Source organism: Pezoporus wallicus, unplaced genomic scaffold (assembly GCF_028554395.1).
Source record: "Pezoporus wallicus isolate ANWC-B61680 ecotype Strahan unplaced genomic scaffold, APGP_CSIRO_Pwel_v1 contig_3181, whole genome shotgun sequence".
In the NCBI taxonomy this organism is placed as follows: Eukaryota; Metazoa; Chordata; class Aves; order Psittaciformes; family Psittacidae; genus Pezoporus; species Pezoporus wallicus.
Window position 1 is genome coordinate 2335264 of NW_026641700.1, and position 72089 is coordinate 2407352.

Below are 72089 nucleotides of genomic sequence, written 5' to 3' on the forward strand. Positions count from 1 at the left end.
TGCTGAGAGTGGATGTTAACTGGTTTAGGTACAGAAATAAAAAACTAGCAAACCATGAAATGCAGCATGAGCACAAAGCTAATCCTCAAAGGAAGAAACAAGAATAAGTTGTGCTAGAGCTTATTTTTCGTCTTTTTTGTCCAGCTTCAATTTATGAAGAGAACATGAAAGCTCTGGAGCCTGTTTTTCCTTTCCAGATCTTTCCTTGTTTTTTCGCATTAAAAACTCTCAGAGAATATCTGAAAGAGCATGGTCTCACAATCACACCTATGTAAGGGGAATGTATGATTTTTAATATATACCTGAATATTTTTTGCAGATATGCAGACAGGCACACAAACAGACCTCAGTGGAGACAAGGTCTAGATAATGTTAAGCTTCAGTTGCCTTTTAAATACTAGTACTGTCAAGTTAGATAATACCAGTATTAAGGCAGATGTGTTTAAAAAGACCTATTTTTCCAAATTACGATGCAGCTATGAAAAGCTTTAGTGATCACAAAATCTTTGCTTATGAGACAGAGAGTAGTAATTGTGAAGCATAGAAATACCTAACCAGACTGTTCAACATATGGAATTTTTCGTTGCTTGTTTGGGGGTTTTTTCTCCCCTCAATGCCCAGTATAATCTGCCCCTAGTGGGCTTTGCAGATTGTTGTGTCTTTATGAAATCTGCATGCAGAATGCCTACCAACCCAGCAGGATGCTCACAATGTGTGTTTGAAACTTCACAGGAGCATAAAGAATACTACAGATGTTTGTTTCATTTCTCAAATATTTAACTGCTTCTCAAGTTTTCTGCAATAGGGAATTCCCATTTTTCATTCTGGAGCTTTTGTTAGATTTAGCAGCTGTATTCAGATTCACAACCGTCTCAAGAAAACTCCTCCAAAGGGCATAAGTATCACCTAGGAGAAAAACATAGCCATATATGCTGTAATGCCAAGAACCTGCTCATTAACAAGTGCAGAAGAGGAGAACAGATCCGGGATACTAGCCACTGGGATACTTGCCACATATGCACTCCATTTTTTACAAACAGGAGTGTTCCTTATGAGCATTACATCATCCACCTAAACTTTTTTCTTCCTAGAAAATCGTATTGTTTTCAGTGAGCCAGAAGGAACACAAAAGGTTGTTCACAAAGGTGAATAAGCTGTAGCAGTTTTATATGGTAACCAATGGATTTGAATCTCAGAAAGCGGATGAGCCATGCCAGCATCACCCCATTTTCTTCCACGTCATGTGCAGCTGGTGTTGGGACCAGGGGGCATTGTGAAAGGCTGAGGATGGAGGTGTACTTGGCTCAGAAGCAGCATGAATCATGGCTTCAAAGCAACAAAGCAACCTGTTTCATGATTAAATAGGAGAAAATGAAAGCTTCCAAAGTTGCTTCTATTCCTGTTCTGCTTGCATATATGTGTATGCATATCTGACACTAATGCACACAACTAACCACAGGGAAATGCAAATGAATTTGAGTAATGTATGGATGACCTGCACGCATACATACTCATGTATGCATTGGCATGCAAAAAGCACCTACTTCACATATTACCATGGTACTGCATGTGCACTCTGTGTTTAATGCTTGTAGGCTGGTTTCACTCCTCAGATCAACTGACTCAGACAAACCAGAACTAAATATGCCAGTTATTTCTCTGCCCTAAGTGGCACTGTGAAGTACTCATACTTCCATTAAGTCATCACACCAGTTTCCACCTCAAGAAACAGACAATGTTGAAGGAATTTCTTTATGAAAAACAATCTTGAAGTCTTGTTTTAATCAAGAACCTATTGGGAAATCACCATCCTTTTAAGATGGATCACCAAGTGAGCTGTAACAGTAGTATCAAAGCACCACGATATATCAGGGAAGATCTCTGAATAACTTTCCCACATGTCCCCAGTGAAAAGCTGTCACTCTTTTAGGTAACAGAGTCATGGTACAACTCAGCACAGAGCACCCAAACCCTGCCTGGCAGTTAGCACTGCAATTCACAGCAAGGAGACACCAGTGGTTAAATGTGATTTTGATTCCCCTGGGCTTTATTCTCACACTATGCATGTGAAGTCTCCTTATCTACACAATAAATGTCCCCTCCTGCCTCACAGGGAGGGTAAGGCAGAACAGTTTGCATCACGAGGGATGCATGAGAGAGAGCATCAGTACCATAAAATCAAGCTCCTTGTTGAACAAGGTGTTCAACAAACACCCACAGCAGCACCTCAGAGAGACAAGAGAGGCACAAACTTTTGAGCCTCTCCTAGGGAAACCATCCCTGTTTCTTTGGATGAGGGAACTTTCCTTCTTGAGAATTGTATCTACATCAGTGGTAGTGTTAAACAACTTCTGACATTTCTAGCGTTCTACATTTGGATATGCATTTTATTCTCTACAGTATCCCGTATTTTATCATTTAAATGAACACTAACAACAAATATTAAGAAACCCTGAACAACACCTGCTGCCTGCTGTCAGAACTGCTCTGTTTTCTGCTGTGAGAAACAGAGATCAGTCCTTCACAAGTTATCTTTTGTACATTACTCCAGTTGTTACCATGTCTTCTGCCATCTCATCCACATTCTTGGAGATGTTCAACGTTTTTTCTTATGGAAACAGCTTCACATCTTTGATTATTTTATTGCCTTTATCTACATGATCTTCAGTCTCTGAACTACTGAAAATCTGTTTTCAAGCCAAGGAATACCTGAATTTAATGCAATGTTAGAGACTGGTGCTTGCCATCAAGGAGCTTCCCACTGTGCCTCCAAGATGTTTTTTTTAACATTTGATTATAGCCAGTTTAGAGAATATCCTTGTGTTCATAGCTAAGGGTGTGCCATCTGCAGTACTTTGCAATTATCACACCAAATTCAACCTTCATTTTACCATCATCTGCTAACTTAGAAATGTGAGAACCTTCTGTATGACTTCACATTCATCTATAGGTTGGGCTGCCCTGGATAAGTGTTTATCATCTACAAATGTTATCAGCTTATTATTAACTCCCTTTCCACATCACCCAGGAATATACTGCGCAGCATTTGCCCCATTCTGAGATCTTTGGGACATCTTATCTGAAATTTCAGTAACCATCCTCCTTCAAGAAAAGACAATTTTTTCTTACTTTTGTTACTTATCTTGAAAGCAGGAGCTAATTTGTAGGATGATTTATCCTCTTCTCAGAATCTAGCCTGGATTCTTTCAGAACATTTGCCAAATCTATCCATTACTCCAGGTGGATTCTCACGAGATCAGAGTAGAGGGGCAGGATCACCTCCTTTGACCTCCTGGTCACACTTCTTTTGGCACATGCCAGCACACAGTTGGCTTTCTGGGCTGCAAGTGCACACTGCTGGGTGGTGTTGAGCTTCTCACCAAATCAACACCCCCAAGTCCTTTCTCCTCAGGGCTGTTCTCAATCCATTCTTTGCCCAGCCTGTATTTGTGCTTGGGATTTTCCTGACCCAGCTGCACGACCTTGCAGTTGGACTTTATGAGGATAGCATTGGCCAGTTGGACTTTATGAGGATAGCATTGGCCAGCTCTCCAGCACGGCTGGGTCCCTCTGGATGGCATTCCTTCCCTCCGGCATGTTGACTGCACACCACACAGCTTGGTATCATTGGCCAGCTTGCTGAGGGAGCATCAATCCCACTGTCTCTGTCACCAACAAAGATGTTGTTCATATTAGCATATTAACACTGGTCCTAATACCAACCATGAGGAATGCCACTCATCACTAGTCTCCACTTGGACATAGAGCCATTGACCACAACTCATTATCATCAAGCCTGCTCTTAGAATCACAGATTCATAGAATGGTTTGGGTTGGAAGGTACCTTAAAGACTGCAACCATCCAGCCAATTCCTTATCCACTGAGGTGTCCATCTGTGAAATCCCCATCTCCCCAGTTCAGAGACAAGGATGCAGAACAGTGTTAAATGCCTTGCATAAGTCCAGATACGTGCCATCAGTCATTCCAACCTTATCCACCAGTGCCATGGGCCCATCATAGGAGTCCACAAAATTTGTCAGGCACGATATGCCCTTAGTGAAGCCATGTTGGCTGTCACCAGTCACCCCCTTATTGCTCATGTGCCTTAGCATATAATCCAGAAGAATCTGCTCCATGATCCTGCCAGGCACCAAAGTGAGACTGACTGCCCTGTAGTTCCCCGGGTTTTACTTTTTCCCCTTAACAGATATAATGGGAGATTGAAGTTCCCCCCTGAGGACCAAGGCTTGTGAATAGGCTGCACCTATCTGTCTGTAGAGAGCCTCATCTACTCAATCCTCCTGGTCAGATGGCCTGTTGCAGACCCCCATTGTAATGTCCCCCACCCCTGCCCTCCCTTTAACCTTGACCCATAAGCTCTCAGTTGGCTCCTCATCCATCCCCAGGTGGAGCTCTTCACACTCCAGCTGGTCACTGATGCGGCGGGTTACACCCTTATACCTTCATCACCTTACCTTTTTACAATACCCTTTACAATACACCCTCTATGATACCTTCACGCATTTGGGTACAAACTGGAACACAAGAGGTTCCACTTAAACTTGAGAAGAAACTTCTTCTCAGTGAGGGTGACGGAACACTGGAACAGGCTGCCCAGGGAGGTTGTGGAGTCTCCTTCCCTGGAGACATTCAAAACCCGCCTGGACACATTCCTGGGTAACATTATCTAGGTGTTCCTGCTCTGGCAGGGGGATTGGACTAGATGATCTTTCGAGGTCCCTTCCAATCTCTAGCATACTGTGATACTGTGATACTGTGATTTCAGCCTCCAGCTGCTCCTTCCACTTCCCTTTTTCTGCTTGCTCATCCTAATGCTTACAGTTCTCTCCTTTGCTCCTCGAAAGCACTGAAGTGGATTTTCTGTATCGTATCTCTTTGGTAAACCAGCATTCGCTTTCCTCCCTGGGAAGACCAGAACTGGCAACATCACACTTTCTGTTCGTACTCAGCCCCTGAAAGGTATGGCAAATGCAGTGCAAAATCTTGCTACTGAAGACTTAAAAACATAATGTATATTAATGGTGAAGATACCTGTATCTAATTCTATACAAACCTGGAAACAGAATAAAAGTATAAAGAACGAGCCTAAATACACACAGTCCAAATGCACCATCAGAGATCTCACCCACAGGGCACAGTAACACCAGAAAATCAGCAGAGAAAAAAAATCTACATTAGTTTTAAGAAAATATTAATATTGAGAGTTAACCTTTAGAAACAAAAACTAGAAAAGCTTTCTTTTAAAAAGGGTAGAGAAATGAATCACATTTAAGTTATTGAGCCCCAGCTCTACTTTTCCTGAAGCATCTTAATAAAAAAAAATAATCAATCTGTTATGCATTTCCCTCCTCATTTTCTCTTATATGCTATCTCCTGTGACTGTGGAAACATTCATTTCCTCTCAACTGTATTTATATGCTATGGTATCACAGCTAAAAATATACAGATTTACTAATTTTTGAGCAAAACTGGGTTTGTAAATAAGATAACTCCTTGAAGAGTTATGTAATGAAAGTTTAAAGTTTGTGCCATTTACTTCAAAGGGCAGCACAGAGAATTCTCTGCAGACAGTAGTTTTGCACAGAAAAGTCTGCAATAAATACAAAAACAAGTATCTTCTTATGCTACAGGTTTCTATCTTTCTTTTCTGTTTCTTTTCAATGAAATAAAGAGACATGGCTCAAATATATGAGTTGACAGGAGTACTAGCACTGTCAAGTCCACATAGCTGAGGAACAGTGATTTAATTAATTCTCCTCATCAGCTGAATTGAGCTTGACAACTTTGTATCTATTGGTTGTCAGAGAAGTGCCTTGATTCCCAGATTTTAAGCAGAGATTTCAGTATTGGCTTTGGAAGAGGAAAGGCAAAGTTTTGTGAGGAGGGGTGCTTGATATGTAATCAATTGAAGAAAATCAGGAATGATATGAAACCATCCTTCCAGAGCCTTTCTACAGAATATTGCTTGGTTTAAATTGGTTTTGGTCAGGATTTAAACACGTAGGATCAGAAGCGCAGCTGGTACAAAACTGTACCAGCTCCAGAAGCAGTCTTACAGATCAAGAAATAAAGTAGAAAAATGGAAAACCTAAAGACAAATTATTTATAGTTTTGTCAGTCTTGTGGAGAAGTTTTTGTTTGTCTTGGGTTGTTTGTGGGTTTGTTTGTTTGTTTTTTAAACACTGCTTGAAACAAATACTGAAATCCTGCAAGTGTTTTTAAGTTTTTTAAGACTGACCAGCTTTTTGTAAATGTTGCTGTTTGAATAATTTCGTCCAATTTTTGTGGAGGAATTCCTGCATTTATTTGTGAATAAGCAGCACCGAATTCTTTATTAAGTTAGTACCTCCCGCTCAGTCCATTCTTTTAGGTAGTCCCCCCTGCTTTTTCCAAAAGTAGCATACTAGTTGGGATTCAAAATGTCACTTGGGGAACACACCAATAGAAACAAGACAAATTTTACCCTTACGGAGATTTTGGAGTAATGAGGAAAATTGTGTCAGGAATGAACTTGGCTCAGCCTACACAGAGGCACTACATATCCTGTTCAGTAGGATTTGTTGGATTGTCAGTACAATATAACATTTTATCTGCTCTCTTCAGATTCAGATGTGTATTTAACCCTACTGCTTCTGGTTCCTGCTGGAGGCCACACAGAGCCCAGGGGCCTGGGGATGGCACTTTGGTGATGATGGAAAGATCAGCAAGATAGAACTTGAAAAAGGGAAAGTATAAAATGCAAACTCAGCAGGATGTGTAACCAACAGCCTCCTCACCTCAGAAAATAAAATCTCGACTTAATGGGGGGGAAAGGGAGGCAGGAGAAATATCAGCCAGCAGGTATTCTTTGGGCAGACTGTGCCCTTTACAAATATTAACATGCTCCTAATACATCAAAAGTGTTCATCGAGATAAAACAAACAGCTGAGTCAGTCACAAGAACTGTTACTCAGGCCAGACAGCCTACAAAGATGACATAAAAAGTTGAGTCTGTGCATATTAAAAAAAAAATAAATCTTTTATTTTGCTGTTTGCTTACCTGCCTTGAAACAAATTTTGGGTATTCTTTCAACAATGGTCTGAAAGAAGGTGAACAAACTTGTGGCCTCTAAAGAGCACAATTGTAACAGAAATAATGGATAATCTAATGGGAGCTATGACCGAAGTTCCCTGATTTTTTTGAGACTGCCCTTTAACAGTTGTTTTTGCAAAGCAGCATTTTGCAGATATTTTAATCAACCCTTCTGCAATCCGTATTCCAATGTCAATTACACTAGATCTGTGTGGACGGACCCAGAGACAAGTATCATTTTATTATGGTAATGAAGGATGAAAATAATACATTGTTGCAAATTAGTTCCCTTTGAAACTTTCACCTATGAAAGGAGAAAACCATCATGGTTTTGAAGACAGCAGAGCTTTAAAAATATCAATTTCATAACCAAGGCTGAGTTTAACTACATGGGCTTTACATTTTCCTAAGCATTTATCTGTAAAAACATACAAAAATATTTCCTAACACACAATAGGATATGCCCAGTCTGTGTGTTCACTTATTTCATTCAGCTTTTTACAAAAGGCAGCATATAAATATATATAATATAAAGCTACTTTTAGTTACAAACCAATATATACATTAAAAAGACTAATTTAATTAACCCTTTGTTTTTAAGCACCACTGGTCACACTCTAGTTTGAACAGTACACTAAGTTTGCTCTTGCCTTCTTGTTGTCCTCCCCATGCTGGGAACACCTGCCTGAAGCTCATGAGAGGCAGCAAGTGGGTGTAAGATGAAAACTCACTGTATTTCCCCACTTACCTCTTTTCTAAGTCTGTAATGCAGCTCCTTCATGTTGGCTCCTCCACCGTGCTGTTGAAATGCCCTCCGGGGGCTTACTCAAACATCAGTCCCATAACACCTGGAGTCAGGACACTTTCCTCTCCCCACATGTCTTTTTCCTGTCATGGCAAGCAACCCCCAAAATGGGCTACTATTCACCTGGCACCCTCCTTGCACCTTCAAGACCTTCTGATCCTGGACTTCTCACAATCCACTTTGTCATCCCCTCTCTCTTCTACCTTACAAACACTGATCAAACCAAGTGTGCTTGGGCACAGGACAAGCTTCTAATCAATAAATTACTCTGTTTTACATGGTTCAAATTTGAGCTTTTATTTGTTTTTTAAATTAAAAAAATAAATTTCATTATTAAATAGTGGAATGGGTCTAAACTAATGTTTACACATTAATTCACTTGCTTTAGGGTACCACCAGAGAAATAATTAAAGCATACCACCCAGACAAAACTTTCTGTTAGAAAGCTCAACAGTGGCATAATTCAGTTAAACAGGAAAAAAAAACCCCGAAAGTCTTAATGTTTACAATGAACATTAGAAGTAAACCTCTGGTTTGAGTGACATCCAAATCTAGTTTCCATCACAAAGGTAATCATTGTATTCAGAATACTATACCACAGTGCTAATGTCATCAGCTTCATCTGGTTTCTTTTGCCTGCTTGGCAGGGATTTCAAGTACTCAAGGTGCCTCCTTGCATCCTCCTGGTTTTGCCGGACGTAATAAACCACATATGAGATCACCATGGTGAACCAGCCAAACATGGTGACCAGCATGGCATAATCAGTAGTCTTTTTAGGAAGGTTGCAGAGGTCAGCATCATTGGCAGCATTGAGGAACGGTCTCCCCGCGTGTTCATCCAGCACAGAAGTCTTGCAGATGACGTTGTTGGCCGTCTCGTGGTTGGAGGCCATGCTTCTCAACACCTGCTGCAGCGTGCAGTCACAATGCCAGGGGTTGTTTGCAATTCTGGCTCTGGCCTTTAAGTTGTTGAAAGCGTTTTTGTGCACGCTCTGAATCCGGTTGTCGGACAAATCCAGAGTCTGCAAGGTTTCTGCCACCCCTTTAAAGGCGTGCTCATCTATAAACTCAATCCCATTTTTCGATAAATTAAGGACTCTCAGTTGGTGCAAGTCCTTAAAAATTTCATTGGGGATAGATGTTATCTGATTAGAGTCCAAATAAAGTAAGACTGTTTCTGGAGGAAGATCTCTGGGTATTTCCTTGAGATTTGCATTGCTACAGCTGACGTTCAGACCTCCAGAGTGAGAACAGAGGCAGCCTTTCGGGCACATACTGGCAGAATGAAAGCACAGTATCATGAGGACAAAACTTTGTAAGAGCAGACACATGGAGAGGGAACGAGTTAACCACAGGTCTACCAAATGCATGCTGGGCTGTCAGCATAATCACACGACCATTTTTCATTCAGCCGACAGTGGTGGGAAAAGGATCGGCAAAGCTGAAACGTGACTTCATTTTCTTCAGTGTAATTAGTGGACCATCACATGGGCTTCCTCATGGTCAATACTCTTTTTAGAAGCACACCTACAGAAAGGAAGGAAAAAAAATTCCTTATACCATAAACTCCAATCTTAATTTTGTATTCATTAAAAAAAATAGAAATAAAATGAAGGTGAAGTGAAATGCAACACTGAATAAATGATCTATTGTCCTATCAGTGTACCACAGGATTTATGTAGGTAACTCCGATTAGCATTAATCTGAGTTTAGTGCACAAATCCCAAGGACATTTTTAAGAGAATAGACTACATTTATTACAAATTTCATAGGTTTGGGCTTAAATACTTATTAAAGGAGGCACTGGCTTGCTTTTGTTACAGATGTTTCTAAAACAGCTATAAATCTAAATTACATTTTCCCTTGCTAAAATAGAAGATGTATTAACAGGAGCTTAGAGATGGATCTCCAGCAACAGTGACAAGTAAGCAAGGAATTTGTGGTGGCTAATGTGAACTTATCTCAAAATAATTTACACTATTTTAAGTCCAAATCAAAGTACTTCAGCAAGGAAACATTTTTACTATACCAAGAAACAAAAAAAAAAAGTAAATCAAATGCTGCTGAAAGACACCACAAACATCCATCATTGTCTTGTTTGTCTCCCCATCCTGCCCTTCTGCTTTTGAACCCCAGATTTCCTGTAACTCCAGCATTTTGTGAGACCCATAGAAATAATGTTTTCTTGAAAAATTTCGTTTATCACAGAGAAAAAGAAAGAAATGTAACAATTGCTAAAACCTCACACACTCACCTCCAAACCAAATAGAACTCACACAAACCTATGTACAAGCCAAACAAAAACCATCTTATTCATGGCATGCAATTTGCTAAAAGAACACATGAAAAATAGGTTCTGCTTCAGCTTCTCAAGTTGGCTTAAAAATAGCAAATATCCAGAAGCTTTTCCATTTTCTCCTTTAATTGAAGTACAAATACAGAAGTCTGAAATGCTGACCTATAAGGTTTCAAAGACAACCTCATTTAGTTTTTCCCCTCTTACAGTACAATGTGAATTTTTAACCACAACAGGTCCATTTGCTTTCATGTACATGCCCTCTGTCTTTGTAGCAGCTTGGATATCTGCAGCCTTATTTGCATTCTCTTACTGCAGCTACTGCAAGTAGTAGTGTATCACCACTGCTCTTCAACTTATTTATTGATCGAGAGAGAGATTGCCCAAGAACCTAAACAGAAAGTTTACACTTGGAGTCCATAAAACTTCTACTCTTCAATTAAAAAGAAAGGAAATTCTCAGCAATGAGAAATTGTGAAGTTAAGCCTGCAAATGTGAAACCATTAAGAAGGGCTGTAAGCAGAGCACGAAAAGCTCCCATTGAGGATAGAGAGGGGCGGTAGTATCTCCACAATCAATGGAGTTCTGCAGGACCTCTGTTTACATGAAAGCCTGCTGCACTGGGTACATCCTCGCCATTTCTCTCTTTGGCTCTTTGGTCACTGCAGTGCCTGGTCTTTAGATCAGATAGAAATCTGCTACAGGAGACAAGCTCCAGAAGCTGCTTTTTTCCCAGCCTGCCCCATGAAGAATGCTTGTCCCATGGAAAAACACTTGTTTTCCTTTCCCTTCATGTTTATGTGTCTCACTGTGCTACACCAAAAGTATATGAGCAGTCAGCTCATCACCACAGAATGAGCATCATCTCATCACCTAATACTTGTACACAGTGCCTTCCTGCCAGTGATACTGCAGTCCTGCTGCAGGAATGGACCGAGGTGAAAGAGCAAAGACCTGAAGTAGTCTCAGATGCTTAATTTTGTAGAAGCATGTGACCATTAAATATCATACTTCCTTCAGTACAGGCAGAAAAACCCCTGACAACCTGGAATTACACCATGTATCCTGCCAAGTCCTCCATAATGCTGCTACGCCACCAAAGATCATATGTCAAGCACCAAAGATAATATGGATAGGACAAGGGGTAATGGGTACAAACTGGAACACAAGAGGTTCCACTTAAACTTGAGAAGAAACTTCTTCTCAGTGAGGGTGACGGAACACTGGAACAGGCTGCCCAGGGAGGTTGTGGAGTCTCCTTCCCTGGAGACATTCAAAACCCGCCTGGACACATTCCTGGGTAACATTATCTAGGTGTTCCTGCTCCGGCAGGGGGATTGGACTAGATGATCTTTTGAGGTCCCTTCCAATCTCTAGCATACTGTGATACTGTGAACATCCCACTGAAGACAAATGAAGCTTTTTTCTTTAACGTATTAATGTGCTTAGAGTAGAAGAATTAGGGTCATTACAGACTAAGCAGGAAAGTGTTTAATGAAGCAATGCCTCTTCAAAAGAGATAGCTAAGTAAATAGATAAAAGGAGAAAAACTCCCACTGTTTTGCTAGAGCAAATACAAGTTAAAACCTATAATTAAAAACCCAGTCAACAAAACTTAGCTGAGCAAGAACAAAGCTCAGCGAATTCTCAGTAATTTAACTGTAAGCAACCCAAAGGGACTGAGCATCAGTCAGGGGAAACAGAACTTTGTTTACTTCCATGATCAGAATATCTTATCCAAGGGATAGCTGAGATTCAGGTTTCACCAACAAACTTACAGCAAGGACTTTCTTGACTCACAGGTATCCCAGTGACTGCAACAAGAGAAAAGAGAACTAGGATCCTCAGATTTGCAATGCTAAAAGGAAGATTTTTGGCTTCTTGAGCAGCTAATTTTTGCTTGTAACAAAAATAAAGGTAACAAAGTTAGACTAAAGACAAGAGATATATACCAGACAGAAACATTAAGACTACAGAGAAAGGCATGGAAGATGCTTTCATATAAATATATGCCTTCATATAAATATATGAATTAGAAATCTGCAAATCAAGAAAAAAGAAGAAAAATAAGTAGTAAATAAAAGCACACAGAAACTACAGCAATATTTCAAGCACAGGTAACAGCACAGGATAAAAAGGCTTTTTGTGTACATTTCTAAAACACATATATAAACATAGAAAACCTAACATAGGATTCAAATATTGCAGGGCAATAAAACTATAGAGGGAAGGTCACACAAAAGAATTCTTCATAGTTTTGCAATTTAAACTGGTTTTCAAGCTTTCCTAGACCATTCATATACAACAGCATAGGAAAACGTACAAATCCTGAAATTATCAAGGAAAGCACATTTGCTTTTAATGCACAGTGAGATTTCTACTGAGCTTCAGGTGCCAGGTACTTGTAGATGACTGCCTTTCAAGCAAGGTGCAGAGACTGCATCTTAGCATCTGGATGCAATACCACTAAATTGTGTATTTGACTAGTAACCCCTCCTCACAAGAAATGAGTGATGTAAAGAAGCATTAGTCCTTCCCACTTCCCACCTGGAAAAAAAGGCCTCACAAATTTTCAAATGAAGTCCCAAACACTTCTGTTGAGGGGAGATCAATAATATCACCCTTTTCCTGAGGCACATTCATGGCATTTGAGCAACCACATCATGCTTCTGTTGCGTGCAAAGACTGCCTGTCACACACATCACGCTGTGAAGGATATTCAGTGATAGCAACTCCATTTCTGTATTAATAACGTACTAGAATGTCTGTTCTTGTCTTCAAAGCTGGATCCCCTGAGGAAAAAGACTGCACTCATTACCCCAGCAATGTCAAAGGGGTGACAGCTGACTAGAGATGCTCAGCACCTGTACACACAGCTTGTATTTGGCATTACATGATTAGAGAGGAATTTCTTGTTCCTGTAGTTTATGTGCTCAAACGAGCAAGCAGGAATGGAAAGAGGCAAAAGGAAGAAGCCAACAGATAACCACAGGGGGTGGCCTGTTGGTTGCATCATGATTGCGCTCAATCTGTCTGGTCTGTCACTTTTCAACCACCAGAAAAACTAATTTTAGGCACAGTACCTGGAGAAACCCTCATTGGAAAACAGATCCTAAATGACACTGCAGAGCTCCACACACCTTGGGATCACATAGTCCTCCACAAATGACACTGTTTTTTCATGAAATACCAAAGGCATCCTATGAGTAACTGCTGGCCCTCCATATTGGAGATGAACTGCACATGTCAAGGTGCCTCCTGTCCTCACATACAGCCCACAGACTCACGTATAAATCTACCAACTGCTCATATTTATATGTGCAGCTCTGTACCTTCAAACGAAACTCTCAGCTCCCCAAAAACCTTCAAGAGATCCCTAGAAAACCAGCTTGACTTTTCAAGCCAAGTTTAAGTAAGCTCCTATCCTTCAGAGTAACAACTCTGCATGCCAGCATTGGAAGTTTGATATAGCATTAGAAAAGTCCAGGAAATAAAGACTCTGCAGGGCTCTTTTTTCAGACATCCTTTAGAGCAAACTTGCACTTTGAATAAATATTAAAATTTTATAACTAAAAATGCATTAAAAGAGTACATTGTAAAAAGTTCATTATTTTGTCTGACTTCCAGAAAATTACTGAGATATTTTATAGTTTTGGAAGACCTGACATTATTACAATTTTTTTTTTTTCTCCTCTTTAAAACATTGACTATGGTGGTATGTAGCAAAGATGCTCATTGATAAATCTAGTCTCCTATTCTCTATTAAAATAGATCTTTACCATATTGACTAATTTTGTTTTGAATGAGGTTTAGCAAATTACCCACTGAAATAGAAACCACTTGTCTTTTTAATAGATTGTTTTCCTTGAACTCTTCTTCCTGTAATGCTGATCTGTTTGTTGCAGCACACATAGATCTGCCTTGCTCTCCACACTCAGAGAGACCTATATTAGAAACTTATGTATTTTCTCTTTGTACTCTTTTCCCCCTGCCCTGTTGTCATAAAATGCCATATACTAGTTTATCTCTAAAAATATTACCTTTTATGTAGTACTGACAAGACAGCCATGAGCTGGAGACTAAAGGCTTAAATACTCAGATGATTAGCCCAGCTGGAAAAAACAGTTTGCTAGAAGACTGAGGACAGGACAATTTTACCTGAACCAAAGAAAGAGATTTGCCACTACTACTTCCAAATAACTGCAGATAGCATACTTATGAAGAACCAAAACAGAGAAGATATCCATGGGAAGAACTACTTCTATACATCCTATCCTTAATCAATCTTATACTACCTTCCACTAAACTACACATTGGATTGCCCTGTGCATCTGTATGCTGTGTTTGAAAGCAGCTGAGCTTCTGGAGGCCAACAGACTGTACACACTGGGGGAAAAACCTCCATGAAATCCTGCCTGCCTCTTCCAACACCTGTGGGCTGAATCTGATCATAACTGTTTAAAAACACAAGAAGATAGATGTAAAAATGTGGAGCCTCCTTCTTCTACATGTTACTCTAAATCTGTTCAAGGATTTAGATGATGGCTCAAAAGCAACAGAGTCAAAATAACAGTAATTATAAAAAAAAAAAAAAAAAAGGTATTTTTGTTCACTGTGGATGTGTGATAAAGCTACACCATGGCAACGTTACCAAGTAAGTACTGAGCCTAAAAGTGAGGATACCTGCAAGCTGGCGATGAGTGGGAGCTGTGGGACCCAAAGGAGAACACAGCAGCTGCATCTCATCTCTGTGCTGCTTGTGTGCTACGGTACAACAAATTTCATGGGTACCAAGTGAATTCCTGCAGACAAACAACCCAGTCCTTTAAAACAACATTGCCTGTTTACTGTCAGTGGGGAATGCACTGTGGCAATCTCACTAGCTGCACAGGCAGACTCTGAGTTGGGAAATTTGATGGTGGCTCCAGGACACCGACAGGAGATGCAGTTTAGAAGATGAAACAAGAATCTGGTCTTGAGTCTTGGGACAACCTCTGTCCTTCACTCATCTCCCCCTGGCACTCCTCAAACACAGTGCTGCTGCCTGGCTGCTTCACAGCACAGTTATGTTGAAGGCAGGTAGGCAGTCAAACCAGGAAGAGCCAAGAATTGCTTGCAAGGTGCCAGGTGATGTAAATTCACAGATGAAAGTCTCTGGCAGTGGAAAATTTTCAGGATTTCAGAGCACAGCAAGATGAAATCCTACAGCAGTAAGAACAGAAATTAATAGAAGCCAACAGCAAATGAGGTGGGGAAAAGGGGTGCAAACAATCACTGATTCAATGAATAATTGAAATGTCATGATTAATCAGTGTGAGCCTGAACTCCAAGTACATAATGGATTCATTATGTGATGAAACACCAAATGTACTCAAGCTAGAATATTCTCCTCTAAGCCAGGACTCAGAATGTCAACATTTTGTTCCCCAAAATCTCCCAGTATAGACATCTTTCCACCAGCTGCTCATAGCAAACCAGTCCCAGTTGCAGAAGCAGACTGTGTAGGTAAAAGTTACAGATCCCAAGCTACGAATACCCTCTCTTAACAGTCGCGGAGTAATAAATGATAGAGAAGAGCCAAATGAACATTTTAGGCAGGCTATAATCACTTTATGATTGTGAGATCATTGAATGTATAACTCCTTATTACAGATTAACAGCTTAATTATACTGTGTGGGCAAATGAATCAGCACTTTAAGACTGATGAGTTGGGTCCACGTTAAAAAACGTATTTGACTTTTCTCCCTTTTAATGTCAAGTCAGGAATTATTTTATAACTCTCAGCTGATAAATAATTGTGTGAAGCTTAGCAGATATAATAACAGATCAAAGGCAGAAAAATATTACCAACTATCTCCTATCTTTCCTATGATGCTTTGCTCTAGGAAGTCTCCTGTGGAAGCATATTTCCTGGAATGAAATTTGATATACTTGAATGAAATTAAAGACACAGTGTCAGGGATGCTACTAGACCTCCTTCTTTCAAGCCCTAACACAGACTGGATCACTTGCTTTTTAGAAGACACTCAGTGCTGCCTTCTTTTCCCTGTTATCTCTTGCATCCTCTTCATAGGACTACAAAAGGCTCCTGTCCCTTCCCTGAGCAATATACCCTTCTGGGAAATACAAACCACATTTTATATGCATATCTATGCCATTTGAAAAAGGAAAGAAAGCATTATATATGCTCACAGTGCATATATAATGGCAACATGAAGTAAATTAAGAATTAAAGTCATAAGATAGAAATAAAATCAATATAATCTCTAGAACATCATTTATCACTATATAGGCAAGAAATTGGCTTGATAATCTATACAAGCATGAAGAAATGCTCAAGGTATGCCAATTACTGCTCAGCAAACATATCTGCAAAATGGATTTTTTTTTTACCCCTATATAAGAACATAAAAAACCGCATTACAGATGCTAAGTGGAAATGCTCCAACACAGACAAATGACTGTAAAGAGTTCTAAAAAGCCATGTAATTTGTCTCTGGATTAATTATTCGTGTGCATTACAGTCAAAAACATTTTTAGAGTTTGGAATTATAGCTACTGAGTCTCAGTGACATTTTCTGAGAAAACATCAACAACCATTCTGTTTGGCAAGAAAACCCTTTCCAGCAGCAGCTGAGTCAATCCTCCATATGATCTGTACTAGAAAATAATATACTCTGAAGGCTTAAAATAATCTGAAGTGGAAATACTTTGTATTCCTTGGGTAAGGAGACCCTGACTCAAGTCTGTTCTAAAGTCTGGTTTTCAATAAATCTGACAGAATCCAGTGGAAAGTGTTTTCAAAATAAAAGGTCAATTTCACAATATTTGCTCATCTATTTTTCTCGCATATAATAAAATAACGTGATCAAAGTGAAAAACATGTGCTTAGTTGGAGCCATATGCAGTAGCTAATGATGAGTGCTTCTTCAACATAATTCTGCTGCAGTACCCTATCAGGGAAAACACCTTCTCAATCTCAAGATAATTACATTGACCACCTCAATGATTACCAGCATAATCAGTGACAAGTCTTTCAATTTAATCTTGATAACTGCATCTGGTGAGTGCAGATGGTGTCCAACCGAAAATCCTGTTTTTATTTTGCAAACTGTAAATCTAACCCCTCCACTGGTAACAAAACCAGTGCTATCAGAAACTAACAGGCCTTTCAAGTACCACCTTGCAAAGATAAGCAAGATTCAGACCATCTATATACCTTTCTTCCACTTTTAAGAGTGCTTATTTGGTTCTGCATACTGCTGTCTTCAGGCTCATTTGAGGGTCACCCAAATGTTCCTGTAACTTAGTAGGCAGTAGGAAGAGGTAAGTTGTAATTAGGCTGGGGAAGCTGAAGCTGTGTTGATAATAAAATCAGCAAGGCAGAAATAAATGTGCAAACCTGAAGGGACCATTCAGCAAGGAACATGCTAGCAGCTCGGTAAAGTTGACAACAGTTGCACAAAGAAGACAGCAAGACATCTGCTGGCAGCAGATACCTCAGCATCCTAGGAAATGTGTTACAGACTCCAAAGAAAGACAGGGAAGGGAGGAGGAGAATGAAGCAGAGCATGACTGAAAGTTGCTCCTTCCAGCTGTTCCTCTGCCATAGTGCAGGTTCCCAGGAACTATAGTGTGCTACCGCAGATGAGACCATCCTTTGGGTTACATGACTCAAAAAGGAAACACAGATGTGAGAAGAGGCAGTGCCACAGTGGCAGCTTAGCATCCAGTTTGGGATCTAGATTACCCTGTTATCTTAAACCACAGGAAATCAGGGATGTTTCTCTCCATGCACAACTGCCCAGTGACATAAACACAGAGCAATAATGTATGATACAAGGAATCTGCAAGGAAAGAAACCAGGGCAGTAGAAGGTACTACTGGAATAAAACAATCTGATTAACACCCACAAGATGAGACCACAAAGAAAAAGAACATACTCCCAGACCAATTACTGTGTATGAAAAAATCTGAAAAGGAGAAGTGGGGGGAACCACAAGCTAAATTAGCAATAGGGGACGGCACTTCAGAATAGAGTACCTCAGCAGTTATTAGTTCAGCTCCTTGTGCTTTCAAATATCCTACCTGTACAATAATATTGTATTTTTGAGAGGTATGCAGGAATATCTGATTTAGAAAAATGCAAGAAAAATGAAATGTGTAACATTTGTATATAAAGGAAGCCAACAGAGTTTGAAATTCCCAATTAAAAGTTCTAAACTTAAAAATGAATGCTCGACATCACCAACACACAATCTTCTATTGAAGAAATTAAAATTGTGACCTACCAACACATTTCAGAAAATGGTAAAAGAGACAGCAAGTATGGAATAATTATGAGATCAATAAGCAATTAAACAACTTTAAGATGACATTCAAGTAACCTTCTGGATTGAAGTGACACACTGAGTTAATTACAAGCCATTTGGGCTTGCCAAAGAAAGTGGCTGATCAGTGATGCTGGTTTTGCTATGTCCGTGGTTATTAAACCTGCACACTGCCACTTGCATAGCTGAGCAAGCAAAGCGCACATCTACAACAACACACACATATGTACTTCCCATTTCTGCACCAAGGCTGTTAAGCAAAAGTATCATGAACCTCTACCACATCAAACCACCCACAAGTAAAACCACATCCCCACTTTAAATATTTAATCCATGAGCAACTTCAAATAACTGTAATTTCTTTCTCATCAGCTTGCCAGAGAAAGTTATCTTTTTCTGTCAATGAATGCCATAGTACTGAGCTAATAATAGAATTTATTTCTGTATTTAGATATCATTACAGCTCTAAAAGCTGAGACAGTCTGAAATAGTTAGACACAGGGCTTTTGTACTTTCATGAAACCAAGATTAGCAGGTTCCCATCAGGACTAGCGCTTAGCTCTGCTGGCTGCTACTGGCATTATAGGGCGAGGAAAACAGTAGCCCAAGTACAGCCTCTGCAGCTCTGCTTCAGCTGAGGATCTCCCAGGCAAGCAAAATCTAACAATGGAAACCTTCAGTGCCATCTTGTGCTGGTAGCACTTCCCTAATTAAGAGTTTGAGGCCAGATGGAGTCATTAGATCATCTAATCTGACCCTCTGCCTATCACATGACATGTCATTTTACCAGCAAACATCATATTGAGCCCAGTAATTTAGATCAGACTAAACCATGTCAGAACTGAGGAGACTGGGTACCCAAGGCAGTACCTTTTGTACCCACCATTCTCCCACCATCCTGTACCAGAAGGTAACAGGAGACTTCACCTGAGTCTGAATGCTCCAAGAAAGATCAATTCTGTCAACATCCACCATAATAGTTAAACTACTCTAGCAGATGTGTCTGATCCATCAGGATCTAAACACCAAGCAAGGGTGTCTGCTTTCAAAAGAAAGGGTATGGTGAAAGAAAACATTTGACTGCTCATCAGAAGCAGTTGTGTGTTAGCACTTATCTCCAAACAAGAGTTAGAAAAACCGGCTATTGTTTTAATGTGCTGGTGAGTCAGGCCCTCAGCTGCCACTAAAGGACTTTGCAAATTACATGTGTTCCACCTAGGCAACAATCAGCATGTTTTCATTTTGAAATGACTGCTCTGGAGCATGACAGGAAGATACCGAAACTCAGTTCAATAAAATCTTTATTTTTAAAGACAAGAATGCATTTGCTCTTTGTGTGTCCCCACGGAGGTTATACAGCCAAGTTGACTTTGGCAGAGATAGCTGATACAAAATGCAGGAGTTCTGAAGGGAAAAAAAAAAAAAAAGTATCTTGATTAGCTGGGCAACAATCCAATGAGCAAGACACTCAAGGCTGAAAATTCACAGCCGAAGAAGCTCAGGTAGAAATAATTTATAGCAAATTAAGTTAGGTCATGATAATGAAATTTAAAGACAAGTGGGACATGATTTATTTTACTAAGGCTTGTTCAAAACTGAAAACTAAGCAGAGCTAACAGAAGGGCTAATTTAGCTCTAGTTACAGGTGGTACTGGCACCGAGATAAACTTAACTTGACATATTTGGAATGAGGAAGAGAAGAACAGGATTTAAAAAAAATAAAAAATTAAACCATTTTTCCAAATTGCAGGAGGGAGCAGGGCAAATTCAGTCCTGCAAATCATTACTACTTATTTGCCAATTTTAAAACATCCTGGCACACGGCCCTCAGTGGACACATGGTGGAAATACCTGATTGCAAGTGTCTGGAAGGGATGGAGACCAACACCTGCACTGCAAAACCCCTGCCATCAAGAAGCAGGAGAGAGGATGGAAAACCCTAATGGGAGTAGCTCTTGGAACAAGAGTCACTAGAAAGCGGCAGCCATGGCAGGAGGGATGTTGTTATCATTGAGGGCTTTGCAAGTTACCTCAACAGGTTATCTAGTGGCAGCCCAGGGTCTGGCTTTGTTTGACAACAGATGCAGTGCTATTATGTCCTCAACTGTCCCTCCTGCCACCCACCTGCTTCTCCCTCCTCATGCTGTGAAAAAATGGCATATAATGAGAAAAAGAAAGAGCCACTTTATAATGGATAAATGCAGCACTTTGCGGGGGAAGGGAGCGGAGGGAGAGTAATGAAAAAGCATTAATATTAAAGTAATAAAGCTTGTGGCCATTTTTCAGTCTGAAACGCATGGCACCATAAAACAATACTTAAAGGCACCCACTTCTGTTCCAAACCACCTGCATGCTAAAGGACCCTGCTATTACAGCACAGAAGTTTTCTGTGCTATTATAGCACAGAAGTTGTTTACTACCAGTCTCATTTCAGTCTGATTCCAAGAGAGACATAAAGGTGAATTTTTTCACTTGGTGTGAGAGCCCAAGTAGCCTCAGGTTTTCTTTGGTATGGCAAGCCCTGCCCAGTCACCTGCAATCCCTGTCTGGTCACTAACCACTCATTTCTAACAAAATTTATGAAAGTCACATCGGAGCAAAGGGAATCTGTCCCCAGTGAGTGGCACACATACACCCTCCTAAATCAAGATAGTCTGACTTCCACAGCCACCACAGAGGATGCAAAGAGCATGTGCTGTTCTATGGCAAGCAAAGAGACTGCAAGCTGGCAAGCAGCTGGTTACCCAGGGCATGAGCCTCAACAAAGCCCTAAAAAGCTGTTATGATGAGTCACTTCACCTGCTTTCCTCTTCATTAGGAAGACACTCTTCTTCCTCAAACTTCTCCTTTCTCTTTCCACCAAAAAAAACTGTTATCTTGCAAATAATAACTCTAAAATTCTTCAGAGTTGCAACACTGAAATGTACTTTGGCACCTGTAAACACCTCTGCAGACAGGGAGAAGTAGCCAAATCAACCATCAGCCCTGGACCTGTCTTACAACTTCAACTACAATATTAACCCACAAACCTATCATTTCCTATTACGAAGTTACTTTCATGGTTGCATAAACAACTTTATTAAGAATGAGTGATCTCATTTAATCATTGATTAAAATAATTGATTAAAATAACTGATTTTAACAGCTGCCTTAATATGGCAATCATTTATTTATAACAAAAGAAATACTACCTTCTCTTAGAATCAATGTTAGTAGTCAGATGAGAGAAAATATCTTCTATTTATAACCGGCTAATAATTATTTTAAAATTATTAAAGTATTCCCCAGGTAAAATTGTACAGCTTACCTTTACTCATCAAAGTAAGATATGGCTGAAATCTTGATGGCAGATGAAGAGAAATAAATAAAGGAAATTATTTTACGTCCTTCTCTTTACAGTGCCATTCTTTCAGTTAAGTCATTTCTTATTTCTGCTGTGGTTTTCATAGCATTTGCATCAAAGGTGTTATTGACACTTGAATGGATTTTTTAATATTATTGGAACATGTTTTCTTCCTGCATTTTATGAAAATTTTATAAATAATTATATAAAATGTGACTTTTAAAAAATTAAAAACTTTCAAACCCCAAGACAAAAAAACATTATACAATGTATAAAACTATAATATGAACATTTTTAGTTGAAATACAAAATTTATATAGCACTAGCATTTTTCAGTCTTACTGAAAAGATGGTATTTTTTCTTCAATCAGTTCAGCTTTCAGTGGAGCTTTCAGTCAGCTCTCCTCAAAATGAAGAGAAGGTTCTTCAGTGTACTAATGGATACAGCCTCTTACAGACTGGTGAACAGGATGCTGCTTGTCTGGGCTTGCACTAAAGATCTTAGTAATGATGTGGAGCAGAAGCTCAGATGGTTGGACAGAACCTTGGGTGACATGGTTTAGTGGGAGGTGTCCCTGCCCGTGGCAGGGGGGCTGGAACTCTTAAGGTCCTTTCCAACCCTAACTATTCTATGATTCTATGGATTCAATAAGATCATACAAAGAGTCTGTAAGACTAGACACCTAATATGAGGTAAGTTATGATATGTTATTATAACATACCTATGGACAAGACACACACTTTGCAACCCTGACTTAACAAGAAGCATTAACAACAAGATCATAGAATCATAGAATGTTTAGGGTTGGAAAGGACCTTAAGATTATCCAGTTCCAAGATCCAACAGTTCCATGTCCTTTTTATGTTGAGGACACCAGAACTGCACACAATACTCCAAGTGAGGTCTCACGAGAGCAGAGTAGAGGGGCAGGATCACCTCCTTCAACCTGCTGGTCATGCTCCTTTTGATGCAGCCCAGGATACGGTTGGCTTTCTGGGCTGCAAGCGCACACTGAAGCCGGCTCATGTACATTTTCTCATCCACCAACACCCCCAAGTCCTTCTCCGCAGGGCTGCTCTGAATCTTCTCTGCCCAACCTGTAGCTGTGCCTGGGATTGCTCCGACCCAGGTGTAGGACCTTGCACTTGGCATGCTTAAACTTCATCAGGTTGGCATCAGCCCACCTCACAAGCGTGTCAAGGTCCCTCTGGATGGCATTCCTTCCCTCCAGGGTATCAACCGAACCACACAGCTTGGTGTCATCGGCAAAGTTGCTGAGGGCGCACTCAATCCCACTGTCCATGTCAGCGACAAAGATGTTGAACAAGACCGGTCCCAACACCGATGCCTGAGGGTCACCACTCATTACTGGTCTCCATGTGGACATTGAGCCATTGACCACAACTCTCTGCATGTGGAACAGAAGATACGCTGAGGAAAAAAACAACCTTTTTTGTGCAACAGTGCCAGTAGAAGGCAGCCCAAAAGACGGCACAGCTACCCTGGGAATAATTACTGCAATGTCTGCAGTCTCCCTGTAGTTTTGAGACAGTGCCACAGTTCCCACCTGGCGCCTTTCTTGCTTGCATGCAGGAAGAGGAGTGACCCTGGCAGATCCCCATGTGATGCTAAGCTGTGTCCTTGCTGCTGAGCAATCCCAAGAGCTGGTGGCTGTTTAAGGAACCCTAAGAAACTGAAAGGCTTTTTAAAAGTTATTATTAACATAAAGCATGCAGAGCCATGCTGGAAGAGTAGATGATTGCTGCCAAAGATGGGGGGCTCCTCAGCTTGGACATCACTCAGTGGGGATGCCCAATTTCTCTTTGGAGGGCAGGACTGACTAACTGGTGGCACATGCTCAGCAGGAAAGGAATAATCTGTGCTTTGCAGCCCTCTGAGCATTGGGATTCCCAAGCTGCTGCTGGGCTTGGAGCTTTGAAGAAGCCAGGAGCCAGGGCTGTACCCTGAAAAGCAGCAACTTCCAGTATCTTTTCAGCTCAGGAGCTGTCAGGTTCCTGCTGAGCTGGAAACAGCATCTTCATCTTTTTTTCTTACCTCCTTTTCTCCATTTGACAGCTGCATAGAAACGTTTGTAGATTTGGACTGTTACATCTACACAAGCTGAAAACAACCTTGCTCAGGTACAGACAACAGCTCTCGGTGGCAGTGTGAATGCGACTGCAGACTAATACACCTTGTTGTTCTGACACACGAAAAACATCTCAGAAATCCCTGTGCCGCCTGTACTCACTCCTGTTACACATCTTTGCACATCCAGAGCTCAGCCAGGCCAACACAACAGAGAAGCACAGAGAAAAAACTCTCACTTTTGGTAGATTCATACTCTGCTATGCACTAGAATTTTTCTTCAATGTAATCATGGAAAGACATTAATAGTTTATCTTTAAATACAGGTCAATCAACAGACTTTAAATGTAGTTCATGTATTTAACACACACATTCTGCAAAGAAATGGTTTGCATTTAAAGCACACTCAGTCTGTCTCTGAGGGGATAGAGGGACAGACTACTACCAGAAAAAAGGCAGTCAGTTTAGGTGTTTCTTCCTTCAATATTCTATTCTCAGAAATCCCAGGCCCCTGCAACCAGTGAGAAGTTCTGGAGAAATGGAAACTTGTCATCAGCAGAGGAGGGTACAGTTAAGGGACATTCAAACAAACTGGACATACACAAACCCATAGGTCTTGAGGGGGATGCATCCACAGGTGCTGAGGGAACTGGCTGATGGAACAGGAGGCTACTCTTAACTGTCTTGGAAAGGTCATGGGAATCAGAGATTGTTCTTGAGGACTTCAAGAAAGCAAAAGTCCTATTTTCAAGAAGGAGGAACCAGTAAACTACAGACAGGTCAGCCTCACCTCCAACCCTGGGGAGGGGATAAGCAAATAAATCTAGGAACAATTTCCCTAACATATGGAGTAAAATAAGGTGATTGGAAGTAGTCAGCATGGATTTATGAAGGCAGAAATCACATCTGACCAACCTGACAGCTTTCTGCAATGAGATGCCTGGCTCATGTCATTTAGATGAAAGTGCATGTTATTTATCTTGACTTCAGCAAAGCTTTTGATGCTGTCTCCTATAACACCCTCACTGACAGACCAAAGAAGTACAGACTAAATAAATGGTGAGGTGGACAGAGAATTGGCTGAACTGCTCAGCTCAAAAGGCTGTGGACAGTAGCATGAAGGCCAGCCGGAGGCCAGTCACTAGTAGAATACCCCCAGGGGTCTATACTGGGGCCAATTTAACATTTTCATGAATGACCTGCACAATGGTACAGAGAATTCAGCAAGCTGGCTGATGATATGAAACTGGGAGGTGCAGCTGCTACACCAGATAGGTATGCTGCCATCCAGAGGAACCTGCACAGGCTGGAGAAATGGGCTGACAGGAACCTCATGGAGTTCAACAGAGGGGAATTCCAAGTCCTGCACCGGGGGATGAATAACTCTATGTACCAGTACATGTGTGAACCAATTTGAAAGGAGCCTTGTAGAGAAGGACTGAAGGGTCCTGGCAGCCACCAAGATGAACATAAGCCATAAACATTCCCTTGCAGCAAGGGCAGATACAGCATCACATCCCGCATTAGGAACAGCATCAGACAGCTGGACAGAGCCCTGAGAAACCTGTTCCATGTGACTCTGCTTTAAGCAAGGGATTGGACTAAGTAATCTCCTAAGAGACTTGACTGGAGTAAGAGCTGCCTTCCAGCCTCACATTCTGCAATTACTTCCAAATAGATTAAAGAAAACATCTGAAAGAACTACAATTCAAGGAAAAAAAAATACTTGAAAGCAGTATAAATGAAGACAGAGATAATGCCAGACCTTGCATCACAGCATTTAAGTCCTACTGAAGCACATTTTAATTTCCTGTTTATATTACACATGGTTGTACAATCTTGTTGTCTGTAAAGAAGAGATGCATTTCATGGGGTGCTTACTTGCAACAGGGAGTTATAAACACATACCCCCAAACCCAAAATTTGGCTGCAGATGTTTTCTATCACTTAGAATAAGGTTTATGGAACATCTTACCACTGAGTACAGTTTCCTTTACGACTAGGTGGGTAAAAAGTGCAATTACAGATGTTATATTTTTAAAATGTTAATTGTAAGGCACATAGCGTAAAACTTTAATTAAAATTATGCTGGTTTCCACAACAACAGCGCTTCCTGAGAAATGGCTATATTAGCAAACAAACATTGAAGACACCCAATTATTGCATTGCTCTGTGCATTACACTCTAACTCATCATAGTGCTGCTCTTTTTTAAATCATACCATCATCTAAAAGCAATGGACCAAAACTGCAAATATTTTTTCATTTATGTAACTGTACTGAAGTAAAAAAATTGAATTACTGAATTGACAGCATGGTAATATCTCCAATAAATACACATAAATTTATTTGGAAACTCTTGAAATTAGAATATTTTTAAATTACAGCAAGCCACACATGGCCAAACTTCTGGTAAATAAATTCTACATCCCTAATGAACCAATTCGGTGATTGACTGATTTCAATACATTAGACACTGACTTGGGTGCCTACTTTCACACAAGTTGTTTTAAGAACACATTGCCCTTAAAGAAAAAAAAAAAAAGACAAGGAAGAAGAAGTTTAAGGGTTTTTTTTTTTTAATGCTTTTGGGCACTAAAATGCCACACAAGCTGCCCAGAAAACAAGGGTAAATTTTCATTCTGTTTTCTGCACTCAAATTACAGAACAAAATCCTATAAAATGTAGCTAGAAGGCTTAAAAACAAAATGAAAAAAAAAACCCAAAGCAAAACAAACTCACTGAATTTGTCCCCATATAAGTATCTTGTAAACTTTCCCAATGATTTCAGGAAAAGCTGAACTGAGCCACGGTAGAACAAGCTTTCCAAAATTCCAACTTGTGTTATTAATTTGAGAAGTCAGTAAATGGACTCTAATAGGAAAAATATTTTTCCATCCATCATTTACCATCCTGCTTAGAAAATCTGATGCCAACTCACATGTAGAGTTCTACAGGAACAAGCCACAAAGGTTTTTCTTGAAGCCTCCCACTGAAGCCTTAAAAGAAAAACAGGCCTTTATCCTGCTGGTTCCCAGCTTGCCAAACCAAGAGCACCCACCTCTGCTTGGTACCTTGTGATTGCATTCACTCGGGGATTCTCTGTGGCTTTCTGCTGCTATTTTTCAGCACAGCCAGCACAATTGTTTTTATCTCCTGGTATTAGTCAAACTTCCTATCAGGCTATTTGCTTAACCTAGCAATCTCTGTGACTCCCAAGAGGTCAGACTGAAGCAAAGTTCAAGTGCTGCAAGTTGCTGGAAAAGCAAGACATACCACTTCTGCTCCATACTTGTATAGGTCCAGATAATCTGCAGGTGAAAAGGGGAGTGCTAGTGCTGACCAGATTTCTTCCAAAGCCACAGAGTTACTCAGCTGTGGAGATGACCTCCACATGCAAGCAAAGGCGTCATTGGATCATGTAGTTCATGCCCCAAAAGAAAAGCACTATCTCAATTTTCAAGTTCACAGTAACAAAAAGAACTCCTTTAAAATTCAAGGACTGACAGCACTGGTAGCAAACAAATTCCTTTCGAATGCCCTGAACAATTTGGTTTTATATTTTAAAGCAACAAGTCCAATTTCTACTCCTGTTTTATGCTGAAGAGAAGCTCCCCTAGGCATTAAAGCCTAAAAAAAGTCAGCCCACCACATAATTGCCCACAGTCCTTGCCTCTGAGTTATGACAACCACTGCTTACTCACTGCTCCTTACAGCACTGCTCATGGTGGAAAGGTCTGATGGTAAGGAAGCAATTAAATCTCTATGGGTTTTTTAGTTCTTTCTGGTCATAAGGCTAGACTGTTTCAAAAGTCACTGTTTGTATACTTCCCCCTTGGGTTTCACAACTTTCTCTTAATGTCTTTCATCCTTCTCCACAAAAATGTCCATTCTTTTCTGGTTAGACTTATTAGTTTGACCATTGGGATTAAACCAATTTAAAAAGCTATTTCCGAGAAAAGTTGTCAATGCTTCTACGTGTTAACCTGTTTCTCTGTTAATTTAACTCATGGTATCTTCATTTTGGTTAATCTGACAGATGACGATTAAAAAAAAGAGATCTACACAAAAATTAATGCCTAAAAGAACCCAGAGTACCTATGTAAAGAAGCCAATAATGAGTTACTTTGATCTTTCAGTGCCATCTGAAACCATTTTTTCAAGTAGCATTTTTTAATTCATAGGTCTATGCATAAAAAAATTAAAATGTCCAGATAACTCGTAAAAATACTACTTAATATGGTGTATTCATGCATGACTACCTAAAGTAAGCAAGATTCAACACTACGGTAAAGAGAAGAAATGAAGTGTAAAAATACCAAATGGAAGTCACACTCAGTTAAGTAAATATTTTGCTACACTGATGGAAGCCAAGTCTGTGGTTTGTTTTTTTTTCTTCAAAGCCTTGCTTTAGTCATTGTTTGTAAACTACCATTTTGATCTGCTTCATAAGAAATGGCACATAAAGTTTGTGCTCCTATAACTATCAATGAAATGCACTTTGTTTTTTTGAAGTGGCTTGTAAAAAAACATTTTAGCTCCATCAAAAGGTAAGGAATACAGTCAGCCGATCTCTTTGTGCGTGTGCTATGAGGATACTCATCCTCGGTAGAAACAAATTTCCCTAGCTTTAGTCAGCAGCTGTAATGGCATGTGGTAAAACTATGATATGCACCAAAAATTTAGAGGCTTGTTAATAAGAAGCAAGATACAACAGAATATGCTCTCTGAAAACTACCCAGATTTCCCAAACAGCATTCGGATAGCTTCCCTTTTTGAAAGGGGACTTGATCCTTCACGTTCAATCTGTGCACACCATTTTCTCCTTCCTGCCTAAATTCTAAACATTTTTCTTACATTTACTTCTTCTGAGATTCAGTAGTGACAGTTTCTTCCTTACACTCCTACATATATTTTGCACAAGCTGTTAAACAGAATTAGTCCACACTCCTCTTTCGTATCAGTCACCATTGGCCAAAAAACCTTCTGCAGAATCTGGTACACAAGAATGTAATTGACTTCACGGTTTCAAAAGCTCAACAGCCAGACTATTAAAAAAAAAAACGAGAAGGGAAATATTTATAAGCAATACTTGACTATACAGTTGGATGGAAGGTTGTTTTGTAGGAACCTAATAAACCGGCCTTAGAGAAATCCCAGTGCTCACCCTCCCCACCCAGCTTCTATCTTGTGCAAACACAGCTTGGTAGCAGGGCTGAAGAACAGTTCTGGGGACTGTGGTCATGCAGACTCCCCAGATGGCCGCAAGAAATGTTTTTTAGGTGAAGACGGGTCCCAGGTGGCTAACAGAGAAGGGGTATGAACACAGCATTTAGAAGACAGGTTGAGCATGCCCAGTGTAAAGTCTTTATGCCGTTTTAACTACCATGAGGGCATGACTTACAAGCAGATAACAAAAATACTGCCTGGTATCACTTGGCTGTTGCATTCTTCACATTACAATAATCCAGCTTAGTTCAAAAAGATGCCATCAGCAAGAGCACTGGCTGAGACCTTTACTTAAATAAGGAAAGAGATTATCTATTTACCCTGAGCATAAAGGTATTCTTCAAATTCCATGACAAGTCTTTATTACAAATTCCCCCATACCATTCAAAGCCAGCAGATAAAAACTTGGAAACTGTACAAGTTAGAATTACCTAGAAAATTAAACTTTGTAGTCTTCACAGACCCACCAAAGCAGAAATCCTAACATAAGCAAATTCCCTACCCTGCAAAAAAAAAAAGGCTAAATTATACCCTGATAATTCTTTCAGTTGCAGTTCACTAATATACCTTTTAGTAATGAACAGGAATAACCAGTTTTATAGTAGCAATCTAAATTCAATGTCTTATTTTTAAAAAACTAAATAAAAATACCAGAAGAAATACCAAGAAGAAAAAGTGACACTGGAAACCTGACAGATGAAATAGTTCAAGTCTGAATATCCTTCCTTCACCATGTGTTAAAACCACATGGCACGCAAAGAAAAATCAGCATGTGCAGTATCTGAAACGCATGTCACAGAACAGAAGAAACCAGGGGATAATAAAGAACTAAGTTATTAGGCAAGCACTGATTTCTGCATATGTTTAAATCTGGAGGCACACTACCCTTCCTGCACAGCTTTCTGCCAAACACAGGATCCACGGGGAAAATGGCTTAATCCCCAGCAATGACACAGTGTGAGGATCCTATTCATCCATGCTGAGGGGATACTTCCAGGAATAGAGAGCTAGTCACCATGTCTCCCTCCACCACCCATCTTTTCATCTTCTGCATATCCTGCTCTGTAGAGACAAGCATTCACACCTACTGGATGCTGCTAAGTCATATAGGGACATGGTATGCAGAAAACTGCTCCTCTACAGAAAAACCTCCTGTAAATGTAGTGGACAGCCCACTAGGAGTTCTTTCTTTGTATGGATTTCTACAGGATGTGAGATGAATGTCTCTGGTGGTGGTGGTGGTTGTTTTGCTACACCCTGCTCCTGAGTGGAAGCATCAACTCTGCTTCTGAACACCCTGACTTCATTCATGAGTGCTAGAAAGGAGCAGAGAGCATCTTCTTACATCCTTTGCATACACAGTGAGGCCCAACAAAGGCACAATAAAACAGATAAATTATTCTTTAAAAATTGGCGTAGTTACAGCAAACCTTTTTTAGATGTTTGTGGTTTCTTTTTTCTTTTTTTCATAAACCAAGTGTGTCTGTGGAATTTTGATTTACCCTGAATGCTGTAAACATTTCTCGTTAGCTTGCTTCCAAAGCTCATCTGAGTATGGGAATAGATCCCATGCAGCTCTCCGGTGAAGCAAAGGAATGAGTCATCAGTCTGCAATCTGAACAACAGATGGAATCATATATTCAGACCAAGGTAAACACAGCAATAAATGAAACACCAGTCTCAAAATTACACCTCTGGAGAAAGCAGTCTAGGATGGCAACTCATAAATATACCTACCTAGCCTGGCATTAGAAAGCATATAGGGAATGCAGTGGGCCACCTGAGAGAAAAACTCTTGAATTCAATGGGGGGAAAGAATCTTCCTGAAAAAAATGTTTGAAACAGCTGAAGGAATTCATACACCTCTGTAACTAACTTGTTCAAGTCTTGTGTCCTATGTTCTTACAGGTTTGGCACAAATACTATGGATTAGGAAAATGTCTTTAAATAAACAAAGTAATTTTAATTAATTTATAGTGAACTTGATTAGTTTTATCCCTGCTAAGTTTAGTATAATTTTCCTCACAGAGGGAATAAACTCCACAATAGAGCCAGTGCTTTCTCATTTTGTATTCAAGCAGTTTCTTCTTTGACTCAACAAAGCTAGCAGTCTCTTCCCACCAGCCACACTGACAAAAAAAGGCTCAAATTCTGTTTGCAGTTTTGCTGGTCTAAATGCAAATAATTTAGGTAATAAGTTTAGATTTCTACCAAAGCAACCGAAAGCAAAACATATCCCCAGAGCTCTACAGCCTGATTAGTGATGATGAACTGAGATAGCGCAGCCCCAGCTGCTCAGTGTTACACAAAGAAAGAGGAAGGCAGGTTCAGAGAAAGCTGCGCATATTGGTTTCACTCCTATTCACAATTTACCCCTACTATTTCACTCACCCACTCTCTCTTCACCAAAGCATGAAATGCCAGTTGCTTAGATTTAAGCTGTTAAATATTCAGCTACTGCCATCACAAATTACTAAACAAATTAGCAAAACACGACCATTCCACACACAGACTCCCAAACACCATGCTAGCCCCATGTATTTTCAGATGTTTCACTCTCCTCCCAAACTATTCTGCCCTGCCACCACCCAACCAGATATAGGACCTGCACTGAGCTGCAAACACAGATCCTGCTAATTCCCTGCCCCAGGCCATCAACCCTTCACTGAGGACTGCTGTGGTGCAGTACACATCAGGGGTACTTTTCTCCCAAACCTTCACCTATACTATATATCACCAAGCTGCATCCAAAAAATTATCCCTGGAGTTACTGCACACTACAGAGGTCATTCTCATCGGAATACTGTCCACACCACTGCACAGTTGCCTGAGCTGGCTTAGCCCTCAGTGCAAGATAGAGAAGAGAGCACGAAGAAGAAATAGGGCCTCCAACTCAGCTCTTCAAGAAACTTCCCTAACAGACAAATCTGCTGGCTCAGATGGAAGACTTACACTCAAGTCTATGTGGCCAGATGGGTTCCACCCAAGAGTGCTGAAAGAGCTGGCAGGGGAGCTCGCCAAGGCATTCCATCATTTACCAGCAGTCCTGGTCTAGTGGGCAGGTCCCAGAGGACTGGAGGTTAGCCAACATGAAGTCTCTCTAGAAAAAGGACAGGACGAAAAACCCTGGAAACTACAGGCCTCTCAGCCTCACCCCAGTGAAAGTCATGGAGCAGATTATCCTAAGTGAGATCATAAAGAACATGCAGGAAAAGAGAGCAATCAGGCCCAGTCAGCATGGGTTCATGAAGGGCAGGTCCTGCTTGACCAACCTGGTCTCCTGGTCAACCCAATGCAGTGCTCCAGGCTTGAGGAAGAGTGGCTGGAAAGCTGCTCAGTGGAAAAGGACTTAGGGGTGCTGACTGATGGAAATGAACATGAGCACCTTGTGCCCAGGCAGCCAAGAAGGCCAACAGCTTCCTGGCTTGTATCAGCAATAGTGTGGCCAGCAGGACCAGGGCAGTGATCATTCCTCTGTACTGAGCGCTGGTGAGGTTGCACCTCAAATCCTGTGCTCAGTTCTGGGCCCCTCACTACAAGAGAGACACTGAGGTGCTGGAGCAGGCCCAGAGAAGGGCAACAGAGCTCGTGAAGGGCCTGGAGCACAAGTGTGATGAGGAACGGCTTAGGGAACTGTGGGGGTTAGTCTGGAGAAGGCTGAGGTGGGACCTTATTGCTCTCTAAGCTACCTGAAAGGAGGTTGTAGCGAGGTGGGGGTCAGTCTCTCCTCCCAAGTAACAAACGATAGGACAAGAGGTAACAGCCTCAAGCTATGCCAGAGGAGGTTTAGACTGGGTATTCGGGAAACTTTCTTCAATTGAAAGGGTGCTCAGGCATTGGAACAGGCTGCCCAGGCCAGTGGTGGAATCACCATCCCTGGAAGTATTCAAAAACTGTGCAGATGCAGCCCTCAGAGACATGGATTTGTGGTGGAATTGGCTGTCCTGGGGTCATGGTTGAACTTGATCATCTTAAAGGTCTTTTCCAACCCAGCTGATTCTGTGATTCACAAGTTTAATTTCGGTGGTCTCTTCCTACTAACACTTTATTTTAGCTCAGACATACTGCAACACACTGTGCACTGACTGCACCAGTCTGGGCAGGGTGAACACGCTCAATGCCTACGGCTGAGAAAAGCAAGGACCTCATCAAGAAAAATAATACCAAATATATATTAAGAGGACAAGTTGTCAAAATGTACAGAACAACATGCCATTTTAAGGACTTCCAACATATACCAGATGTCCCAAAAAGGGAATACTACTAAATTTTTGCACTGATACCTCCAAAACTATGCTTAATAGAAAGATAATTTTGGATACTATAAAGCTTACTTCCCTTCTTCTCTAATTTAGACCTGCTTCTTCACTTACTGGTTCTTTAAGGTAGCTCAGCTTCCAAACTCTGTTTCATGGCTTCTAATTAACATTTCTCATTTTAAGTTTGGGAGTACAAAAAGCAAAGGAATAGGTGATGAGCAGAAGGAACAAAAACTGGCTGTGCAGGATACCCACTACAGGAGCTGGACCACCTCACTTGTAGGCAGGATGGAAAGCAGCTTGGAGATATCTCCTGCCTGTTCATGAAAACATGAGGCACTGTGAAAGATTGCTTTCCCACCAGATTGTGGCTGTATCACACCTACCACGCAGTGACCCAGAGCACCCCTGCCACACACACAATTAAATTCTGTCAAACCACTACTGACCACCCCCAGCGCACAGCACATGGCACACTTTAATTTAGCATTAGCAAAATACCAATAGCCCCTGGAGAGACTTGGATTTATTTCTACTCCAAAAATACATTCACTGTACTAGAAGCAAAGCAGCATCAGCAGTGAATAATACTTACTAATTGCCAGCTCTTTGAACAATTTCATACCTATACCGAATATGTTTGAAAGGATAGCTCCTCTTCCTCAACAGGAATGCCAGAAACAGTATTTTTTCTGAAAAAGGAAGACCATTTCAGACTGCAGACATTAATTCTACATTTGCTTTCTAAACTGTTCAGATTCTGCAAGCCAAAGAAACAAGAATTCAGTATGTAGAACTGCAGCACAAGTATATTCAGCAGCCCAGCGAAATCCTCTTGCACACATTCTTGCGAGTTAAAAAACAGATCTGCTGTGAAGCACAGCAGGTACCTCATAGCAACAGCGTAGATTTATGTTTCTGCTCTCTGGGAAGTCACTGCTATGTAAAAGGATATGACTGGCTTTACAGGTCAAGGTAAAATCTATTGCCTGACAGGACCAAAATGGAAAACGGATCTAGCAGCCTATCAGTTCTAGCACAGAACTACCACAAGGGGCTGAGAGGTATGATACACCACTGCTGATTTATACAGTTTAAATAGCACAGTCAATGTTTTTCTTCTCCATTTGACAACTTCTCTTTTTGCTTTACATTTTCCTTGCTTTTCACTCCTTTGGAAACCTCACTCACAAGGGAGAAGATGTCACATTTCCCATGCAACAAAATTGGCTTATGACACATTGTATAATTCCAAAAATACATAATGCATTAATTTGACACACTCCTGTCATCAAGACCTTAATTTCTAATATCTTGTTTTCCAGATACAATTAAAAATTTTCTCTGCCTTGGCTAATTTGTACCACTTGAAGAGGGAGAGTTCCCTCCTATCCACACTAAGGTCCTTCATGTTGGAGATTCCCAAACTTCTGGGGGAAGGTCCACTTGAGTCTCCTCTTGAACGTACCATGTTCTCACCCTAGCAAGTGACTATTAGTCAGTTGCTTTTCTCAAACAACACAATATTCTATTTCCTACCTTTTCTTGACTGATTTCCCCCTCTTTTTCTGTGTATTAAGGTCACACAGACACACCATTCTTTTGTTCCCATTTACTCCTTCCTTTCACCTTGGTTTTGCTCTCTGGACCTATGTGTCCTTCCTCTTCTTTATCACCAGGCTACCGTGCATACTACAAGTTCTCAACTTTTGCAAAGGACTACAGCAATGATTTCTGTGTGATATTCTAAAAGTCCAGGAGTGTTATCTGGCAATTGTTCAAGTAGAATCCTAAAACATAAGTGGAGCATTTTCTGTAAAATAGATGTACTTCTGCTATATAAACCTTATGACCTCCTACCATCTCTACAATTACAATTTCTTCTGTTTCAGTGCATAAAAGGCAGGGACAGAGAGAAACAATATCTGAATATACTGCAATGTTTTATAATGTCTTCTGGTAGATAATTAACTGTAGTCTGTGAGGGAACTGCAAGAAATCCACCTGCTCACAGGTTTGCGACATTTCTGGTGAATATTAGGAGTTACATAGCTCCATTTCATCTTCACAACAGACCTCGCCTCGTTAAATATTACATATAAATTGCAGAAAGAAGAAGAATTACTGGTAGAGCCAGTATACTGCAAGAGACCATTTTTTGTTTCCCACAATACTGAGCTATGCCTGCAGTGACCCAAGATGAGGGGACAGCTGACTAGGAGAGGACAGAGACACAGAGCTGTCAATGCCACCACAGGCAGTATTATCACAATCTGACCCAGCATCTGTCTTTCCCTTCTCTCACTCATCATACATCTTTTTCTCACCCTGCAGCCCTAACTCTGTGTACACACAAATCAAATGACCTGGTGCTATGTTTTCTCACAGAATGTCCATAAGTCATATTCCCTGGTTTCAGAGTTTGATGGTACGTAGAATAATGGGAGAGGACCCAAAAAAACCCACAACCCCACAAAACCATAAATTGATTTTGCTGACATCAATCTTGCCTCTCTAAATCTGTCATAATCTAAAATACCAAAATGAAAGGGTGCTTTACAGACATAATAAATACAGGTTATTATTTTTCATAGCCTTCAATACAGAGCCTTTAGCACTTGTGAAAGACAATTACAAAACATTATTCCAAATCCATACATCACCAAAGCAAAACAGTGAATGTAAAGTACCAACATACATCACTCTCTGTGACTCTATAGGCAAAACCACAAACCAATAATTGGCAATTTTTAAAGAGTTCCTTTCTGTGCCCTCTTCCCCATTTTTTGTTAATGCCTTCATTGTCTCACCATTGAAAATCAGAGCACTATTCACTGTCATGAAGCTGTATATATCCTGGACATACAGGAAAACCAAATCGCTCCTTGTTGGACCAAATCCCTTTGATGGGAACACTGCCAAGTGAAAGCAGCCTGGCCAAGCCATGTAAGAGGTGAGGAGGCAGGGGATCGCATAGCAATCTTAGTATTTCTGGATGCAAGCCTAGGAAATCAAAGCCAAAGCAGGTGCTGGTAGCTGCAGAGGACACCCGAGGAGTCACTCCATGGCATTGCACACGTGGGCCAAGGCTGATCTTACTTTTCCTTCCCACATACCTGGGCAAGCAGCCCAGCTAAAATGCACAGAGCACCAGCATGGAGACTCAGCTCTGAACGTGATCTTTATACGGCATTCATTGGCCAATTCGATCAAAAATACACCTTCAATTCTGCCTGGCACAAAAAAAAAATATATAAAAATTAATGGAGCTGAAAGGTCACTGCTCTGGAGAAAACTACCCTGACTTGAGCAAGAAGCTAAAAGAAACAGAGGAAGAAAGACTGGATGATGTGTTTTCATGTGGTCAAACATACTCTTGGTCATGTCTTTGTCATTAACTGCTGTTTTCTTCTGCTAAATTTGCATAATCCTTTGCACAAAATATATTAGAAACGATTTTAAAAAGTTGTTTTTTTCTTTTTTGAAAGAAAGAAACAAAAATCTTTTTGCAGCTATGAAGGCTAAAAAAAAAATAATAAAATCAGTTTTCAGCTTTTACCCTGGTCTACTTCATTACACACTTTGTGTGCAAATTTATTGCTTGAAAATGTTACCTAGTAAAATTTATTATCATTTTTTTTGTTGTTACCTAACTTAATTAAAAACTTCTTGATTTATATTATTTATTATGGCATAGCCATTGTTAATGAAGCTCACAAAAAGATAAATTCATATAAAGGAGATGAAAGAGAGCAGAATGAGGGATTATGTTCTCAGGCTTCTGAGGCAAAGCAGTCTGAAATAAATGCAAGTTGTGAGTTTTTGGAACAGAGGGTGCATTCATTGTAATTATTTCAGACTGCCTGCTGATTGCAAAAGATTAACATAAATAGGAATTGTTACTGCAGATGTTTCTATTCTTGCTAGGAAATCCCTTGAATGTGAGAAGTACAGAATAAAAAATATGAAGCTGCTATATTACAGGATCGTAATGTTTGTTCTATTCTTTCTTCTGTTCTAGACTTACCAGAAAAAAACATAAAGTTGTTCATCTTCAGGTCTTGAAGGAAAAACACCGCTTCCCTCCGGCAGCATGACAAAACATCTAGATGCAACCTCACTGCTCATCAGTGTTTTGGGACATTCCCTCCTCCCTCCCAGAAGTGCTCTTAGACTGCATGGCACTAAGTTACCCTCCAGAGCCTGCATGGCCTGCAGCTACAACCATAGTCAGAACATTGAAATCTGTAGCAATTAACAGCTTTTAAGATCTTTGCTCCTCCATTCACAACAGCAAATTGAACACATAAATAATTCACATGTAATTTTGATATTTCCAACTCCCTTTCTACATTAAACAAAAGAAAAATTTCCATTCAGTCTAGAAAAAAAACAACAAAACAACCAAAAACCAAACCAAAACACAAAATCTCTTACTGAAAAAATTAAAAAACCAGGAGCAGATAAAAATGTCTCACAACTAGAGGCATGTATAATACATCTCATCATATCCTCTGTTTTACTTCCTCTTCGCATAATTTGCCCTCTTGTCTCAGTAGGATCACAATGCACAGAAACCAAGAAGAGTAAATGCCTCAGGGCAGGGCTTTTTGACTGTAACTTCAGTCCGCTCAGGTCTATCACTGCAACACTTACTGCAGTGATAAGAGAGAATTATAAGCTATTCAGACTCTTCAGCTATTTGTGAACCAGCTGTATGAAGTATCCTCCACGCTCAGAGAGATCGCTATGAGTCAAAGACGCTATAGTGAGTACAACATCTGTCTGTAGGCTGAACAGTATTTCCTATGGTTCTGCACTAAACATGAAACAAAAAAAGTCATACAAGCCTTTCCATACAGCAACATACACCCCCAAGTACCCTAATGTTTTGCAGTCATCAATGGCAGGGCAGCAAGCTACACCACCATGGGCCAAACCCCAGAGCTGCAATCCGCTGCCTGGAGACTAAGGTGGTGCAGCCTCCTGCCCTTTACATTCCTCAGCCCCCTGCTTGCTCCATACTAGATGGTGTCAGAAACATGTCAGACCTAAACCCAGTTTTCTTGGGCCAGGCAGGACAATGTTCTCTGCTGCCTGGGACTCACTGTGCTGCAGTGTCCACCAAGATGGGCTCAGGACTTGACACCTCTGCTGTCCAGCCCTGCCAGCAGACGGGCCTGGCTCCTTCCCAGAAGAGATCAGGCCATGAGGAGGATGGTCACACTGTGACTAGTGATTTGAACCTTGCCAGGAACCAGAAGCCCATAGAGCACATTTGTCTCACAGCACAGACACTGCTATGGCACCTAGCAAAGACAGCATTAGTAGCAAACTCCACTGACAGCACAACACACCTCATACTCTGTCCTTCTATTTCAATGTTATGCAACAGTATCATCGACTGAAGTTCAGGTATACAGCTTTAAAATAAAATGTACTAGGGCAAAAACAACAGCCCTAACATTTACAGAGCTACTTTCAGTGGAGCAGGTCTCATAGGATTTCTTAAGTCTTTCCAAGCCGATAGTAAAATGCCACAGGTTTTCAAAAGTGTAGCTGAGGGCAGAGTTTGAGTCTCTGTATATATGATTTCCTCTATTTGCTGCCAGCTGCAAGGGGTCAAATGCTGACAGAGCACAGAAGCAATTCTACATAACAGCAGTGCAGAGGAAGAAAAGCATGGTCTGTGCACTGCAAGCACAACACAACCACGGGGGGCTGAAAAAGATGGAACAAACAAAACAAATAAGACAGAAATGCTGGTTCCCCAACACAGAACAGTAGGGTTGCAATGGAAACTTTACCATGTTGCAGGGAGGGGTGGGACATTTATGGGCACAATTGCAAATTCCGCAAATCCTTTTCCAAAGGAATGTCCTTGAACAACTGAAGCAAGATCCCAGTCTCCCTGAACAAACTACATAACCTGGCTCAGCAGGAATGAAAGGCACTGTATGACTGTCACTTCTATAATTTTGAGCAGAATTCTGTTTTAGTAGCCTGTCAGATGACAAGGGTAGATATGAATTCAATAGATAACTCCCAGAAATAGTTATTTCAAGTATTTTTATATCACAAGTTAGGAACAATACCTTTCTTCCCATTTGCATATATGCTGCACTCAGATCAGTGTGAATACTGATACATTCACCAGGTGTTGTCGTTATCATTTTGCGTAAGACTATCACAAACTGAGGCAGCATATGCATTATGGACATAAATCTGCTACAGCTTGCACCCACCTTAAAGCAACTTCAGTGAGCTCAGATTTATGCAGGTTTACCTCAAATCCTTAAATGTGAGTGATGAGTGATTCCCAAGGGGAAAAAATAAAAATCCCATAATACTGATGTTTCCAAAACAAATAGCAATATCATTATCAAATGGAACACCTCTGCACAACCCTGGTTTCAGGTGTGAACCTACACACATTCCTGCTGCGCCTTTGCCTCATAAGAATTCAGCTCCATCCCCAGCAGACACACTCACCAGCTTCATCAGGGGCCCAGGAGGACCAGCTCCAGGCACCAGCACTGAAACTCTTCTACTGCCCTGCTGCCTTTAGCCCAAAATAAGGCTTTAAGTTGGTGGATTGTAAAGAGTTCTCTGCAGCTCACACCCCTAAGACAGGGAAAATATAACTTTCAAAAAGCAGCAGCAATGAAAAGGGAATAACAACAGGAAGATAAAAAGAAAAAAAGTTCAGGGGCTCTAAACATTCTCGTTAGTATCCGAATAATTGCAAGCAACATTGCACAAAGTTTACTTTTTACTAAGTTGACTGCTATGCTAAAATAAAACATTTCTCAACCCTTGACTGGGAAACGCAGAAGTGCTGTAAACCTTTTCAAGGCTTTTCTAATCTGTCACTTGACAACACCTCAGCTTCTTATTCAGAACGTCCATTTTCCTCTGAGAAAGGGAAGACCTGTCCACCTCCCATTTCAGACCTCCTCATCTGACTCACATCTTCCAAAACTCTTTTTCTTTGTTGTGCCAGCAACTCTAATGGACTTCGTTCTTTAAACATCACTTTGATTCACAGAAAAATTAGAACAAGGTTTTAAAAGTTCTTGGGAAGGGGAAAAGAACCGAACCAAACCAAACCAAACAACCCAGAAACATAAACAAAAAAACAAAGAACAACTGGATGGCAAGTTAGAGGTTTTAAGCCTACATTGCAAAATGCCACACAGGACTCGTCCATTGCTGAGAACATTGAAGTCTCACCTACCCACTCTCCTCTAAACCATGCCACTCACTGGGGGAAAAGAATTGAGCACTTTTCCATAGTAAGGTTTCAGAGAAGACCTCCTGAAGCCCTGAATCACAGCACTGAAGGTTTTATGCAAACGATGGCATTTAAAAACATCCTTGACTCACGGTGATGATATTCATATTAAAAACTCCAAAGGCAGGATTTTAGAGTGCAGTGAGCCTAAGTTTCACAGCAGCAGGGACTGAAAACTTGTCATCATTGGTCTTACACCCTGGACAAGACACCCATCCTATAAAGAAACTTCTCTTTTGTAGAAAAGCCCAGCAGCTCCTGAACAGACTTGTAAAATGACAGCTTCTGAGGGAAGCCCATTACTGCTGATAGCTGTGAACGCTTCACACAGATGCCCACACACAGAGCTCCTGCCCAAGATTCTTCCCTGGATGGATTAGGCGCTCCATGACTTGCTCCTTGTCCATGTCTCAGCCCTGGCAAATCCCAAGGTCCTCTATGCATCCAGAGCACCCATTTTCTCAGGGCCCAGGAAAATACCTGCATCAGGGCTGCCAAGAAAGTAATTGTAGACTTAGCAGGGATATACTTTAGCATCAGCAGGATGTTTTATCTTTTACTGCTCATCAGAGGTACAAATCTTACTGAAATGTTTCAGCATGTCCTGATCTTTCTGCCCTTCAACTCTTCAGATGAGCCTTCTTACACAGGTATTTTATCTGGTACATCCCTGCCAGCTCTTTATAGATAGCATTTCCCTCTCATGCTGCCGCCAAGCCTGACAAATGCAAGTCCCAAACTGAGGAACACTGACCTGTCACATCTGATGAATTTTTGCTGACAGAAGCTAGTGCTTTTGTTTGGTCCATTTGGGGTTTTGGTGGTGGTGGTGTTATTTCCTGGATGGCCAAGGAAACGAAGTTCCCCCTTCAAATCAACCTAGGGTCAAAGCCCTAATGAAAGATTAAAGGCTACAGCACAGCATTAGGATGGAAGATGAACTTTATAATGTCCCACAGAACCCCTGCAGCAAAGAGGTGTGCCCCAAAGCTGTGGTCTGATGTAGTTGAAGGTGCACCCTGCCCTTGAGGTGATGAGACTCACAGGGAGCATACAAACACCCACTTGTCACTACAACAGTAACATTGAGACACCAGTTCCGCTACTGGGTACCTGACTTTCAGACAGTGTTCTTTGCTTGTCATCACAGTGGTTGAATAGTACTACTCTAATCATCGTGTCTGAGGAATTCAGTGTTCCTCTCCAATCTGAAAAAGGGCATGGCACAGCAAGCAGGTTTCAAATGGTTTACATAGATGGGCTTTTTTTCCCCCTCATTCTGGTGCAAAAATGATGGAAATATAATTACACTTTCTTATAATTTGAATTTGGTTAGGAAGTGAAAACACAGAGCACTCACTTTTCATTTCCCTTTTCCATTTTTCATTTAGCAAGAACTATAAAAATTCTCTTGAAGAAGTAATATATTTGAGACTAATAAAATTCAAGTGCAAAATGTTTTCAGAGGCAGCTCAGGTACAATTATTAAGTTGTCAAATAAAATCATCTAGTCTAAGTTATACTGGAGAAGGGACAAAGTTTATAAGTAATTTCTTAGACCACAAGGGAACTGCTTCCAGGAGCAACACATCAATCAAAGATGCTGCTAGGTAACTCCAAGAACATGGAGTATACGGGTGAAAACAGTGAACCTGACTACAGTGCCAATGTTAGCAAGAAGTCCACCTCTCCCCAGTCTCCAACTTTCATACTATGAACCTTCCACCTCTACAACCAGCCTACCTCTACTCACACCAACTGATCATAACAAGCTCAGCATCTATAATTAAAAACAAACATGCTGTTTTTTTCTAGATGGCAATAGTGAAGTACACTTTCCTGATAGCTGATCCAACGACAATTAATCTTTCTCTGTCAACTGTTGTATTTAAATATCTAAAAAAATATTTCCCTGTCAGTGCCATTTACCTGCAACTGACCTGTCCAAAATGAAGAAACAGTAACGTGGGAAGGGCTGAGACGGATCACTCCATTAGTTCCTGCACACACACATTTACACCTGCAGTCACAAAAATGTTGCTTCTACCACAATACAGTTATTTATTAAATTCAAGTCTTTTTAACCCCTTACCTTTAATATTTTTACAAGAAAGGTAATAATAATATTCTTGAAAAAAAATTTTAAGGAAATTATGGACACATTGTCACAGAGTCAGCCCATAGCTTCCAGCAGCTTTGCATTCCCAAAGTACTACTCTGCAAGCCTGATGGTATTTTAGTCTCCCTTTGCAGAAGCCCAAGACATTATTCAGGATTCAAAACTGCACTCCTCAGCTTCTAGAACCAGAATTTAAAACTAGCAGGGTAGCCCATAAGTTTAAAATTGCTTTATTAAAACAAGTATGACACAGTAACTCCAGTCAGCAAGACTCTTTTTAGGGAGCCCACAGAGCTTACCTGCTCTGAAACTCCACAGCAAGGGGAACACGAAGGACCTGCGCAACCTGCAGCATCTTCATTCGCCTCGTATTTTTTTAACGATTACCCATGTAACTCAAAGATCCATAAACTTTTTAATGCAATTTACTCATCATCTAAGCATCATCATCATCATTGCATGCCACAGTGAGAAAAATACTAAGATGATGATGCATGGAGCTGACACAAGTTTCTCTCAAGGCAGGCTAGGTTCTTCTTTGAAGAAGGGACAAAGCCTATAGAAGGATGCTTGTGGTGTTGTGATACAGCCACACAGAAAGTCCAAACTGGAACGGTATTTTTATATAAACTAATCCTAAAATTAATGCAAAATATATTTTATGGGATCTGACCTGCAGGCTGATTTCATATCAAGAAAGATCTGCAGCATGACAGCTTTTTGTATGTGAGAAATAAATACATTTTGGAGTGAAACCAGTGGCAAAGGTGTAATACGGCAAGCTTGTGAGAAAGAGCTATTCTCAGACAACAAAGACTGAATGCAAGAGCATACATCAATTATTGCTGCACAAGCCAGATCAAAAGAACAGCACACAGCTGATATATTCATAGCTCTTCATGCAGCATGACAATGAGAAGGACTGAGATGCTATTAGACAACAAAACAGCATGCATTCAATTTTTAACAGATTCATGCAAGTATCTTTTTTTCTCACAATCAAGGGAAGCTGCAATGCTACTGACACTGCACAGTTGACTGCTGCTGTTCAATGTGTTAAAAAAAACCCTGCTATAATTAAGGAACTGCTTGGACTCTGTCCATTTTGTTCCACACTGCTGCCTCACACTTGTTTAAAGAACTGAGAAAATTTGTTGAAAATGTGGCAGATAGTGGGAAAAAACAGTTAAGCTTGACTGGTTCAAATTAGGCGGCATTTGTACAGATGGAGCACCTGCCGTGACTGGCAAGAACAGTCATGTCGCCTTGCAAGGAAAGTTTTTGGATCGAAAGTTATTGAAATACCATTTGTATCCATCAGGAGTTTTTTCTGAGCCAAAGATTTCAGTTTCTTATATGTCTCAGTCCTGTCATTTCCTACTCTAGCAAAATAAGTATTTATGCATGAGAGCTGCCAATAAGAGTACCATGTAATTGATGAAAATGATGAGCAGAATACATATACAATATCTTCTATCAAAGGCCAAAAATGGTGAAAGATTCTGGAAACAGAATGACCAACACATTTTCTCAACAGAAATTATTAACCCTTCAATGACAACAGTCTGCTTAAAACCAAGAATGGGATCAGAAATCTGGTCTGTAGGGACAGGACAGCTCAGCTTTGCAGCCTCAATACGTACTTAGAGGGAAAAGATTGCCCATTTACTGCATGCTGTCTTCCACGTGCTGCTTTTGAGATGAAGCTGAGATATTCTGATTCTATTTGAATTGGCATACTTCTCTTCTTTGCAGTGGGAAGTTGCCTCTGTTCTCAGGAGTACTTGCATGAACACTGTACACCCAGTGCTTTTGTTTCGTTTTCATTCTAATGCCTTTAAAATAGCCAACCGCATAGATTCATTTGAATGTCCAAAGGCTTCAACCTTTGGCTGCAAATTATTCAAATGCACATGAAAATGTATACTTAGTAATTATGACAAAAACACTTTCCATGAAGCAAATTCTGCCAAAGGGATACACATTTGTAATCTGGATGAGGAAAATAACCCTCACATGCTTTTCACATGTCCCACTAACTCCCAGTATAAGCATATTAAATAGCCATTCAAGCACTCTAATGAAATGTTGAATACTCACAATCATTGCACACAAAATATCTTCAGTTAGGACAGTTGCAAAAGCATGCAACACACTTTTGGAAAGCTGCAATAAAATTACTCCCTTTAAAATCAATGCTATTTTTCTTTGGAGGAAGAGCTAAGTTTCACTGCAACTTTGACAGAAGAGAAAACGTATGTTTTCTTATGCTGTACATTATGCTGTAATGCCATAATGCCATTAAAACTAACAGCATCCACAAAGTATACTTCTTAAGACAGGCTGCCACTAAGGCATGCCCCCTTTAAAAAGATATGCCCCATTAACTGAGGTAGTGCATCCAATGGATGAAGCAGGAACATGAAGTGACCCCTCCAGGAGAACACTCTGTGTGAGGCTTTCGCAGCTCAGGTAAAATACAGGTTGTTATGTAAGCACTGCAATATACGGATTTATACAGATAGTATTTTCCAATGGAATTTTAAATCCATGCCCTAGCTAATTGAACTGACCCTGAAAAGCAGAGGTAAACCTTATCCAAGTACATCAAGCTCTGTAGTGCTAATTTTATCTCTGCTTAAGTAAAAATTCTAAATACCCAGTTCGGCGTATCTCTGAAAAGGCCATTTACTAGTCCCATTTACTAAAGAAGAATTTTTATCTCCTTTCTGTCTGTGGAGTGAAGACACAAAAAGCCAAATTCAATCCTTCAGCAAGGCTGCTAATCCCACTGAAATCAACCAAAAAATCTTTTCTGAAGTCTCATGGCACTCGCAGGGAGCTGAGTCAGAGGGCTATGGTACAACCCCACTGACCCCTCCATCCTTTGGGAAGCTAAACTGCCCAGTTCAGCTACTACTTTTCTCCTTGCTGTCTTTTACTTTTCCCCTATTACTATTTTCTTAGAATTTTACTATTCCCCTACTTCCTTTCTACTGTTCCCATTTCTCTCTCTTTTTCTGACCCCTGTAAAAATTCATACCTTCCAGAGGGAGATAACCCATTTTAATTCAGCTAACATTGCCTTTTCCTTGTTGATGGAAGTACTCAGGAGCTGCGCCAATCCTTTCAGTAAAAGGTTTTTCCACTGTCCAGTGTTGCAGTCAGTGCAGAAGGAGCCTAACTTAAAAAAAAGAAATCTACTTGCTGAAGGTACTCAATACAGCATTTAGATATCTAGGAGGACAGGAATAGAAGTTACTTTCTTCTTCAGCAGCAGTTAAGCATTGTGTTTCCATGTAAAACAAGCCAGCGCTGGCTACAAACTCTGCTTAGTCTACAGGGGTAAGTAATGCAAGTCATATGGCAAGTATGGACACAGACACCAGTTACTCACAGAGATCTAGATGAAGCAGGAACATACATCTTTAATTGCGAATAATGAGATCCTCCTCCACAGTGCGTTTGGCAATTGTTTACCTAAACAATGAGCTCAGCTGAAGAAGCAAGTAGAACTTCATACTGCTTTTTCTCTAGGATGCACCCATATGTCCATTGTACATCCAGGCTAACAAACTGCATCAGAGTGACAGTCAAACAGAAACTACTTTATGAAAAGAGCTGGATTAAAACTACAAGCAGAGCTCTAAATTCACCAGAAGAGAACAATTCTTTGATGCTACTTTACCCACAGCACATTGGATTTAAGAGTAGAACGTTGTTCATGTATTTACAGACTGTAATCCATTTAAAAATACCTGCTGCTGAGAAATTCCTATATCCTTATTGCATGTAGTTTCTGTAGCCATCTTGACATTTGATTCACCTCAGCACTGAAGTGCTCTATCAAAACTTCACTTTCTGGAGATTACTTTCAGTAACTAAAATAATATTTTAAAAGGCTTGGCCAAACAAGTCAAGGTAAATGCTACACATTCCATTACTCAATTTATTCTTGGCTCAAAAGACCATCATCTTGAAATTAGGTCCTGTTTAGCATTATTATAAGTTGCTAAATTTCATAGCTCCATAACAGTTTTCTCTAAATTTATGAACAACTTTTACTGGATAAAGCAAAATTATAAAGATGATTTTACTAGCCACGAAACACTAATTTAATCTGCATTCTCAGGCAAGGGCTGACCCAAACACCGTGCATGCAGATAACAAGGACAATAGTTCCATGTAAATCCCGTAAGTCATCACAAATGCAACATTCTGAGAAAAAGTATCTTCCTTAGTCCACCTTCTGATTACCTGAAATGGTAACAACAGATATTTCTACACATATTCCTGCTTTCTTAAATCATTCATTTCATTAAAAAGTTTAAAATCTTCCTACCAGTGAGCCGCATATCCCATGTGCTACTCCCATAAATACTCCTAGTGAAGTGACAGGAAACACCCTTAAAATCAAGATTTTAAGGTGCTTCTGTAATAAAGCAATACATTTTCTCTGGGTTTAGATAGCAAAATCAGCACTTCCAAGTAAGGCTGTATTTTATAAATTCCAGTTCTACTGCTTGGAGATTATTTCTCAAGTTGGCATTCACTCTGAAGCTACTCTAACACAGCTTCAGTGTGAGCAGGAAGTTTACTACTTCCCAAAAGATCCGAAGCACAGGGTCCGTAAAGCGCATAGAAGAGACAAATCACAAATGTATACTTAAATTAAGCATTCTTTCTATCTGTGGCAAAGCTCTCATGAACTTTATTAGCACAGGACTGGATCCAGAGCACAAACCTGTATGCCTGTTAAATGATACTTTTTCGATTAATCTCTCATTTGAGGCAAAACATATTGATTTCTTGATAGTCACAGATACAAACATCCATCTCATTCCCTCAGGCCTTGGTCTCCAAGATACTGAGCAGCTTCAACTTGCCCTAAGGCAACAGAAACCTACAGTTAACCACAGGAGCATATTTTAGCTGGACTGAAACAAATTTTATAGCAGACTTCAGAGAAAGCAAGATCACGGCTCTGTGACCCAACCAGCAACAGCTGAGAGATCTGGATTTAACCCTGAGCTGTTCTTCTGAAATCAAAGACCTCTCATAAATGCCAGTGGGCGCATCCTCACACAGTACGCTGGAACTGACAACGGGCCGGATCCTGCTACCTTCGGCCATCAGAATACAACCTGTAGGAGTAGTCCCACAGAAACCCACAGCACCTTGCACAAAGGCAGGATGCAGAATCAGCTAAGAAATCACAGTTATAATCAATTCTCAGCATTTTTACTGGTTAGCAATTAAACTAGGAAATTAGTCTCTGAACGTAGCAAAGGTTTTGCAAATTAGTTCATTCTACAGCTTAAACATGTTCTAAATCAAACTAGAAGCCCATTGTGTGCCTGTCCTTTTTAATCAAATTACTAAGAATAATATGAATGGGTAAGCCATATGAACACTGGGGTGCTCTATATCAAAGCCTCCAAGCTACCGCCTTCAGCAGGGCGTGACACACACCTTGCAATTTAAATGTACAAATTATTAGACACATTACCCCAAGAAGAAATTGTTGCCAGTTACTTCAGTATTCAGAAAAGGCTATCCTAGTCAGTTTTCCCCATGAAAAGTACTCATTTTCCTTTCCTTGCCAAATCTGCAATATTCTCATGGATATTATTTAATAATTACTATCATCTCAAAAGCATTAGTTTGTCATTTTCATATATATGTATGTCTGGGCTTACTTCTTCGAAATAAGCACTGAGCACTGTTCACCTGGTTTTATTCTAAGTAGTTGGCTTATTCATGCTTTTCAAGTTATTTGGCTGGTTTTATTCTGTAATCACATCATTTCTGCTGTCGAGGGACATTCCAAAAGACTGGGCGATAAGCTGCACCCTGAATCACTTTGCGATTTTCTAACCGTCACCCAAAAATCGTCCAGTTTTTGAAGGCAAAAGCCAAAAGGAAAGTACAGTTTCAGCTGGCACATCTCCAGATTTCTGGAGAGGGAAATTCTGGGCGTGTAGAATGCCAGAAAGGTGAGAAAAGAGCCTGCAGTTTCCACTCGCACACACACTGAGTAGCCGGTACCCGCTTGCTGCGAGCAATCACGGCATGTCAGTGTGGGCTCTCAGGTCGCGGCCGCGCCCCGTTCGCCTCGGGGGCTGCTCGTGAGCCCCGGGGACGCCAGCGCCGCCGTACACCGTACCCGGTGCCTCACCAGGCAGCGGGGCTGGGCGGCCCGGGCCGGTGCATCTCACCTGGGCGCGGCGGGCACCACACAGCCACCCCTGCAGCCCTGCCACCGCTCGCTTCCATTTGCTGCTCGCGATTCGGAAGGAACTGCCCTCTCCTTCCTCCGCACCACAGCCATCGCCATCTGCTCCGTAGCAACTGGTCCCCGTAGGTCTCAAAGTGGAAAAAACCCGCGGCAACACACACACGGCGTCTCCCCATCGCTCCCCGCCGCCCCCTTCCCCGCCAGCCCCGCGCACCGGCCGCCGCCTGCATGCTGATCAGCGCGACCTAAGGCTGTTCTCCCCGCACACTGCCGGGAGCGCCTCAAAAACACATACATACAGGGGTGCGCTTTCTCCCCCACCTCCTCTTTATCCGATGCTGCTCCGGTACGAGATCAGTCTCAAATCCCTCGTTTGCTCCTAAAAGAGGAGGTGGCAGCCAACCTCCCGGCAGCCTCCGCCTCTTGATTCCCATCCTTACACACCCTCCGCTGCCTCGGCGGAGCCCCGGACCCGTCACCCCCCAGCACTCACGAGGTGCCGGGAGCTCAAAAGTATGTCCACTGGCCCTCGCCTATCAGTGCTGGGGGCACAGCGGTAGCCCCTTGGCGGCAGCAGCTCTACTCGCGTCCCTCTCTGCCCGTCGAGTTTCCTCCCAGCGCTGCCCCGCAACTCACATGGCGGAGCGGCACCTCCCCGCAAAACTTCGCGGCGCGGCGCCGCTGGCGCTGCCGCTCGGCTCAGCGCGCCTCGGTCCGCGCTCCAGCGGCGCAACAGGCAGCGCAGCCTCACCTGGCGCGGGGCCGCCGCGCCATAGGAGCGACGGGCGGAGCCTGCCACGGCGGGGCCGGGGCAGCAGGGCCCGGGCGCAGCCCCCGTCCGCCAGCCCTGCTGCCTCCGCCGGGCTCTTGTGCCTGCCGCGCCGCGATCCCTCCTGCCCCTGCGCCTCTGCTACCGCTGCTGCTGCAGGCAGGGAGGCTGGCAGGGAGGGAGGGAGGAGAGAGCGGGGCGGGGAGGGAGGGAGGGAAGGAGGAGACTTAGCTCTGGCTCCCACAGCACAGCGGGGAGGTGCCCCCTCTGCCACCCCCAGGAGGGCTGATGCTGTCCGTCCCTCCCGGGCGCTGCTTTTGGCTCTCCCCGGGAAGCTGTAGGGGCTGGAGCGCGGGGAGCGGCTCTCTCTGTGCAACCCGCACTGGAGCCTGGGGAGAGTCCTCCCTTCCTGCTGGGATCCCCGCCGGCCCGCGGAGTGCGTTTATGGGGTGTTTCTGCTCTCCCCACTGCCCTCCAGGTTCCCCAGCAACAGATGAATAAAGTTGCTTTGCCAATCTGAATGAAAAGCTGCTGTCGCCGGTGCGTAACACTTGATGTGGCAAACTTGCCACTGCACCGGTTATGGTACAGTAGGTAAACTTGCCCTGCACCCAGTCTGGTCCTGTGTGGAACCAGTAATTCAGACCGTGCTTTGGGTTTACCATTATTCTTGCCAGGGTGACTATTCTCCGAGAGGTGCTTCTTGTGAAATGTGCCATGTTGCAGCAGTTCCATGGACTGTCAAAATACAGGCTTGAAGGAACATCACCAGTTAGTTGCCTCTGTCACTCAAACATGCACTTTTCTGCTCCAGGTCAGCAAATTAATTTTCTATTTACCTCGTGCAGCAAAGCATTCTGTTGCCTGCCTCCAGCTGAGAGCATCTGGGTAGGAGGGTTTTAGAAAGATTCATCTTTGCTTGGTAGCTGGTTTGCTTTTAGCCACCCAAGAGGCTACATGGAAGAGAAAATTAATTGGCTTGGATTTCCATGGTGCTTTTTTTGCCTTCAGCTATACTAAACTGTTTTACCTCCATATAGGCAATTGCGAAAAAGAAACTGCTGGCTCAGAAGGAGCACCACTATGGCCACACACAGGTGGTCTTTTGCAGGAGAGAAGGAAAAGCTTACATCTAGTACACTGCTAAATGCCATTCTCCATCATTAAACCTCATTCCTGGGAGTTTCTGCCCGAGTAAATACTTCTCTGAGTAATGTGGCTGCATCACTTTAGCAAGATAATGCAGGACCATGCGTTTGTATTAAATCAAAACCTGCTTTTTCGCTCTTAAGAATATTTGCTAATTGGCTCATGAGCACTTTATGCATGCTTATCATTTTACATTCTTATTAATATAAGAAGAAATAGCAAAAAGAAAAAAACTTCATAAAAATTGCTTTTGTCAGTTCCTTACAAGTCCAGAGCACTGACTGACTCAGCCCTGTTTTCAAGAAGTAAGCAGTTAAAAAAGAAAAACTTAAAACATGAGCATGCATTCCTGCTTACAATGGATTAGATTGTGTCACAAAGTCAGCAACCAGAGGAAGCCATGACTGCACTGCCAGCTCCGTATTATGACTTTTAGGCTTTGTGAGTTCTATTCCTTTAACTGAAACTGACTCAATTTCATTTTAAGCCAGTAGAAAAATATTAATCATGGCTGAGAACCCAAATCTAATATGCAGGATCCATTTCTTCAAATCAGCTCGTGTTTATTATTTTCACTGTTCAGTGTACAGGCATCTGACAACAGAGTGTAACACACAGGATGGATGCCCTTGGTTAGTCACACCCACATACCCACAGTGCACCACATGACAAGCATTGCAGGCCTCCTTGGAGTGTTAATTATTTTTTAATGGAAAAGAAGATTAGCAGATCTATTAATCTTTTGGCTAACAGAAAAAGAAAAATAAAGAAAAAAAAATTTGCTTTACTAGATAAAAATGGATGTCTTCCATGCGGTAATTTCCCTTTAAAACTGAACCTCTAGTTGTGCTCAGTGGAATGAACCACTTGTACAGTTAAAAATCATAAAAATAGAAGGGAAGACTGATTTTACTTTACATAACTTACCACATTAGCCATGGTGTTATTCATCCTATTGATTTAAGTGTGATTGCTTGTGTTCAGGAAAAGACATCACCAAAGAGAGAGAAATACTTACTTTTTATTGTTGAAATTGCAGCTTCTAAAATGTTTTTTGACCAGCTGCTCATGAGTAGCTGGTTTGCAGGTTTGTATTCAAAGACTCACTCCTGAGAGCAGCTAAGCATCTGTAACCTCAGTTGAAATTAATAGCCATTTAGTATATCTTTAAAAAGGAGAAAAAAGCATTTTTTCTGGGGAAAATTGCTGTGAAGGACTGCACAGCTACTTGCTGTTAAAAATATCACAGATTTTTAAGAACTGAAATACAGCTCATGTCATGCCCCCCCTCAGCTGGCAGTGTGTGTAGTAGAAGGAATATATTATCATTATAGGTGTAAGAAACTTTTTGGCTTAATGAACAAACCCACTAGCAGATTTGCTCATCAGCTTATTGGCATCGCATGTCCATTTTACACGGTCAGTAGAAATGAAAGGATTAGTTCCTTGTTAGGAAGGGGTGTAAGTTTAAAGGATAAGTATAAGGTCATTTGGCTGCCCTCAGATAAGAAAGGAACTGCTAGTACTTGCTGACTTCTACATAGTTATGAATATTAGGGAGCATATAATAAGAATATAACAGATGGTTCTTAAGTTTACCTCATGAAATAATTTTTGTAAGTGTTCATAAATATTTGAGGGCCCACTAATGACCTTTACACAAATTAGTTTTTCTAATGCAAAAACCCCTACATAATTAAGCAAGACTGGTCGTGAGTAAGGTTTATTCATATAAATAAGACTTTACAGGACTGGATCCTTAAAAGTTAATAAACATGAACAAAATATTTAAATGGCTAAATTAAAGAATCATCTGGTACCATCTATTCTTTTAAGCTTCCCAGATATTAATAATTTTGTACAAAAATCAGCAAAGAATATCACTTCTTCCAGTTTTGAGATAAATTGAGCAACCTTCTTTTTATTCATTAGCTAATATTCTTTTTACTAGAGGCTTGATTCATTTCATAACCAACAGTGGCATGAAATTCATGTTCTTGTTCCAGGTACATTAAAGAACTAAATCTCACATGGGACTTACCTCTAGTAACATGCACTTAGGAACTTAAAGTTCTGTTCATGGGCCGGAGTATGATATGGTTGTAGAGAGCAGTGCAAAGATGTGTCAGCAACACTTTCTCCTTGGGATTACTCTATGCCCAAAGAGAGGATGCACACAAAGCACAGAGCAGTAGTCTGCACTGAACCACAAGAGCAGCAAGAAAACCCATGAAATTCTGCATCTTGGGAATACCAAGGGTAACACAAACTACAGTGTTTGTGCTAGAGCCATAATCTAAATTGGATACCTGCTTTTGCTATCTCTCTAGGCTTGATGGTGCCAAGAGTCTTCATACTTCTCTCAGCCTATGGGTACTGCTGCTGCATGTTGAGATTTTGCCCCAAGAACATTAATAGTGGAGAAAGCCCATCTTTGCAGAGGGCCAGTACAAATCCTTTGTGTCTCTTTATCTTGCTTAAGCCCTGTGCTAACAAAGTGCAGACCATCTTGACTTCTAAGAGCTGCTACTCTCACAAGGATTTGAGGACTGGGCTTTAAACACTCTCTTCAAGAAGTAGCAGTAGCTTCTGTTTTCCTGTATTGGGCAGGTTCTGTCATTTTGAAAGACCTCACTAGTTTTGCATGTAGTCCTTTTTCTACATAGCAAAGAGCTGCCCTGTATTATAGAAGAGAGTTTCTGGTTTAAAGTCCCTGGACTGTCAATGATTCATTAGCTCTGAAAGCAAAACAGCAGTTATAAATAAGCTCAACTGCTTCAGCTCATACTCCACCTAGCTATATTTTAGAGAAAAATATAAGTAGGGAAGTATATTTTTCTGCTATATGCCATCCATTACTTAAAATTGGTGTTTTGGACTTTGCACAAAAAAAGCATATATTTCTGGGATACTTGGAAAAAGAACTGGAGAATAAATACATTTAATGCTAGTCAAAACATATCAGTGGAAGTTAGGTCTTGTCAAACACACTTGTGGACTTTTTGGTTATTTACAAGATTTATGTAAAAGATTACAGGTCTGCATGAGAAAAGCAGCTGTATTGATAGGATGTACTTGGATTTCTGTAAAGCAGTTGACTTAATACGACGTGACATTTTGATTTCAAGTCTTGCATTACATGGAATTAACACGTCACCCATTACGAGGATTAAGAAGTGTCTGACAAATTTCAAAATGCAGTTTTTTAATGGGGAGATTTAATCCAATGTGGGAAGGTTCCCAGCAGAAGGAGAAACCATAGTCTTCACCTAATACTGTTTTATATTGTTTTCAGCAGTCCAGGCCATGAGATAAAATCTTTGCTTTAAAGGCTTGCATATGGCAGAATGTATTTTAGCACAGTAAATAAAGAAGATATATTACTTCTGCAGTGACTCGATTTGGCTAGATGATCCCTGTCCAGCAAGCAGCACACTAAATTCATTTTACTACAGTCTAATGCAAATTTATACCTCTGGGAACTGAAAGCTGGTAGGAATGGACACTGTCTCAGACAGAGAGACTCAGGGAATGATAAAAAGCAATTACCCTAGATAATCACCCCTAACATAAGATCTCAATGCAGTGCTGTGGAAAGGACTCAGCACAGTCCATGCATGCTTCCAAATTATCAAGCACAGTTCTGGTGCCTGCACATTAAAGAAGATGAGAAAATATTGGAGAAAATCCAAATATTTTGCGGGTCAAGCACGAGTCTTGAGATGGCAGGTTTAAAGAGCTGGGCATATTCCACTTACTCCAGACAAGGTTGAGAGGAGACAAGGAAAAGATGACAGCAGTGAGCTTTTGCACCCTTGCTGACAAAAGCACAACTAAATCCAGTGACTGGAAGTTTAAGGTTAGATGTAATCAACCTTGAAATCAGATGCAATTTTCTAGCAGTAAAGGTAATTAAACTGTGTAAGAGCTTACGAAGGGAGGTGATGCACTAACCATTGCTCGATTTTGTCCTAAAAACTGGCTATCTTAAATACAGGCTTTACTTCAGCTTCTGGGAGAACATCTAATGGACAGAGCAGCCTCAAACAGGGAAGGAAAGAGGGTCACATCAGGTGAGATTCCCTGGTGTTCCCTCTAGCCCTACATCCATTAGAATGATGCATCTGTGCAACTTCTTCCGTTATGGCTGAAACAAGATGGCTTGAATTGCACCCTGCCCTCTCAGATGTTTGCAGGTTGGCATTAAGGTAATGAGTATAATCAAACCCAATACCTGAGAGCTCCAGTTGGCTGCCTACAGCAAAGAGGAAGAATCTCTTCTCCACTTCTCCCAGAGGATATTTGACCTCATATATTCTGCAGTAGAAGTTTTTGCCTTCTCTTGAAGCATGTATTATTTATTTTGCTATAGCCAGGAAGAAAGTAAACCAGTGCAGAAAATTATCTTAGACTTCTGATGCTTGGACACGAATTAAGCCAAGTCCAGGAGCAGTAAAGGTTTTTCTAGCTCAGACAGGCAAGGATAGTGGAGTTTTCTGCATTAATCTTGTCTGTGATTTTCTGGGCATATTATGCCTAATCAGTTCTAAAGTGTTGCATGAATCTCAGGTACTACTTTAGACACGTAACAGTTTGGTTTCTCAAGGACCAAAATACTATGGGCTAATGAAAGTAATTGTCTCAGCCTTGAGGTACATATACAACTTTTAATAGCCACCAATATACAGGACATTGGACTAGGCAATCTGATGAACTCTCTTGGCCTTAAATTGTGAGGTAATGTAAAGCTTGTACATAACATCATTAATAACCCCTACTTTTCCAGGGCTCCCAGGAAGGCAGGTGGTCCCATGAGCCACAAAGCACTGAATAGTCTCCAGTACCACTGGTCAGGGAGAGACAAATTCATGGATAATTCAAAACCAAAGCACTCCCACCAAAATTAAAAAAGACACCAACACAAAATATTGCCATTTGCTTGCAGGTCTTTGCCCTACATGTATGGGAAGAGCTTCTCAGAGGTACCTGCTTTAGTAGGAGAGACCTGGCCTCATGGCTACCACCATCCGTAGTCCCCTCCTGCTTATGCTGATAGGACAGGACTGCAGGACAGCCAGACAGCTTGGTCATGGAGAAGCCGTGTTCAAACCAGCTTTCTGAAGATCTCCAGTCCTAACCTATGAAGTGCTTCATCTTTGTGACAGGTGCATATGCTCAGCATCCCTGCATGAGAACTCGGATATTTAACACCCTCTCTGGCAAAACATTCACAAAGGCACCCTGGTGTTCAGTGTGGTTGTGAGGTAGAAGTGGCTCCATTTGGAAAACAATTACTGATTAAAGCTAAATTAGCTGTTCCTCTCTGTAGACTAACATAACTAGTGATAACTTGTTTTTAACCTCTTACCAAAAAGTCATGGAAAGAAACAACCAACTCAGACTGATAAAACAAGACACAAAACACGTACGTGTATCAGATCGGTATAGATGCACATCTCCATGACTTATTGCCTCTGAATAATATACTAATGAGTGTTTTATTAATCACTACTAAGTGTAATGAATAGTGTGACACTTCAAATTAATCATAAACAGAATGAGTGAACCACAGTATTACAAATCCGCAAAAGTTCTGCACCTGGCAGCTTCATATAGGTATAGCTTCATATAATGGTTATCACCACAGAACTGTGGATACATTTTGTTGCTGCAGGTTAGGACGAAAAGACACATTATAGCTTCAGCTCATCAAGATATTTTCCTCATTTTAGAATTATCACAGGTTTTCCTTAAACTACAATTTTATTTAAGAAACGGGATTGTCTTACTGACTGCAGACTGCAAATGAGGTTTTCCAAACAAATCCTCTATTGCATAATTCTTCTTGTCTTTTTTAATAGCTAGATGGAAAATAAAAATAAAAAAGTTTGCATAAAGAATCATTGTTTATGATGAGACACCTGGGCAGAAAATAAGAAACTTTGGTGGATTTATTATCTTCCTGAAACAGAAAAAGATTTTTAAAAGTAATCCAGCAACAACTAACAATAACAGAATAGGTACTCATTCCAGCATCTGAGACACTCTTCAGAAGATAGTTCTTACTTTATGTACAATATCATTAGGACTTCAGAAAACTTGATTGCTCTGGAAGAACTCACGCGGTACCCCAGATCTGTTATCTTGAGTCTTTCAAACTAATCAACTTGATTGATTAGGTTTTAGGTTGAATTTTTTAATTATGTCTGTTATCGTTATATAAAAACTATTAGACAAATTCACTAGGATATTGTGCATATTTTGCATACATTTACATGGTATTTTACATAAATAGAGAAGTATGATGTGTCCCAAAGAAGCTGACAACCTACAATCCTCATCCTTGCAAGTATTTATACATCTGCTAAATATTATGCACCAAGAGTACTGCCATTGATTTCAGCTGAGCCTTTTAAAGGATTTAAAGTTAACTGTGTGCCTAAGTCTGTGCTGAATGACCCTTTTAAAGACACATACAGACAGAGCACGAGAAGAAAATATATAGGTTAAATGATCCCTCATGCTTAGACAGTTTCTACCTAGGTAAAATGGGAAGGTATTTGCAATTCACATTCAAAGTAAATCTTGCTCACAATATAGAAAGAGTTGTATGAAAACTGCTATTACTGTAAAATCACTTTTTTTTTTTAATCCTGCAGCCAGTTTGTTGAAAAAAAAAGTACTTTCATCTCCCACAAAATTGTCTTGAAAGACAATTATGTTATAGTGCAATAACAAGTGTGTTGTGTTATGGACAAATATGGTGTAGTAACAGGTATTACAGAGGAAATGACATGACCTGTAGTAACACATATATATATATACCTATATATATACTATATGTGAAGATTTCCTTCTCTTCATGTATATCAGATTGTCCCTTGTTATTACTGTTCTTTGGCGCTGGACATCAGGGAGGACCAAGATGGAAGCCCTAAGATTATGTGCCTTTTTTACCCCCTCATAAATGAAACCTTGAAGAGAAGTTGATGGAGATCTAAGATAGTCTGTGATTCTCATCACTACTCTTGAATAGTCTCCTTTTCAGGAGAATTCCACAGAAGACAATCCAACATAACCCCCACATTGAATTAAGTTTTGCTATTGCAACCTGGATGGAGAAGCACCATAAAAGAACCACAGATCCTGGGAAAGTGAGAAGCACGGACACTGTCTCTGGTTTTTAGGAAGTAAAAAAGAAGAAGGCCAAAGAAGGGCAAAAGAAGCCCACTAAGGGCTTTTTTTTTGTTGTTACAAGGTACTACTGATCTTAGGCAAATTACCAAAGCTGAAGTTACTGACCCTTGATAAATACATAGTAACCCACAGGAACAACTGTAATACAAGGGAAAAATAAGAAGATCAAGTAAGCAGAAACATTTGAAACATAATTGACTCCTTTTTTTCTTTCAAAAAAAATCTGACTTTTTGCTCTTGCTTAACTATTTCAGTGCACAAATTCTGATAAGAGTTCTTGTTAACTATTATGCTGAAATGTACTAAAGGCTGTCATCCAGTGTTTAACCTGAATAAACATTAGACCCAGCTTAAAAATCAGTGGTCTGCCAAGAACTCTTTCAGGCTCAGTGGAGTATCTGAGTCTGCTAGTCAAAACTGATCATTACTTGGAAGAGGGGCAATTGCCCCAGATGCTCAACAGGGCAGAGAAAATTCATTGTGCATGCAGGGGGGGGGTCTTGTTGAAAGGAATGAGCCTGGTCACAGAGTTTGTATAAGTTATCTCCCTCTCTGAAGAACAGCTGGAGCTTAGACCCTCTTAATTTTGCTATTATACTGCAAGGGAGCCAATTTTCCTATGGCAAATTCATTTAAATTAATTTAAATTGTAAATAAGTAAATAGGATTAGACCAAGGATTTAGCCTGACTCTTGTCAGCATGGGTGAAACAATGAGATGAGGTCCCCAAATAATACTGCTGCCAGCTAACAACTTGGTTCACTAGGAGAACTGATAGTCATATTAAAAGTGCCTAAAGTCATTAGAAGCAATTTTAAAATGGTCTCTGAGAAGCATCTGGGCAGGGACTTTGAGGAAAAGAATGAGAGAGAATGAAAAGTGAGGACATTAAAGTGGGCTGATTAATAAAATATGAATACAGACAAAGCTGTGCAGCTGGGGATTTACACTAGAATTTAAAATAGACATACATATTATTCTGCCTCTGGACCTATATCACTTTATATCTTGTAGAAACATATTAAAATTACTCAAAGAGGGACCAGTTTGAAAAGCTCCCTAGAGTTATGCATGATAATTAACAAGAAGTTCATTGTAAATCCTTCTGACTAGTTCAACTATTCTGCTTACAGACAACCCTCAGAGGGCAAAGTCACAGCCTTGATCTGGCAAAATTATTGTCCAGTGATGATGCATTGTTTGTGCTTACAGGATTGCAGCATGAGCACAGTAATAACAGGTCTTTATATATGAATGCTACAGTGTCAGGAGCAAAACATCAAATACATCATTGTTTGTACCAGTGAGACTTTTCTGAAATAGCATTATTTGTCTAAACCCAAGGACAGATTAATTTCTAAAAGTGAAGGAGAAACAGGTAAGGGAAGAATCAGCTTTACTTCAGTTTTCCACTTCAGGACAAATGGATCACACAGAAACATTATGAAAATAAGTGTAAAAATGAATTTGAGGGAGATGAGTGTTTGGAAATATGTGGATGGCAAGATCTTTGTGTATGTATATGAGTTCAGAAGATCTTTGAAATAATATGATTCAGTAAAAACTGGGGGAATAAATCTTTTAATATATCTGAAACAACACTCGGAAAAAAAAAAAAGAGAACTGAATTTGAGGTTCTTATTAGTCATCACTGAGTCAAGACATGTATCTGTATCTGACCTACAAAGAAGCAGATTATTCAAGCAGCATACCACTGTTCCCGTTGGGCAATCAAAGCTGCACTGCATTTTGGAATAGCATGCACACTGAGGGCTGGCACAGAACTGTGCAATTTTCTGCCATTTAAGCCTTCCAGACAGAACTGAAGTGAGAGTTTGATCTTTTCTGCATCCTAAAGTCAAGGAGTGATTTTTATCCTATTTCTTTTTTTACCTCTCCATTACGTTCACATGCAAGAGTTTGGGTGGAACTTCCTAAATGTGCTGAGGAATCTCCTCGTGGAGAGGTTGTGCGTGCAAATATTATATGCACTTCCAAGGGCAAGTCAAAATGTGGCCCCTGTTACCACAGAACAGTAATGAAACAACGTCTTTGTTTTTATGAGAGCATAGTTCTTCCCATGCTTCTTACAGTTTAGTTCAAATTGTTGCTTTAATTATGAATGTGTTAGTCCATGGTTTAAACAGAGTCAAGCTGCTCTGCTTTGGACTACTAACTGGCAAACAACACTACCAGTATAAGAGTAGTAGTTTATTTGGACAATTTAATAAGATTCAGTATCTCAACTATTGCCAGGCTCAAAGACAAGCAAAAACGCATGTGAAGACTTCAGATTTTACAAACTGTATTCACATTGTACAACCTGATCTCCTTCTACAGCAAGGTTGATGAGGGAAAGGCTGTAGATATTCTCTATTTGGACTTTAGTAAAGCATTTGACACTGTCTCCCACAGTGTCCTCCTGGAGAAGCTGACTGCCCGTGGCCTGGATAGGTGGATTCATTGCTGGGTTTGGAAACTGGTTGGATGGCCAAGCCCAGAGAGTGGTGGTAAATGGTATCACATCTATCTGGCAACCAGACACCAGTGGTGTCCCTCGGGGCTCAGTGTTAAGGCAAGCATTGTTTAATATCTTCACTGATGATCTGGATGAGGGGATTCGTACTACACTCACACTTGTTTCTAGAGTTGTCTAATACACTTCTAAAAGCAGAAAGGTATTAAAAATACAGCACAACTATGTATCACTTAAAATATAACACTTGAGTTGTCATATCTTATTACTTTACTGCTTGTAAAATGGGTGGTATCATTCTGGAGATTTTTCCAGGCACTGATTCTAGTGAAATTATATTTATTTCAGTTTCTGGGGAATGGAAAACCAGGAAATAGCAATATGAGAAAAACACACCGTTGGACAGAAAATGGAATATTTGAGAAATGTGAACTCTTGTGATACACTTGCCTGGGACAATGACCTGAGAAGTAATACCTTGTGCTGTAATGTCTTACACTACATTAGGCTGCTGAAAGAGTGTGATTCTGCCCCACAGTTTAACAAGGATTATTTCATTTTGACTATTTCTTCTATAGGGATGGAGACTCCCCACATTTAACACACAGCATGTTGTGCTCTCTGTGGACTTCTTAATTATAAACATGGTTTCATAGATATGCCCAAAAGTGCTTGAAGGCTGATCATTAATACTGGGTTTGTATATACTATATTTTTAAAACCTACATTTCAGTATAATCAGCACAACTGAAGGATCACTTGGAATTACCTACGGCAATTTCTTTTTTGGCCCTGCTAAAATGTATGTTGGAATACTCCAGTCTTCCTCTCTAAGTAAGCATAGGGTGAGGAATAGCTATTCTGCATGTGTGGGAATTCATAGGATTGTCTGAGAGAAGAGGACTAACTAGAAAATGAAAATGGGTCTGTAATGCAGAAGTACTTGGAAGAAATTCCTAATTGTATCCAGGATGGTTAACAGAGCTTGGCCATCATTTGGAGCTGTTTTGGGATATATCAAAATGAACAGAGATTAACAGTTATTATTTAGTGTCTACTTCAGCGTCCTCAGTATCCTATAAAATTGTGAGCTTTACCTAATTGACTAGAAGGAGAAATAAACCAATAAATCTATTTTTATTATGATTATGTTATACCAGTATGGTAGTAGATGAATGTTAAATATAATGCCTTGGAATACTAGCTAATCATCTTTCAATCATAAGAGTAGGTATTAGGAAGCAGACCGGGGTATAGAATTGTTTTAAAAAAAACCTTTTTTAATCTTATAACAATGAGAATAGCCATTAGTGCTACCCATCACCACCAAAGACAAGAGGTTGCCAGTGTAGCTGAATGTTTAGCCCCTTTCTTACATACAGGTGCAATTGAAAATGTGTTATACCAATACTCCAAGATGAGTCTTGGTTTCTGATAAGATTCCTGATGGCACTAAAGAGGTCAGCTTTAACATAGTATGCTCTAAATGGTTTGCTATTTGAGAAATGCCCTTCAATTCCATGTTGTAGTGTTCCTTGGGAGACCAGACCAGCAGAGAGTCGATGCACCCTCACTGTAAAAGGAGGTGCTGGCTGAAATCCTCTGTAGTAGGTTTAGATCTTGCTCTCAGCCATGAGCTTTGTTAACATTTGAGGCATTCTACTTTGCACCCACTCCCCCACACAGAGTTAAGGTAGGGTGGGCAGCTTGCTTCTATGCTTACCCTGTGAATTTTTATTACTGATGACTGGGTAGGTGCTTTGATCTATTTTTAGAACTGGGCATGTAGAAATGCATTTTGAAACTGTGAATCTAAATAATAACCATGCGTGATTAGCAGAAAGAATGAGGACTGCAGAAGGAAAAAAAGAAAACAAAACCAAGAAAACAACCAAACCCCCCCCAAAACCCCATCTGCTATTTAGCAGACTCCTCAGTGCTCCAAACTGAATCACTTGGAAGGAGACCTATGCTGTGGAGAGCTGCACTGGCACATGGGCAGCTGTATGGCAAGGTGCCTGGCATCCAGACAATTGATCTCTGTGCTATTTAGTATGTCTCTTCACAGGCAAAGATGTGTTGTGGCTGAATTAGGCAGATACAGGTGGCCTAGGATCATCTTTGCACCTTTCCTCACTCTTTTCTCCACAATAACTTGTTGTGGGAAGGGTTCTGTAAGACACTATTACTACTTATAAGTAGCATCGTAAGTAGAATAGATACTGGGATACCAGCTACGTAAGGAGCGGTCCTGAACAACCATTGTAGGTTTATAGCAGAAAAAGGAGGCTTTGAATTTTGTTTTTTTTTTTTTTTTTTTTGGTCACTTAATATTAGAGTCTCTTTTTTCCAAAGACTAATCATGTCATACTATGGCACAAGACTTCCTTGGAGATGCTGCTGAGAAACAGTTGAGGATGGATGCTTCTCTGTACGTAATGTTATAGTAACTGCATACAAAAGCATAAACATGTTACAGGTTGCATATTTACAAAGTATAATTTCATTGACCTTGCATTTCTAGAAAAAAAATAATAAAAAGAGGGGTGAGGAAAGAAATTGTGGGGCTTTGGAAAGTACCAAGCTTTCAAGATTGAATGCTCCGTTCCTGGCAGTGTTCAAGGCCAGATTGGACAGAGCCTTGGGCAACATGGTCTAGTGGAAGGTGTCCCTACCCGTGGCACAAGGGTTGGAACTAGATGATCTTAAGGTCCTTTCCAACTGAAACCATTCTATGATACTATGATTTCCAATGGTGACATTATTGTGAATTTTTTAACACTGATATAAGGCAAGTTGCCTTACAGTATTCTAGGTTAAGCTGTAAGGATATTCATCCTTAATATTGGTGGCTGCCAGCTCCATTCTGTATGTTCAGTAAGTTATTGCATAAAACATTTAACTTTAAAAAAGGCATGTTGAGGACAATTAATTGTTTAAACAAAATATTTTAGAATGTAAATGTAGACCATATTTCACAATATATCCTCAAAATTCAGATTTAATATTTAATGTTCCATCTTAACTGTGCATGACTGAGGATTTATTTTTTCATGGCTGCCCTAATTTTAACGTGCTTTTTCCTTTTCCATACATCTATTACAGAAATAATAATTGATGGGAAAAAGCACCTAATACTCATCGTCTCAGAACTGTCAGACTTTATGGGCTGGTGCTAAGCCTGTACTAGTTTTGTAAAACATTGGGCATATTTTCAGATATTACAAAAAACCCACACAGATAAAGTAAAATATGTTAGTAACCTGAAAAAAGTAAGCATGTCAAATAGGTTTTATCTTGCTTTATATACATAAAATGTAATGATTCAGTTGCAGTTCAGGCATTAAACTTTAGTTTTTTTCAAGCTGTAAGAATAAGGAGATAAATTTCAGTTTGAACTCAAAAAGAAACTCACTCTCATTCATAATATATTTTCTGAGTGAGAATCTTTGCAGGGAATGACTGTTAGAGACAGTCACCAAAATGGGGTCATGAAATACAAACCTTTAGAGGAGGTATCAGTATGCTTCACTCTTGCAACAACCTCCCAGGAAAGCATGCTGCTCAGAGTATTTATGTCTGAAATTATATCCGTTTGCAGGCTTCAGATCAGTGAGGACAAATTACAGTACCTTCTCTTTTTTTTCCAGCCCTATCTGGGCTGCCAGTGTGAGCTGTCAAGGAACAAACGCTCTGACTTCATCTCGTGTGCTCATTCCTCCAGATTCTGACAACACCTCTCAGGTTCGTAGATGTGTCAACTCCATTGTAATGATTGCTGCTAAAATGGATGCGCTGAGGAATTAAAGGGGGAGATGTATTTTAAAACTGCCGTTCTTATTCCTCAGAGGTGTCAAGCACCTGAAAGAAACTTCAGAGGAATAAGCACATCTGTAATGGCTGGGGTTATTTTTTTGTGCTTCTGCAGAAAAGATTTTGTATAAAGCAAGCCCTCTTCACACTGGTTTTCTTACCTGAGAGAGAGAGAGGGCACAAAAAACATGGACTTGAAAACTGGGAGAATCTTGCCATTAAAATGGTTGCAATCAGAAATGTAATTGCCTTGCAGAGCAGCAGTGGGATTGCATAAAACAGGATCACTCAATTTCTGGTTCATCATCCTATTCAGCTTTCTTATTTTCTTATCTAGGTGTTTGCACCACCTACATTAATAAAGGTGATCATATCATAGTCTGCAAATAAAACCCAATGTATTCAGGAGAAACAATTTCTTATGAATGGAAAATGTCTAATATATATACAGTATATATCTATTAAATGTATATGTAAAATACATATATACAATATATAATATAGAATATACAGATACAATGTACTATATATAATATACATATACATAATATATACATATCTTATATATAATGTATTATACAATATGTAATATATAATATATAATAATATATAATTTATATATATACATCCCAAACACCTTTCCTCAGGAAGAGCTTGTAATTGGTTTCATCCAGGAAAGCCTTTGGAATCTCTATTAAATTAGTGGGCAGGCTCTGTCAATCTAACTGCTTCTCCAGCCAGCAACTAACCCCCCACACACAACCGCTCGCTCCCTCCCCCCACGTCAAGATGAAGAAGAGATTCGGAAGAGTAAATGTGAGAGAACTTGTGGGCTGAGGTAAGGACAGTTTAATGGGCGAAGCAAAAGCTGCACATACAAGCAAGCAAAACAAGGAATTCATTCACCACTTCCCATGGGCAGGTAGGCATTCAGCCACCTCCATAAAAGCGGGGCTCCATCACGTGTAATGGTTACTTGGGAAGACAAATGCCATCACTCCTTCTTCCTTCATCTCCTCCTTCCTTCTTCTTCCCCCAGCTTCATGTGCTGAGCATCACACCATATGACGTGGAATATCCCTTGGGTCAGTTGGGGTCAGCTGTCCCAGCTGTGTCCCCTCCCAGCTTCTTGTGCATCCCCAGCCCACTCACTGACGGGGTGGTGTGAGAAGGAGAAAAGGCCTTAGCTCTGTGAAACACTGCTCAGTGCTCCCTGTGCTGTCACCACTGTTTCCAGCATAAATTAAACACAGAGCCCCATGCCAGCTACTATGCAGAAAATCAACTCTATCCCAGTCAAAACCAGCACATTCCCTAAAGTAAAGTACTTAACCCCTCTGTTGCTCTCAAAGGGATTTGGTTATTTTTTAAAAAATAGAGATTGAGAGAGAAAAGGGCTAACAACTCATGCTATTTAAATAAATGTCATCTCCAGGTGACATGACCTATGTCGCAGGGATGATTCTTTTCAGAAGGTTACTTTGCAACTTTCTGAACCTAACTGCATGAGCTAATGTTTGGAAATATTTCCATAAAATTCTGTATGTTGTCCTTCACCATCCATAGTTCATCTGTAGTCATATCCTCCCTTAGCTGCTCCTGACCAAAAGTGCATTTGCTCTCATGCCTGTCCAGCAATATAAATGTTAGTATGAAAGAGCATGGGGCCTGCTATAAGCTCCTGATGAGTTAACACTTTTGGAAGACAATTTATCGGAGATGTGTTTTAAGCTCTCGATTTTGTTTTTCCAACAGTTCAGTAGCAGTCTGCCATGGTCTGCAGGCAGGGCTTTGGGCAAGCCTGACTCTGGTCCAGAGAAGTCTTTATCTGAGCTGAAAACTTCCCTTATGCAGCATCCACAGCTTAAACTCCCTCTGACAATGCCCAGCCTGAACTCCAGCTCTCTTTGGAGAAGAGTCTTGCTGCCGGGCTAGCTTGGCCCAAGCTGGCAAGAGAATGCTCTAGGCCAGTCTGCCAGCAAATATCCTGAGTTAAGCAGAGCATGGCTGCTCCAAGCCAAGGCTGGGCTACAATCAGCAGCAAGGAAAGAAAGAACAGGGGTAATAGGGCTCGGTGGAATTATGCCTGCTTTCAAATCCTGGTCTCTGTGAGGACTACATAGCTATTCTTGTTGGTACCAGAATCTTTTCTTAACATAGAAAAAGGACAAGAGGCAGTTGGTACTGTGTTTGTTACCCAGCAACAACATTGCAGTGGGGAATCTAAAGTCTTTGTCCATTACCAAGCTAGAAGTCTTTCAGCAGCCAGAATCTGAAACAACACCACTCTGTACCCTCTGTACCTCTGTACACTGTCTGTACCCAGACAACTACAGATATATTAATTGATGATTCAAAATAGATGCAATACTTCATATTCCTGCATTTAGTCCATCCAGCTGAAGTCAGAAGAAGCTGAATTATCTCATGTACTTTCAAATGACTCATCACTCATGCATTTGCTCCATGAAGTGCATCTCCTACTGCTCTGTTCCATGGAAACACAGGGCAAGGAAGGCAGTACTCAGAAAAGAAGGCAAGTGTCCAAAATTCCTATGGCCTTTTCTCACCACCACATATATCTGGGCTAGGATCTTGCCTACGGCATTTACAGCAGCCTCACTGATTGCAGTTGGTCTATGTTGAGCCACCCAAGACTAAGGAACCTCAAGATAAATGAGCAATTGTCTGCATGTAATTTCTAACTGAAGTGTTAATGTAATCTCCTGTGCAACACACAACATTTAAATCAGATTTTCTTCAAATTTGCTGTTGCTGGAATCATATACACAAAAAATCCCCCACAAGTAAGATCTTGAATCTTAACTCAGATGGAAAATTCACAGGCCGCTCTCTTTAATTAATTTAAACATTGCTAATTTAAACTAAATTCTCCTGAGTAATCCCGGTAACAGCACTTAAAAATAATGCTCCCATGAAAAGCTCTGCTAATTCAGAAAATTGCTCAATTCACAAAAAGAAAGATCCTCTCTGTTATGGCACATGCAAGAAGTTTTAGTTTATTAGCAAACAAGATCAAAAATCAGATCATTAATACTGTCTGAAAGAAACAAGATTTTTTCATTTAAGTAATGAATACCAGGTCTTATGAGAGCCTGAAGGGGAAAAGGTGAAACAAAGTAAAAAAGATGTGTCACACAACAGGAGGGAAAACTATTCTTCATGATACTAGTAGACAACTAGTTAAGTAATAAGCACTTTCCCATTTTACCATTGCTATAAATACTTCTCTAGTTTTGATTAAATTAATGCCACAATAGCCAAAATTCTCTTCCCATTATGACAAACAGCTGCTGGTCAACTTGCATTTTTAGTTTCTTCCTCAAATCTCTCACAGATGAGCTTCCCAGCTGCTCTGATTTAACCCTACACACTGTAAATGCCTCTGGCTTTTCCATTTACTGATCCAATAAATAGAAAAGTTTGTATTTAACCTCCTGAATTTTTGAATTCCTCTCAAATGCCGTTATGTGGCTCTACTTTAGTGAGCCCCTACAGGAATACAGTTTCTTCAAGAGCAGTAGCATGCAAAGGGGAGCTGAAACATTGGGAATTTTCCTGCGGTGACTGATGAGATATTGAAAGCACACCTTTCAACAGAAATCTGTACTCTTTTGCCTTTACATGAGTTCAGCATATCCAGTGCAACTTAGCTGGTGATGTTTCGTATTCTCTTGTCAATGGTCTGTTCTTCCTAGAAAATAATCCGATTTTGCTGGTGCACAGGGGAGAGCTATTCATGCAAGAAGCCAGGCTGTAGGCATGTATGATTAGACGGTCTTGGCTGCCTGACAATGGTATTTGCTTGTGAGATAAAACATATAGATTTATGGCTGTAAGAAGGGTTGGTTATAAGTGGACTTCATAAATGCAGACAGCTACTTACATGATATTTTGTTCGCACACACTCAAAACACTAAGTATGCTGTCAAAATTTTTCTTAGCTAGATTCATAGTAAGAAGTTAAAACCATTGTTTCACAAGTTAGTTTGCTACAAAACATGAAGGTATATAAAAATAACTCATGCAGCATTGTAACTACCTGTTGCTCGCCATGACCATGCAAACTCAACCAAGCATAGGTAGGGCCCTGCCTTCCTGGATGATGTTCATTTTTGCCGCTGGTCTTTTGGGATTGGTAATATAGGGTTATTAAACAGTTTTATTTAGAGGTTATCACCACCATAGTCATAATTGGACCTGTTCATTTATTCTCCATTTCTGTTTATGGGCTCCTGGTATTTATTAGCAACCTTTGAAGATCCTAGACTACACAGGCTGTTTGTGGAGTAAGTATCACAGTGGATGTGAAGTGGAAGAAAAGATGTGGGGTTCTGAAAGGAAAAGCAAGATTTTAGATATCTCTATCATTAAACACATAGATATTATACACAGGCTAGCACTTCTTCCATAACTTACAAATAAAATGAAAATTCTGACCTTTATTTGTTTCTGCAGATATCAGCAAGAGGTCATAAAGACATGCGTATGTGCATGTGTGTGTGCACACAGCACATTCTTTTTCTAATCTATGTTGAAATCCATCTAATGTTGAAAATAGAGCATTTAGAAAAGCGAAAAGTTTTCTGGTTGTTATCATCTTAAGATATTGCAATATTCCTTTCACTTTCTTCATTTACTTCTAGAATTTATTTTTGTTTTGCTGTTCTTGCTGGTATCAACTAGAAAAGTAGATGCTTTGGAGGAAGCAAAATAAACAGGAGGAACTCTGGTATTTTTCCTCACTTAGACAACTGAGATTACATTTCTATTGGTTTGCATTTGAGATGTGTTGGTTTTCAAGTGCTTCATAGAGCAAATATAAAAAACCTAAAGACTATTTTTCCAAAGCACTTTCTTACAAATTGGAAAGCAGTACAGGATTTCTACATTAGACTCAATTATGAGAAAGAAAATGTACTATAAAAGGATTTCTCTTTTAATTATGCTTATATTTAGATCTCGCCAGGAATTTTGGTCCAATTAAACAAATTCTGACATTAGATTCTCAATTGACTTTGACATTGATCTTTTGCTCTTTATTTAAAGAAAATAACAATTGAGATGCTGGAAAGATGAATAGTGTGTGCTTGCCTCGATGTATTAGATTAAATGGGACTAAGCACTCACAGAGTATGTTTAGATACTAATTTTTGGAGGGATTATCTAGAGCCTAGCCTTTCCTGGTTTGTACCTGATTAATTCCAAGGCTGAATACTGAAATGCTTTCTTAGGCAAAACTCTCCTTAACATTTTCACTGAGTTCTGAGGTACTGTGTAAGAGTTTGAATCCAGATTTGGAAAGGCATTTGGATATTTAAAGATGCAAATAGACGTCAAACAAGTTTTGCAAAAAAAAAGCCCTATGGAGCATCTGGAGCTAATTCCCTTTAAGAAGCAGTGCTTTGGAAATACTATTGGGCATTTCTATATGATGTTAGATGCCTAATGATCTTATCATAGAATCATAGGATGGTTAGTGTTGGAAGGAACTATAAGGATCATCCAGTTCCAACCCCTCCCATGGGCAGGGACACCTTCCACTAGTGCAGGTTGCTCAAAGTGTCTGTAATTACTTTAAAATCTGGCTTTCAAATTAAGAGACAAGAAAGAGCAAGTTGTCATTTTATATTAGCAGATAAAATAAATGAACATCTAAAATGAAAAAAAAAAATCCTAAAAAAAATGCCCTAACCTGTAAATATCTGCTATGTTAATCCTTGATGTTCACATTTCAATCTACTACTGAAGCATATCTCATGACTTATAAGGCCAGGAATGTGTAATATATAACAGGGAGCAGATTACCTACCTCCTCTCCTGTGCTCCTAACACATCTGATTTGTCTTCGTATTGGAAATATATTTATAGTACATGAGCTCCTTTTTCATTGCAAGCCAAGTAATACCTATGTGAACTATTACATTTTTCTCCTGCTGAAATTGAAAGAAATTAAATTGCTGCCTTGAGCCATGTTTTGAACTACTAAGCACTGTCACTTGCACCAAGCAAAGCTTTAAAACTTACATGGCAAGACTTCTCCAGAAGCTATAATATCCTCCTCCAAGCCTCTGAGTCAGCTGCTGATATGAACACTTTTCTCAGGTTGTCCCACAGTGTATTTACCTTTCAAGTCAATCACTTGCGTGTCAGCCTTACCTGAGTATAACAGTAGGTCCTTAATAAGTGACAAGATAATAACAAGAAATGCTAGTGTCCCTAAAATGTTAGTGGGCCATGCACAAACAGCATAAAGACCTGTGTCCCTGTGCAATGAGGTAGACAAATCTTTGCCTTTCAGTTTTTTTAATCAAATAAAACCAAGAGACATTTCTTTGATTCTGCAATTGTATGTGTGCCAGTGCCAGGCCTTCCTCAATTCATTTGGCGTGATTTATGTTTTCAGAAAGCATATGGTTGTGCTGCATAAGAAATGTCTTTGTTATTCTCTGACTTCAGTAACTCTAGATGAGCTCAGTGTCTTAATCTGATGATAATTTCTTGGTTTTGTAAAACCACTGCGTACTGCATTAATTACAGCAATTAATTTTGTTCCTATCCTGCAAATTCTTCACTGTGTGGGAACTGCCAGAAATATTTTTATTTGTATAAACCAAAATAATGTACTACAGGCAAGTTTCTATTTAAAGATCATGCCATAGGTCGAGCTCTGCTTTAGGTGTGTAAGTTCAGATAAAGTATCAAGGAGTTAAAAAGGAAGATTTTCTCAAACTTCAGCAAAACTCCTCTAAGCCCTGGCATTAATATACCAAAATTTGATTGAATATCCAAGGTGGCTGAAGACCATGTTTTTATCTGCAGATCTCTGGGGAAGATGAAGGAAGGACATCCATGGAGAACATGAGAAAAGCAAAAGTACAAGGATTAGAGGACCAGAGGTTGCCCGAGTTCATTTGGCTGAATCAGACCAGAAGTGGCCAAGTTCATTCATCTAGCAAAACTGGGCTCTAGGAAAGTATACTATAACTGCAGTGCTAATACTAAATGCCAGCAGAAAATGGCCAGCAGACAGCATTTGTGTAGCAGACCAGGGAAAAAAATGTAAACTCATGTGTGGCCAGATCAAAACTATAAATGTGTCGTCAGCTGTGTGCTTTTTGTACCAGGGGACTCGTCACCACCTGAAATCAGAAGCCTTCTCCAAGTAATTAAATGGGGATTAAGACTTTCAGGATTAGGACAATGGTAGGCAATGTGTTAAAGCAAAATATATCCTAAGAAAAGCATGTTATACATAAATTTTCCTTACGGACTTCAAGCAGCAGGAGAGGCAAAAGAGCCAACAGATCAGACAGTCTGCTTGCCCCTGATGACTGGGACTGATCTTCACCTATCCTTCCCACTGTCTAGTAGTTACTGGGCAGTCAGCCTTATTTTAAGCACATAAAGCAATGACACCATTTGCCTTTTTCTAGCAGGACCCCATTCCTAACCTTCTAGCCCTTTATAAAAGGAAACTTTTTGACACACATGCCAAAATAATGCAGTATGTGATTTGGAAGTGTGCCATTTTGTTTCCCAAATTGGAGAAGGAAAATCTTTCCAGT

General features: G+C 40.4%; 1 protein-coding gene across 6 annotated transcripts; it reads right to left on the bottom strand.

The window, feature by feature from the left end:
• Positions 1–8170: 8170 nt before the first annotated feature.
• Positions 8171–50035, bottom strand: LRRC3B (leucine rich repeat containing 3B). Of its 6 annotated transcripts, none has more exons than XM_057424878.1 (2): positions 49848–50035; positions 8171–9426 (listed from the first exon to the last, which is right to left on the bottom strand). In XM_057424878.1, the coding sequence occupies exon 2, from the start codon at positions 9267–9269 to the stop codon at positions 8490–8492; it is 780 nt and encodes a 259-aa protein (XP_057280861.1). In that variant the 5' UTR covers positions 9270–9426; positions 49848–50035; the 3' UTR covers positions 8171–8489. The 6 variants fall into 6 exon arrangements, with proteins under 6 accessions (XP_057280861.1, XP_057280862.1, XP_057280866.1 ...); XM_057424879.1 differs by having other exon boundaries at positions 49733–50035; XM_057424883.1 differs by lacking the exon at positions 49848–50035 and adding an exon at positions 49590–49607.
• Positions 50036–72089: the final 22054 nt, after the last annotated feature.

Bases quoted from the DNA above. Each gene is read 5' to 3' on its own strand.
- LRRC3B (XM_057424878.1), bottom strand. From the start codon at position 9,269: ATGCATTTGGTAGACCTGTGGTTAACTCGTTCCCTCTCCATGTGTCTG.